Genomic DNA, 72,089 nt, shown 5'->3' on the forward strand with positions numbered 1-72,089 from the left:
ACAGTACCCGCCACTACACACTGCAGGTGGCGGGCGCCCGTCACGTCACTTTATTCTTTATTCTTTTAGTGACAGTTTGAATAAAGGAAGGCCCGGTCACACATTGTGACTGTTGGAGTTCCCATTTCTTGTCTCTCTCTTTCTTGCTCTTGCTCTCCCGCCATAGCTCGCGTGCAAGCTTCGATCCTTCTCACCTTTCACTTCCAGCCTTGATATCTTATCCTCTATTTTCCACCAGCGGCAGTGGTGAGGTGGGTTTTGAGACATGGTATTTCTACCATTCCCTTGCTTAATTCAAAGAAAAAAAACAAAAAGAAAAAAAATATATATCGGTCATGGGAGAAAAGGACTTAGGTCCTTGTCATGCCGACCTATTCTTTGAGAAAAGATGGAGACACCCTCGGGAATAGGGAAAACAATTAAAAAAAAGAAAGAAAAAAAGAAAAACAAGATTTTTTTAAAAAAAAGAAAGAAAAACAAAACTGTTATGGGAGAAAAGGAAGCAATTCCCTGTCATAGCAAGCCTCGTTCCAAGAAAAGGTGGCACACACCCTTGGGTGAGAAGCTGGCTGTGGAAAAGGTGGCAACACCCAGCAGTCTAGAAAGTGGATTCATCAATTGATATCCCCAGGATCCAATTCTGAAGCTTCCTCCCTTGGTACGCTATGTCCTGGGTCTCTTTGCAGAGTGTCTAACTATCCTCTAGCAGACGCCATGTTCCTATCCAACACAATGTTCGATTTGGTGGCTACCTCCTGGGTACGCCTCTTCAACAACCAACGACGCGATCTTCATCGACCACCCCTTGAGTGATGCGAGCTTTCATCCTAACCGGATGGGGAAGTGAGTATGGGTTGCCCTCTGTAACTATCTATGAGAGTGTGAGACAGAGGGTGGGGCGAGTGACCAGTCTTTTCCCTTCAAATCAAATGAGAGGTGAGAAGTGTGAATGCTGTGTTGCACGCATGGGATGGGCCTCTCAATGCACAAAGCACGATTTGTTTCTGTGCACTGCACCATAAGGCTCCTTGGCCTTCCTTCTTGCATCGTATGCCGGCATAGGGCGGGATGCACAGTTGCACCATCAAATGCGCACAAGGCATACAACCTTTGCACAAGTGACTGTGAGGATTACATCAATGGGTTTCAGGATATGGTTGCCCTCTGTATCTATCAGCAGAGCGTGAGACAGAGGGTGGGCTGAGTGTGACTGGAGTTTCTTCAATCAATTACCGAGAGGTGAGATTGAGGGACGTTACAATACTTGGAGTCAGGTATGTTCCCGTTTCCCTATGCACCCATGGGATGGGTCTTTACCATCATCACAGGACACGTCACCCTGTTCTGTACACTGCACTGTAAGGCTCCCTTGCCTTCCTCCTTGCACTTATGCCAGACGGGTTGGATGCACTGATGCACCATCAACTGTGCACCCTGGCATACTCCCTCTGCACCATTCCCCTGTCGATTTCTAAACTGGGTACAAGATAGGGGTTTCAATCATTCTTCCTCGAGTGATATTAGTCATGGGGCGAGTGACAGTTCTTTCATTCCATTTGAGTGACTGAGAGTTGAGTGTAGTATCCCTCGCCATCGACAAATTTCCTGCGATTCCTTCAACCAGCTACCTCCCTGGGTGTTGCTGCGTGGTCCCTGCCACGAAGGATGTGTGCTGTGAAGATGCCTTGGTACCTCCTGCAGCCGACAACAATACCGGACGTGCCATCGACAATCAAACTTGATCCTCAACAAAATGGGCCAAGTTTTCTAACCCTACCACTTTTGTTTCTCCGTGATGTTCATGTTTTAAGTGTAGGGACGTTAGCAAATGGCCTGTTATGTGGTCCTGGGTCCCTGTTGCTCGGTTCACCCTGTCCATTAAGGTTTTAAGTGTGGGGACGCGTCCCTGCGCGTCTACATTGCATATCCTTTTGCATATGCCTCAACCTGCTAATGCCTCTATGCCATGACTTGCTTTTACCCTGATGGGGTCCCTTCCAATCCATCCGTTTATGTTCCACCCACCCTTGGGGCTGTTCCCTTGCAGTTTTCCTTCATTCCCTGATTTTGCGGTCCTACCATGTGAACGCACCCTGCGTTCACGGAAGTCCACATCCAACTTTATAGCCCTGTTCCTCCCTTTGAACAGACCATTTTTCCTTTTTACCCACCCCTGTTCCGGTGCACGATTTTTGAGTTATTAATTTTTGAAGCCTTTTGCACCCATTAGCCGATTTTCCATGTGAACGCGCTTTTCTTGCTTCGGAACCGTGATTCTGCTAAGGATACCCTAGCAGATTTGTTTAAGCAGATGGAGCAACAAACCCAACTGATTACAACCCAAAGAGATGAGATATCTTCTTTGAAGATTCAGTTAATAGAGGCTCAATCAGAGGTTACTAGCCTTTCAGAGGAGAAGGAGAGGATGCCCAAAGAAGCACAGGAGTTCCAAGCTCTCTTAGATGTCAAACTTTCAGCCTTACAGACTGCTAATGACACAGTGGAATCACAAGCTTCCCAAATCAAGCAGTTGCAAGATCAACTGTCAAAGTCACGGTCTGTTCCTCCAAGCCCTCATGTTCCCTTGATCCCGTCTCTCTCACAGCAAGACTTGGCGGTTCTTCAGAGACAGGCTACCTTGTGTCCTCTATTCTAAGATAAAGTGGAAAGATTGCAATCTACAATGGACTTGTTATGGTCTACATTTGAGCAATTCCAGGAATATGTTCCTCTAGACTCTTTCTTTGTCCACTACCAATTACAGAAGTTGGCCTTCTACATGAAGCTTTCCACGATGGATCTTCCTATTCCAGAGGATGGTTGGAGTGGGGCTTGGTCTCCTGAGTTGCTGACAGAGGTGGTAAGGATGGTGTTTGAAGATTCTGTCATGACAGATACCATGTTGATGTCATATATGTATCTACGAGGAGACTTGTTGATTCCAGATGAAGTGGATATGGCTTGGTATGTGGGAGACGTGGTTCTACAAGCTGTTTTGTATGTCAACCATTTGGAGTTGCGAATAGATGACATGTTTCAGAGTTACTCCTCCAAAGTGGCTACTTGCCCTGATAATTCCTGGCATACCATGATTGATTCTGTGGTCCTGAATCAAAGACAGAACACAGCCCCTACCTATGCCCAGAGCACTAATCAACTGAGGGTGGATCTCTTAGCTTATCTTTCCAAACATAATCCATTTGATTCTACCTTTTTTTATGCGTATCAGAGAAGATCTATCTTAGGACCTTTTGTTCCTACCCTATTGTATTATCAACAAATGGCTCACCGTTATGATATATATCTTTCCCTCTGTCAATCCAATTCTACAACTCTCTTACCCCTTCTTTTCCAACCTTCATCTTTTCCTCAAATTTCCATATTTACATACTACTCTTTTATCGAGGATAGAGTATTTTCCCCTTCTCCGCTATGTCCTTCTCCATCCATTCATGTACCTTCCACCTTTCCTATTTATCAATTAACACCCTTCCTAAGTGATTCCCTAAAATTTTCAGCCACTCCTTCTTTAAATTATTCTTCATTTTATGATTTTGCCTACCCATCTCTTCATCCACTTTTTCTTATTCCACTTCCCTCTCCTGCCACTTCTATATCTCAACCACCTCAATTGGTTAGTGACTATGATGGGTTTGATCATCAGATTTCCAGAAGAAGGGGATGGAGCTCGAATGATTCTCTTACAGGACCTTAGATAAATTGGTCAGTAATTCCAGGAGATTGGACAGCAGTCAAACATACCAGAACTATATTCATTTTGCTCAGCAGTATTCACAGTCTTTGAATCCTTCCGTGAGATTAACTGCTCATTTTGCTTGGTATCTGGCATATATGCATAGGCATTCTCATAATGATTCAAAGCCTATTCCAAAGTTGTGCATGAATGTCAATGTGAGCATTGATTCCCGGCAGTTGGATATATTGTCTTGTCATATTGGAAAGGATGTGCTGCCTTCAGTTTTTTCAGAATCCTCCCAAAACATTTGTAGATGAATCCTTGTATATGGATCATTTCCGAAATCATCAATCTTTCAAGAGGGATCATCTTCATTGATACCTTTTCCAATGTATGGTGGATGATTTTTAATGAAAATCTCTCTTTTTGGAGGAGTCATTCAGATGGTTGTGTTGTGTATAGTGTTTGTGTTGTGGATTAATTTATGTAATAAGATCGTGGTGGTTGCCTATTCGATTGGCTTTCGTGCGAGCTACATTTTTGGAGAATTGTGGTGATGGGGTCGTGGTTGGATAGTTGAAGATGATGCAGAAGAAGAAGAAGCAACCTCTTATATCCTTTACAAGTTTGTTGTGATTTCCAGTTTGATAAGAAGTGTTAATGTATAAAGGGTTTTCCTTTCGTTGTATTTTTATATCAGATACAGGTGATAAGTTGGGGTCGTGGTTGCATGGACTGTTTTTGAAGATGTATTGGAGATCAAAGTTGAGATTTTGAATGAACTTGTATTCCCTTTTTCCTGGGTCGCGAGGACTCTTTGTTATTAAGTGTGGGGATATGTTGAGTGTTGAAATGACCTATTTTTTGGCTAATTTTTGTTGTTTTTGAGAGCTGAATGGTTGATTTTATGAGATGATTGATTGGTTTGAAAGTAGTTTGAGAGTGTTTTTTATGATATTGATTATTTTTTGGAAGTTCATGATGTTTTTTAGTGGAGATATGAGGTTTTGTGATGTTCTGATTAGTTCTGTATACCTTTTGTATAGCTTCTGTTTTGTTCTGTTTTTGTTTTGATTGTCTTCTGTAAGGAAGCATGGATTGATGATTGATGAAGATTGAGATCTTGTGAAAGCTTATTGAATAGTTTTTGAGAGTTTGGAATGGTTTAAGTATGAGTTATGTGGTTTTCATGACCTTCTGTAACCTTTTGTAGATCTTATGTAGAGCTTTTGTCTATGTACTGTAACTGTACTGTAGGTGTTCTGGTACTGTACTGTGACTGTTCTGTATGCTTCTGTATGTGTTCTATAGAATGTATGTGTAGCTTGGGAAAGTTTTCTAGCCTTGGAAAGAGGTGAATACAAGTGCAAAAGAGCTAAAAGAAGTGAAAGAAGTAGCTGAAGACTCAAGTAAAGACTGGAGTGAAGTGACAGTAGTGAGCTATGAAAAGATACTGTAGTGGTTCTGGTGACTCTTCATATCAGACATACCTCTTGGGAGGGGTATCCACGACCTAAGAAGGATTATTGTGAGTGATTATGAGAGATTGTAGGGAGGATATGATGTATTATTGATGGAGAGAGAGAGAGTCAGAGATAGCCAATTCTATTGAAACAAAGTGATTGTATATGAGAGATTGAGAGAGAAGACTATGAAGATATTGAAGATGAATACTATGTGATGTATTTCCATTCAAAGATTGTGTATTCCTTTTCTTTCTTTGTTTATTGATGGATTTTGTGAAGATATTGAAGAATATGGTTGATTCTATCAAATCCGTGGGAGATCTACATGATGCTGCATGAAGATTTGTTGTGCTTGCCTGGTGTTCTTTTCTTCATTATGATCATATAAACCCTAATAAACAAGCTTTTTGATGTTACAAGATAGATTTTCTTGCAAGAGAATTCCCTTTTCCTTGGTGTTCCTCTTGGGGCTCCAGATATGGTATCTGCCTAATGACTATTACTGAGCAAAGAGAGGAACTTTGGACTTAAATGCATGATCCTACATATGTTGCTTCTATATCTCTCTGAGTGGTTGCACTTGTTCGCGGTATCAATATTTTCAAATTGGCTAAACTTGGCCCCTTATGTGACAAACTTATTTATGAGGAGGAGCTACACACATTGCAAGTTGATTTTCTCACCCATGACCCACAACTTCTTGATGACCATGCTTCATTAGAGTACAATCCTAATTTCTATGAATGGTTAATGCCAAGGCTGAATGACACCACTAAACATTACCTCTCATTCTAGTACTACAATGACTGAATCTTCATCAAATGATGTGAAGCAGAGTGATGTACATAAACCTTCTACTAATCCAGACACAGTGGTTGGAAGAGGTATGCTTGTAACTCCAGATCCTAGGCACAATGCCACTAATGTCCCTACTAACTCACCCCACTAGTTAGTCCCAATTGAGTTGATTGAACCTCGAGATGCTCCAGAGGAGGTTGCTGAGACACATCTCCAGATCAGCCCTACTAAACCTGACCCTCCATCTAGCATCAAGCCTTTGATAGTATGTTGACCATTGAGTACCATGGTTGCTCATTTAGTAAAGAAATTCAATTCATTTAAAAGAGAATGCCTACTCCAATTTGAGGTCATATACACTACTTATGCCAAGTTGTTTGCAATGATTGAGCTAGGCCCTTGCTGATGATGAGACACCTTGTAGCCTCGATGACTTACTCTTAATCTCATAATCGAACTCGTGCAAAGTGATTAACCACTTTGCCAAACGATCAGGCGGCTACAGCTTGTTCATAAGCAATCTAAGTCCTTCCGCCTTCGTATAGAATACTACCTTTTCATAGAGAAAGTAGTGCCTGAATTTCTTAGTCCCAAAGACCATCGCAAGACACAACTTCTCCACGTAGGTATAATTAATCTCTAAAATGCCCAATTTCCGATTAGCAAAAGCTATCGGGTGATACCACTTTTCCTCCCAGATTTGGGCTAAACAGCCAGCTGATACTATGCATGGTGGCTGCTGAAAATAAATAGAACACATCTCCTCTTTTAGGTGCTTTTGAAACGGGTGCTTTCACTAGCTCCTGTTTCACATCCTCAAATAATACTTTGCAAGCATCACTCCATGCAAATAGACAGTTATAGGATAATAAATTCGTTAATGGCAACGTTCTTTCTACCAAGGCATTTATAAACCTTTGATAGTACCCTATCGATGACAGAAAGCTATGAACCTCTTTTGGAGTGCGTGGTGGACTCATAGCCACTATGACTTTGATCTTTTCAAGGTCAGTTGCTATCCCTACTGAACTGACCACATGGCCTAGCAATAGCCCATAAGGTACTCCAAAGACACACTTCCGTGGGTTAAGAGTGATACAAAATTATCTGCAGCGCTCAAAGCACTTTCTTAAGATAATCAACATCCTTCCCCTTACAATGGCTGCCCCTAGGTCATCAATAAATACTTTCAACTCATCTGGGGAGATGTCACCAAAAGGTCTTGCCTGCTGTTCGTTGCCACGATCCAGGTGCATTGCATAAACCAAAGGCCATCACATGGTATGCAAAAGTACCAAAGACCGTAATAAAAGTTGTTTTCAACTTGTCCTCTTCTGCAATTGCCATCTGGTTATATCTTGCAAAGCAATCCATAAACGAATATATTTCCCTACCCACCAATTGATCCAAAATCTGATCAATAAACGGCAACGGGTACTAATCCTTAACTGTCTGCTTATTCAGCTCTCTAAAATCCACACATAATCGGATCTGGTTGTTTTTCTTCTTCCTGATAACATTGTGTGAACACCATTCTATGTGTTGAACAGGGAAGATCAAACCAGCTTTCCTTAACTTCTGTAACTCTTCAAACAGCCCGTCCTTCAATTCAAAAGGCATACGCCTTACCTTCTGACTCACAGGACGACTGCCTTTTTTTACAGGAATAGTATGAACAGCTAGGCTGGGAGGAATGCCTCTTAGCTCATCATAACTCCAAGCAAAGATATCACGGAATTCTTGAATCAAGGACACATAGTCCTCCCTTTCTGCTGAATTGAGCATGGAACCTAACTTGGCTGTGAATCATTCGGGGTTCCAAGGTCCAACTCAATCACATCCGCATCTCTTATCCTATCTTGAGGCTCTATCGGCTCATTTAGAGTTATCTGATAGATATCCTCTGTAGTGGACCCCTCTTTAGATTCATCACTGGATGACGTCTCACTACCAGTTGGATCGTCTGTTGTCTCTAATTTAGTAGAAGATAAAGGAGCTCTCTCACTTTGAGGAGACTCAGGATAAGCATCAACTATTAATAGATTAGCACCTCTATCTAGAACCACTCGATCGGCGGGTATATCGACTTGACAGTCTATTCGTAAGATCCAAGGCCTACCTAGCAAAACTCGATAGCTAGGGCATCCTGCAAATCTTATCACCCTAAAGTCCAAGAAATATTCTACACTTGCAACTGTAACATGGACCTTAGTGACGCAGTCTTCTGGTTGTCTTAAACTATCATCGGCCATTCTCAGAAGCCCAGTGTCTACAATGGCATGTTCTACTAATATTCCATCTACATAAGCTGGAACCCTAGGGCAGTTCTTTTCAGCATGGTCAAACCAATCTTCCCCTACTCGTGCTATGCCCAAGGGTTCTACAATGTACCCGATATGCAGGATCTTCTTAAATTCCTTACGTACTCCTGGAGATAATTTGATCAGTTGCAACAGATTCACATCTGGTTTAACTTCGCAAAGAGAACTCGCTAAATCAAAGTCGTGATAAGTAGCCAAAGCTCTCTTTTCTCGCCAAACCATCCTCTCTTTTGGTCTTTGGACTGGTTTCGGTGCTTCTTTCTTGGCTCTTGCCTTCTTTCTTGGCAACTCCTCATCCTTCTTAGGGTCGCCTTTCCTGTCAACCGGCTTTAGCAGTCCCCCTTCTATGCTAGGATTTTGGACTTGCATCCCTTTGTCCCCTTGTTTAGGGTTTGCCTCAACCGGTTTTTCCTTATCTTTGTCAACCTCTTTAGTCTTTTGGCCTCTTGTCACAGCCCTAAAGCTAGAGGATTTAGCATCATTAACTCGTACAACCTCAATAAGGCTGACTCCATTGCCTTGTGGCAACTCTTCTATATTTGTTTTTCCCCTCTGCAATATTTGCCTAGGTACATCATTCTACTGCAAGTTATTTCCTTGCGCTCTATGATTCACTGGGCCCGGTTGTTTACTCCCTTGTTGGAGAGAACTAATCTTACTCCAATAGGTAGCAGCTAGATGGCCCGACTTCCCACAAATGTCACATTTCACATTTGGACAATTCCTGGGGAAGTGCTGTCCACCACACCATTTACAACTGAATCTAGAGGGTCCACCCTCTTCAGGGCGTCGACTCTCTATCAAATTTTGTTGCTTCTTCAAGAAATTAACGTCGACGGCTATTTGTCGATATTGCTCGGAAATCATATCAGTATAATGCTTCATCAAGTTTTTAACTTCGCCAAGGACATTAGATGCACTCGACTCGTAGCCTCGATCGTCAACCCGTCGTTCCATTGGCCTAACAATCTGATTTGGCATTGGCTGTTGACCTGCAAGAACAACATTCGAATTTGAAACTTGGCCTCCAACATTTGATGAAGCCAACTGACTTGCCATGGGCATAGTCACACTGGGAGGAGCCAACTGACTTGCCATGGGCATAGTCACACTGGGAGGAGCCGGTAATAGAGATACATTCGAAACCATACTCCCTCTCCCAATAGGGTTAGTCATAGGCACCCCTTGACTTCCATTCGTCAATCCTAGATTGCCACTAGGTGCTAAACCCCCATTAACATTCATTCGAGAGGAGTAGGTCGTTTGTAATCGTGCTTCTACTCCCTCTGCCCGCGTAATAGCGGTGTCTATATCTGCTAAGACCACACTGCTCAATTGTACTTGGATATTAAAGTCCAACCCATGCAAAAAGTATTGCAATTGGGCAGCTGGTGGAATGGGAATGTAAGTTTGCAACTTACGGAATACTTCCTTCAACTTCTTACCATATGCTTTCACATTCTCGTGAGGATCTTAACGTGCACATTCAAGACCCGCAACCAATATTGGCCACCTCTTTCAGGGGCATATTCCGCTCAGAAAGCTGCATAAAATTGATCAATGGTGGTTATGGTTCCAGACTCAATGCTGTGATACCAAACCGCAGCCCTTCCTTTTAACGTCATATTGAAGAACATCATGAGATGTCCCTCGTCTTGGATGCGATAATTGAACATCAATCTCTGAAATTCACAAATGTGAAATTCTGCATCCTCTTCCGCTAACCCATTAAAAATGGGCAAGGGGACTCCTAAGGCTAGTAAATTCGGCGTCCCTGCAGGAATCGCAATAGGCTGTGCCATGGTGACTATCGGATTAGCAATAGGAGCTTGAAGTGACGGATTCACACCCCCACTTGAAGTGGGTAGACTCGGTGGAGAAGAGGAAGAACTTATGCTTCCTCCTGCCCCTAATGGAATAGGTGGAGTAGTTAAATGGCTAAGACCACTACTTCATATACGTACTGGACTACTCCTTTGAGGAGAATAACGGCTTATGATCTCTAACCACCGCCTAGCCCTCTTAGCACGTTCGGCTTTCTGGATTTCGGCTTGATGGTCCTTGTCAGAGGACATAAACCAACTTCCTGTTGGTCCCTAGAAACCCTAGATCCGAAAACCACCACTTATAAGTGGCTCCCTGCAGACGCACCACTGATGGGACCTAAAACAATCCGGCACTAGCTCATGCACTAGCCGGACCTCTATCATGCGCTCAACAACCCCACGGCCTCGCGGCCAAGAGCGTTGATGACACATACATCATGCATTGCCTTTCTAAACATCTTGCGTTTGTATCACGTCTCGTAGTCCAACTCTAATCCAATTAACACTCCTCAGAGGGAGTCCCTACACATTGCCAAATAGAACGAAGTACACACATAGGAGGTCCTCCCACGGCTGACTGCCGCTACCTCACTGCGACTCTCCTACACCTTGGGCATTGGCCCCTTGATGTGTCGCTAAACATATATAACACAATATCGCACATATTTTCACTCAAGGTACAAATTGATCGTATCCAGGAATATACCATACCTCACTTTCTTTCCCCCAGGACCCAACGCCTAGCCTACAGCTTGGACAACCTTACTCACTCGACATTGGTCACGATCTAGAGAATACATGTGCTATGCATCCAGGAGGTATTGTCTGATACCTTTAAGTTTCTTTATGATTTATGCAAGTAGTGAATGCCCATATGCTTAAACAAAGAAAAATCAGCATTGTGCTTAGTGCAAAAGCATTCTTTCAATGATTTTGACTATCGCTCGTATGCGGCGTCGCATGAACCTAGCACCGAGAAACCCTCGTGCTATTAGGTCCTTAATTTTTAATTATCGACCAACCTAAATGGTGTGTATAAAAACCAACAAGCTTTTCATCATTTCATTCAGCATTTAAACACCTTTTATACGCTCTACCCCCTCACCCGTTTAGGTTGTGCACGATGCATAGGTTTAGGGTTCATTTCCATGTTTTTCTTGTATAAAAAGCAATAAAAACTCACTAAAACATAGAGGTAGGGCTGAACTAAGGCTAAACCTCATACTTTAGACCCCCCATACATACACAAACATGAATCTAATGTTTCCTTAATTTTCAACACTCAAAATCTATTTTTTCCCTCTTTTTCCTATTTTTCTTATATTTTTTGCAATATTAAATGACTGAAAATTCAAAATGAGTTGTGGGCTGTGGCCCTAAAAACACAAATTTAGTTGGTGTGTCTTATTATATTTTCTATTTATATATCAAAAACACCCAATTTTCCCATATTTTGCATGTTTTACGGTTTTTACACCATTAATTTCAATCACAACACTTATGATTTTTTTATTTTCTGAACATAAACTGATCAAACTCATAGCAACCAACATTATAATGCATAATCATCCCATGGGAACAAATATTCATGAAAAATTGCATAAAACATCAATTTCCTTTGTAAAAATGAGATTACCGTTCTTTGCGAGTTGCGGGGTTTTATTTGCCATGTCTCGGGACTGATTTCCAGCAGCCGTTAATGCTCATGATAGTCCACAATCAGCAATCTTCATTCCTCTTGAACCACGGAGCAATCCGGACTTCATTGGATAAGCATTTGTCATCCATTCTTCTTCTTCTTCTTCACCACATGAATCTGCCCTTAGAAGAGAGAGAGGGAGGAGAGAGAAATACTAAAATCAGATATCTTCATAGAGACCGCCATTGGGGGAGCGAAGCACGGCGATATGACCAGCATCCAGGGGGGAATGAGGGGCAATGATCATTTGCAGGGGTTGTATGCAACCTCCATCCATCAAGATCAACATAGAGGGCGCAAATTTCGGCACCCTCTGATCACGTTTTTCTTCCTTCTTCTCACACCACGATTTCATGCTAACTAAAAGTTTAGCATAAAATGCCCCCTAGGCCCCAAAGGTCACCACTCCTTTGGCCAAACTCATGTCCACCTTTTCAAATCTTGCCCACTTTGTGGCCATTTTCCCGTCCGGACTCCGAATTGAGCTCTAAAAAATCTTAGGCGTCCGACTTGGCATCCTGCATTGGCCGGTAACTCTTGTCAACCCGCACGACAATCTGAAAAATCATGAAAAATCAACAAGTGTCACTCGAGCGCCTTTAAAGTACTTTGACGCTTAAAATCGTCCTGGATCGAGCTGCCACCTTTGACGTTGAATATTTTTCCCTTGATATTTGTAATTTTTAGCTATTTTTAAGCAGTTGTCAGCACCAAAATTTTGCTCTCATCTATCCTTTGTAGAATCACGCATTAAAGAATATCATATCATCTTCTCCATGCAATATGAATCTCCATGAGTGCTAATGAGCAACTTCTCCTATCAATGCCACATTTGCAAATTTATGGCTATGCTATTTTTAATCCTCTTTCACCTTTACTTCTAGTTTGGGTATGAATAGTAAGATGTCCATCTAATGAACAACATGGTAGAAGCTTTAATAACATAGTATTAGAGAAAGAAGTGGAGTTCATAGATACAATAGCCATTGTGTTGTGACTATGCTTGACATTAACTTTAAGAAATTCAATATAATACTCATTACTTTATTTCAATATATGGTTTACCTTTTTTCATGTATGGAGCAAGTTAATAAAGCAATAACTATATGCAAGGGTGCCTCACTTCAATGTTATATTGATGTCAGAAGGAAGCTCTCTCCTTTACACGTATGTATCCTCTTTGTCATTATCTAAAGATATGGACCCACTTGCAACACAAATACTTGCAATGCTATAATAAGCACACATGGGGAAGACCCATAGTCATTTACATTACCAATTCCAATGTGAGGTATGTTCAAAGGCTTAGTGAATGTGAACTAAGAATTATTTTATCATAGGCTAAATTATAAGGAAAGTAGAAAGTCGTTTATAGAAATCATAAAGTAGTTTATCATATAGAAGATGAAATGTTAATGTTAACTATTTTTAGTCTATGAAAAAGAGATAGAAGTTGAGAAGGGAGGTGATGAAAAGTTATTAAAAGCTTGTGAGAAGAAAAGATTGAAGGTTTTAAAAAATATGTAGGCCTATACTTAGCTAGACTAAGCATATGTTAACCTTATGTTTAGTCTAGGATCAAGTGAAACCAAGTGTAGGCTAGGTTTTTGACAAGTTCATACATAGACTAGGGCTAGACTAGGTTGGGTTTACACATAGACTAAGCTAAAATCCATACTAGTTTGGACTAATCTATGTTGAGTTATGGCATAGGCCAAGCTAGCACATAAGATTGGCTTTGGCTTAGGTTAGGATCAAGTGAAACTTAGTGTAAGATAGGCTTATGATAGGTGTAAGCAAAAGACTCTAGCTTATGCCTGAACTAGACAAGCTAGGTGAGACTAATCATGTGCTAGGCTTAGTTTTAGGCTAGAATCAAGTGAAACTAAGTATAGGCTATGATTATGATAGTTGTAAGTGAAAGCTATGCTTATGGCTAGAGTAGAGATATGCTAGGGATAGGCTACGCTAGGTTTATAATAAAATAGGTAAAAGCCACTATAAGGGAATGGGTTGATAGCGACGGCCGTTTGCGATGCAAAATAGCAGCGTTGCTAAAAGCATCTCTATTCGTGTCGTAAATCAAGGCTACACTAGGTTTATAATAGAATAGGTAAAAGCCGCTACAAGGGAATGATTCGATAGTGATGGCCATTTGTGATGCAAAATAACAGCGTCGCTAAAAGCATCGCTATTTGTGCCTCAAATTTTGCTTTGCGATGCTAATAGTGTCGCTAATAGCAATGCAAATAGTGATGCCACTCTGAGAGAAAAAAAAAGCACCGAAAACTTGAGCACAGCATTTGTTGAAAACATTTGTGAGAGAGAACAAAAGAGAGGGCGAGAGAGCTCAAAGCTTTGAGAGGGAGAGGGAGAGAGAGGGGGAGAGAGCTCATCACCGCCATTGTCGCCGCCGTCGCTGCACACGAAGAAGAATGAGAAGGGTGTAAGGGAGAATGGAGGGAAGCCATGAAGAGGAGGCACAAAGGGTTTCATCTTCGAGTCTTTGAGGTAAGTACATTGCAGATGCATTGAAAGAAACTTAGTGTAAGGTAGGCTTATGATAGGTGTAAGCAAAAGACTAGCTTATGCCTCAACTAGATAGGCTAGGCTAGACTAATCATGTGCTAGGCTTAGTTTTAGGCTAGGATCAAGTGAAACTAAGTACATGCTAGGATTATGATAGTTGTAAGTGAAAGCTATGCTTATTGGCTAGAGTGGACATAGGCTAAGGGTAGGCTACTCTAGATTTATAATAGAATAGGTAAAAGCCAGGATCAATTTAGGTTTATATATAGACTAGTCTGCATCTAGGTGTGATATAAGGCCTAATATTAATTTTGCAATCAATCCAATTGTTTAATCTATGCAAAGTCAAAAAATGTGTCATTGAGTGGCAACCAAAAAATATTGATGTAATTGGAAGGTTTTATGGATGTTAGGTTGGACTATTCTACATGTAGCAGTGACTTAGGGTAGGCTAGCACATAAGCTACAACTTTGGCTTAAGTTAGAGCTAAGCAAAGCCCTATTTATACATAGATTGGATGTAACCTAGAACCCAAGTCTAGGTTTACACATAGACTTATCTAAGCATTGTTGCAACTATTAGAAGGGCTAATATATATTACATAGTCAATTGAATTACTCAATTTGTGTGAAATGCAAAAATGTCTCATTGAGTGGTAGCTAAAATAATACTAAGGTACTTGAAAGGTGTCTATCCATGCTAGGTTAGACTAATCTACACCTAGTTGCAACTTGGGCAGCTGGCACATAAGCGTTGACTATGGCTTATGTTGGTATCAAGTGACATTAAGTGTAGACTAGGCTTATGATAGGCATAATCAAAAGCCTCACTTATACCTAAATTAGGCATAGGCTAAGTTAGAATAAGGATATACTAAGCATAGAGCTAGGGTAGCATCAATTGAAACATTGTGTAGGCTAGAGGTGTAAGTGGAACTACGCTTGTGCCTAAAATAGACATAGGCTAGGGCTAGGTTAGGTTCGGTTTGTACAGAAACAATGTATAAGCTTTAAAAAATCACTTTAGCATACAAACACAAAAACCAAAAAATCAAAACACTTTCCCTCCCCAACAATGATAAAAGGGGCACCCCACTCCACTCAAGGACACATCTCTAACCTCTAAGCAAGAGAGCCAGACGAGTTTCACTAGGAGGATAAGGGCATGTGCTTGAGGATGAGAGGGTAGTCTATGAGCAACACAAGTCAAGCCACCAAATCTAGCATCATTGTTCTCAATGGCTTACTCTCTAGCATTCTACACTAATGAATACTTTGTTTTTGTAGGTATGAATCAAGAAACGATAACACATTTGTTTAATAATTACAAGGATAACTTGCATCTCATTAAAAGCACATTGTTTTGGTATCCCTATTTATTCATGAGAGAGGGATTGTTATGTTGTAAGTTTGGTAGCATACCGAACTTGAGCAATTTGTGGGCAATGATGTTGAATCACATACTAATGCATGCATGCGCCCAATTTCACAAAGTTCTTTTCCAAGAGTTAGGACCCCAAGGATAAGAAGCTTAACTGCCACTCTTATTTAATGTATTGTGATTTGTGAATTTTATTTTTACAATCTATTATTACTTGGATTATCATTAATCGTGTTGTCTAGATTATCACTAACCATGAAAAAAGAGTTGAGATGAATGTCATGATCACAAAAAATTGAGGCCTAGTGTTGATAAATACCTTTTATAATATGTGCAGATGTAAAAAATAAGCAAGAGGTTATATCCACTGCTTACTCATCACAAACCTTACCATACAAGCTTTTATTGTATAATAAGATCTTGTTCAAATGTTTACAAGTTAGTTTTGTGAGCATTTGTATACTTATTTAATATTGATTTGATGTTAGATAGTTGCTTGCATGCTTTTGTCTTGTGCAGTTGGGCTGTAATCTTGTGATTTTTAGGTCATTACAGAGTTCAATCTTAATTTACCATCCCCATGTTATGATGAAACGAACATTCTGATGTTACCACCTTGATTCTTCCCAGAATAGCTCACACAACCATCGACAGGACCCAGTAAGGGAAGATGGAGGAGAGCATTAGACACGGAAGGATGCAGCACATACCTCCTGTTTGTCTTCCTCTGGTCATTTCCCTCTTTCTCCTTACTGTGTAGAAATCCTCCTCCTCTACTGTGTGCTCCTGGAGGTGTAGAAATCTATTAGTAGAGCTAAGCTTCGCCTTACCTTTTACAGAGGTAGAAGGAATGCTTATTGACACATTTTGCTTGGAGTGACAGGCACACCCAGTTCATGATCACATCATGTCAAACGCTCCAAGCACCTACAGTGGAGCTGTATCCCCTCCGGAAGTCTCTATCTCTTACGTTTTGAAGCTGATCACCACGAGTCCATATTTCAATATCTCACTTTTTTGTGAAGCTTCCCCTATGATCATCCAGTAAGTGTGATCTCAGTTGTGTGCAGGTAAGTGTTGGTCAGTTCTTTCAGCTTTTGTACCTCATAGCTTGTAGCTCCCTTGTCTTTTTTTGCTGGTGGGTGAGATCTTTGTGGCCCTTCTGTTGATAGCACTAGGTGGTTCTACGTCATCTTGTTTCTTCTTTTGCAGGCTCCTAACTTTAATTTGCTCGCACGTTTTGATGCAACATATTTGGAGTTGTAAGAGCAATGGGCTAGTTCAGTCAATGTATGTAAGCTTTTCTCTATAGGCCACTTGGACCAAGCTAGTTCAATGTCAATTAGACATGCTAAGGTGAACTTAGGCAAGTCACTTAGCAAGCCTCGATATAATTGAGTGGGTAAAGCTAATTGGATTTTTACTCAAAGAGACAGGATGATCTATCGGTCCCAATAGACTAAGCTTAGTTAGTGTCCCTCAAGGGAAAGCGTAGGGAAAATCTAGTCCATTGATAAACTCAAAGTCTTGAGTGAATGGCAAGGGAAGCATGTGAGCTGCTGGCATAAAAAGTTACAGGTAGCAACACTAATCTGAGTTGTTCGATGCAGATGGCTAAGATAAACTGGCAAGGAATCAATTCTACGTGATGAACTGACTAATAATCAACTGAGTAATAAGACTGGGGGTAACAGGTTGAGGATATATGGACAAGGTTGTGAGGCATTGTTGACATCGATTAGTCTGAAGCAACAATGGTGACTGGTCCACGGCTGACCCCATGACAATTGAACCTTGATCAGAGTTCAAAGTAAGAACATTGAAAGGCTGCTCACAAGCCTCTAGTAGTTCTAGATATGCCCAATCAATATCAAGTGCAGTCAATTTGAAGTTGCCAAACCTCTCATCTTCTCAACTTGTAGAATAGAGTAAGTCCTAGGCATCACCACCCAAGAGAAATTGTGAGGATGGCTCTACCTGATCATAAGCTGACCAGTTTAAGATAAAAAAGTCAACTATGAATACTAGTTATTTGCATTGAATGCTTTAGTCATTCAACTATTGAGACTTTGGAAAAGGATGATACTTCTTTGTGATCTCAAACAACAGATAAAGAAAAGTGCCTCTTCCCTACCGCATCACAATGGTCTATGGTGGGAACTAGGCGGCAAGGAATAAAGAAAACTCAGCTTCATGGAGATTCTCTGATCACCCTTACTGGCCTCAAAAAGCTTCTCAATCTTTATACACCCCTTACAAAATCTATAACCCGAATTATGCTAGCATAAATAGCTTATATTTATCACAACATGAGGAGGCTTTTTCCTCCTTTCTTGTACAGATCAGGTTTTTACAAGAACCTGAAATTGCAGGCCAATCAGATGTGTTCTATCTGGCTAACAATGTTAAACGAAGGAGAATCTTGCCCAACGGAAAACATGTACAAATTTTCAGCCTGTTGCATCTATATAGTGGTTTACAGGTTGAATTTTTTTATAACAGTGCCTGCCCGCACATAAACACAGCTTTTCAAGCACCCAACAGTGCCTGGCCACACGTAAACACAGCTTTTCAAGCACCCAACACACTGCCGAACCTAAAGAATATAGGGTTTCTTGACAGTTCAGGTCCCATGGTTTCCTTGGCTGACCAGTGCAGATGCAGCTGACTCCACATGCTGTAGAAGAAAGTTATAGATTTTTCTCTTCAACCTCGCTAGAGTTTCAACCAGCTCAGCATTACTTACATCTCCACTCCCAGAATCTACTTGATCAAGCCAGTCATTTACCCTCTTCAGTTGAGATAACGTAGCTGCAATCTGGCAGTTCTCTTTCTGCAGACCCAGTTTTGCTGCACTGCTATCTGTGGAACCGTCAATTCCGTTTGACACCTGGAAACCACTGTCCAAAACATCCTCCAGAAACTTCAAAAACCAGCTTTGAGATTCCCTTTGTAGTTGCTTGGCAAGCTCTGCACTTTCCTGTAAGCCGCTACCTTTGACCCAATGGACTGAAGCCACATTCAGAGTCAGGCCTTGGGTTTCAGGCCCACGCTTATTTCCCAGCTTTGTGTTCCCTGCTTTAAATAAACCACTCGGTGAATTTTTCAATGGTGTGGCTTTTGATAAGTTTGATGGTTTTCCTTCAACATCACAACCATTGCTACGCTGCCTTTCATTACCGACTGCAGTGTTTGTAGAGTGCGGCCCACACTTATGAGTGTGCATGCCCACCAAGGCCGTGAGTTTGTTTGGTGATGTATCAGAAATAGCTGCATCACCAACCCATGATGCTACTTTCGAGGAATTCTCTAGCACTAATACTGCTTGCTTTCCGGATTTGTTAGTCTTAATGGAACCTTTATTGATCACAGGCTTGCTTGTCGAACTGCTTGCTTGCTTGGTCATCAATGAGAAGGCAGATAAATCCGTCGACAAGGCTGCACTTATCCAAGAGTTTGCCCGCTTGGCCTTCTCCCAGAACAAGTTTTGAAGTTCCTCTGTCACATCTGCAGCCAATTCATTGGAATCTGCTTCTTTGTTTAATCTTTCCATACCAGCCATAGCATTAGCAACGGCTGTAGCCTGAACCAAGACCTGTTGAAGCTCCAGAAATTGTTCAATCGATGCCTGTGGCTGTTCTACCTTGGCTGAGGAACATAACTCTGCAAACAAGCTGTCCAAAAACCAGCTAATGAGAGAGATGTTTTTTTTTTAAATAACCCAAAAGAAATCCAACAATTTTGTATAATACAATCACAGTTCTTTGATAGGACCATCAGAAAGACTCCAAAACAGCACCAATGATAGGTCAAAAAATGATGTACATGTTAAGGTTTTGTTGATCAATGAATTATTCCCCACAGTATATGGATCTAAATAGGGGTTGCGATAAGATGAAGAGCAGCAAATTCACAAGACAGAGAAGCACATCTTACCCTCTGCTGCAATTCCCTGTGCTTTAGCTGAAAGACTAGCTTATATATCCTGATTTGGCAGACATACTTGTCAGAAAATGTATGCCAGGCATGAACAAAGAGCAAGAAGAAGTAAAAGGGCAAACAACAAACCAAGAGTATGGTGCATAAGCATGTCCATAAGGTCACCATTAGACAAAGCAGCACACCGTACCCTCTGCTGCAGTTCCCTGTGCCTACAAGGAAGACTAGCTTGCATGTCCTGATTTGGCTTAGGCACTTGCATGAAGGTTAGGAGGAACTCTTAGAAAATGCATCCTAGACATGAAGATAAAGAGCATGAAGTAAATTGTATAGAAGGCAAAAGCTATAGGACAATGGACAATGCCAGAGTATGGTGCATGAGCATGTCCATGGGGCAATGAGAGAATGCACTTGCCCTAGGAGGATGAAAGCCAAATGGCCCATGAACAAGCAGCTACACGGGCATAACATTTTCGAGATGCAAGAACTGGAGTGGCCAGCGAAGAGTGTTCATAAAAAGTAACATTAAAATGCGCAAAGCTTCAAAAGTCCCCCACTAACTCAATGCAGCTACACTCTATCCAATCTTGGATGTGGCTGAAAGAAGGTCCCAACTAAACCAATGCATGGAACTGTTAGCATTTCTTGTATTCATGCTGTTCATCTCCTGGTTGTGAGCTTTGTCAGAGCCTAACAGAGATAGACGAACTCTAGCAGCCTTACATACATCTGCATTGGATCATCACAAAGACCAAAGTGAATAGACATTTGCACCAACCACTCGTATGTCTACTATTCAAGTTATCTTGGCTCTTGCAACTCATCGCCAATGACCGGTGAAGCCAGCCTTCCTCTTGGAAAAAAGGAGGTAATGACCCAATTTACACAAATTACAGCAGTAATAAAATTCACATAAACTGAAAATGCTACATTACAACTTAATATTAGACAATGGACAAACTGTTAGCCCCAAACCTACCACCCCTTGCAGTATTTCTATATCTTGTATTGCAATCTAGATGGAATACATTGAGATTCCTTGAACCTCCTTCGCTCTCCAATCACTTCTTGCTGTCACAAATGACCAACAAGCCTTCAAACCAATTTGCCCCTTGGTTTGCTTGAGGAAGTGGCCTTCGCCATGCTCCTTGGGTGACAAATTCAACCCTAGATCACCATTGGCCGGGTAGCCTCTTGTATGTCTTGAAATTCCTCAATTTCAGTTGCTGAAATTCAAGTTCTAGGCTGGCAAATCTTAGCACACTCCCTGAGGTGGTTGTCAAACCCTAATTCCTGCTATAAAATTACGGTTTATAGCAAAGATTCTTCAAAATCTCCACCTCCAAGGGCTTGAGCTGCTGGAGTTTGCTGAGGAAATATGAGAAATGGCTAGAGGATGAGAGAGAATGTTGTAAAGATAGAAATTTCAAAGTCTCACCACAAGAAACTGATCAAATCAATTGCTGCCCTATTCCCAAGTGCATTTGCTGCTGTCGCCTACTGTATGGAAGCCAAAAATGGGCTATTGCCTACCCAATATGCTCTCACTAACTGCTCTAGGCCTTCCTAGGTAAATTGCCAGGTCCTCTTGGGTCTTCTCTTACCTGCAATTGGACTAGAATGCCCTATTGCAGCTATGGCAGCCTCTCCTTCCTCTCTCTCAGCTTGCACCAAGCTGGAATGACCCTCTGTCAACCTTCAACAACCTTCTCTCCACACTTGCATGGGCAAATTTTGTCAACCGGCAACCTTACTAATCCATGTTTCAGCATTATTAAACTAATATTCAAAATAATAATTTTGAAAAATAATCTAATAATTATTTATTGCTCAAAAAAATAATCAAACTAGCCATCAATTAAATTGGCTAGGCCAATTTATCACCCAAGTATTCCTAAGCACTCATTAGCCTTTGGACTGCCATTAATTAATACCAACTCCCTAGAGTCACCACTGACATGTATGGCTAATAAAGTAATCTAGGCTAATTTCTCACACTGGATACCACCTGGTATCTATGAGCCAATTTTTGACACCAAATACCACCTAGTACATATGAAGAGCAACTTGTTACAACTTTTGCCTTCCGCACCAACTAATATCTTGGGGTCCTTAGTCCCACGTTGTGAAAAAACTAACCTACACAACACATGTGCAAGTCACATTTACACATTTGATTAACTCTTAATCAAATGTTAAGCAAAGAATCAAAATTCCGTGTCTTTCTTGATCTTGAGATCTATGATTTTGTACAAGGCATTTTTATCTCCCACCGCAAGTACATTTTCGAGCTACTTTTGAAGTTTGGTATGGTCGAGTGTTGGTCTATTTCTTGCCCCATGAAGCCAGAGTCCAAGTTGGTTACTACCAAAGATCCCCCACTATGCACCTTGTCAGCTCCTTGATCTAGTTTATCTACACTCCACCAAACATTTCCTTTGTAGTGGCATTGATGTATGCTTTCGTGAAGACTCCTACACATGCTCATTGGAGAGCCACTTGGCGCATGTTGCAATGTTTACATGGGACCAAATCCTATGGGATTGTATATAGATGGGAGACCACTCTCACTAGATGGAGTGAAACAAATTGAGCAAGGCACGTCAAGTCTCAATGTTACACTACAAGTTGTGCTTTCTCCCTTGGATTAAGAGCTATCTTATGGAGCAATAAGCAGTTTACCGTGACATCTTCTTCTATGGAGGCAATGTATCCAAGCTCTTTACTCTACCACAAAGCACAGTTTGTTGGTTTTACCAGTTGTTAGCGGAGATTAGCTTTCCATAGACAAGAATAATTCAGCTACGTGTGGATAACCAACGTGCTTAAGCTTTGGCTAATAACCTAGTCTTTCATGCTCCCACAAAACACATTGAGATTCAGAATCATTTTGTTTTGGAGGAGATTATAAATTCTGAGATTGCGGTGACCTATTGTCCTATGTGGAACAATGCAACAGACCTCTTCACAAAGCCTTTATCTCGAGCTTCTATGATTCATCATATGAGGTGAAACCAACCTTCCTTCTGTGGATGGGTGGTAAATCCCTGATTACAACTTAATTACAGCAACAAACAATAAATGCAAATCTGAAAATACAACTTTACCTACTGATCTTGGACAATGCACACCCGATTGGCCCCAAAATTGACGCCCTTTTAGTTTTTCTTTAGCTTTGTTGAAGAAAAAGTTGATTTACAACGGGATTCTCCCGATCCCCTTCGCAATCCTAACTCCCCTTGTCCAAAGTAACTAGCAAGTCTTCAATCTGTTTTGCCCCTTGATTCAAGCACTTAATTGGCCTTCACCCACTTCATAGACGATGGAAATGCCCCAAATTCAATGGTTGGCTAGTCCTCCACCTGAATTTAGCTGAAATTCACCTTCAACCCTAAAAAATCCAAGTCTTGGAGCTTTCGATTTTTAGCATGCTTCCTGGCGCTGCTACTAAACTCTAATTTATTAGGGTTTACAGCAGAGAAATTTGCAATTTCTCAGCCTCCAAGGGTCCAACTGCTGAGATCTTAAAAGCAAGATTGTGAAATGGTTGGGAGATGAGAGAGAAAATTCAAAGTTTTGCCGAGAAGAATGACTGAAAATCAATCAAATGCAGTTGCTATTGTCACCAAGTGGTGACACTTTTTACAGTTGCTTTTCTTATTTACTTATATAAATATTTTTCTTTTCTTTTCTTTTGTTGTTGTAGCTTCTTACTCCCAAAGTTCTCTTGGAATAAGCCGGGATCTTTGCATGGCCAAAAGAGGTAGCCATTGGGACAAATTAGACTAATGGTTTGTCTAAGCCTTAGGACCGATTCCATATTGAATGGGCACTGAATAATAGAATGCTAGTGGTTTGGGACTATGCGCTTAGCCACTAGAGATGATGCAGGACAATGAGTCTGGCCAAGACAGACGATACACATGTGAGAATGCTCAGGGAATAAAAGTCACCGTAGTTGAGCCACATTACACTTTTTGATATGGTCACAATTTGCTCAAAACAACTCGAGGAATGCAAGGTTCACCATCCCTAAAATTTAGGGAGTTACTATTTTTAGACCCCTGAATTTGTTCGCGTCATTATCATCATTTTTGCACGAGGATTAATTCTTTGTCTGTGCCGAGGTCAAATTTTGCACCGATCATGGAGAATTTTAGACCAGAAGGTTTAAACGGGAAAATTGTTACATGTATGCCATGTGGCACAAATTCCCAAAAGAAATAGAGAGAGAGAGAGAGAGAAAGAGATAGTATTTTTAAAAAAACGTGATAGGCATAAGGGGCAGATGGGAAAATGAAGTTTTGAGGAGCTGAGGGCAAATTGCTACAAGAAAATCAGCCATGGAGAATACTTCTACGTCTTTGACTCAAGTACGGAGGTAGAGCTTGCTCCCTCTGATCAACTCTCTCTTTATTCTCAGAGGAAATGCTTCGCACGATGGGCTGATTCCATCAAATGTATAATTCTGTGTTTTCTCTGAAATTTTGCACATGAATCATTTAGTATTGGTCACAGAAAATGCAAGACATGTTAGACAATAAAAACAGTGAATTCAAAGATCTGTAGACTGTAATTCTGCACACGAATCATTGAGTTTTGGTCACATGCTGAACAGTAAGAATAGTGAATTCTGCACATGCTGGACAGTAAGAACAATGTGCTGGATAGTAAGAACAGTGAATTATGCACATCCTGGACAGTAAGAACAGTGAACTTTGGACATGTTGGACAATAAGAACAGTGAATTCTAGACATGTTGGAGTAAGAACTGTGAACTTTGAACATGCTGGACAGTAAGAGCAATGAATTCTAGACATGCTGGACAATAAGAATAGTGAATTCAGAGATCTATAAACTGCAATTCTGCACAAGAATCATTGAGTTTTGGTCACAGAAAATGCTTTCCTAAAAGGGATGTTGATCTGGACATGCTGTACTGTTCTTATGCACCTGGGATTTACTCAGAAGAGATGAAAACCAACTGTTCACAGGTTATGTATTTTGAAACATTATCATTTTCTGTAATTTTCCATCTTTTAATTGATAAAGAAATAACGAGAGGGGTGCCGGTCTTCATGAAACCGGTCTATGCCTCACATAAAGTAGTAGTTCCTTCAATTAACACCTAGTCTTTACACACACACACATAAGCAGAGACCTCACTCCCTCGCTTAACACCAGATTGGCCCCGAAGACCAGCGCTCTTCTCAATATTTCTTTATCAATTAAAATATAAAAAATTACAAAAATGATAATGTTCCAAAATGCATAAGCTGTGAACAGTTGGTTTTCATCTCTTTTGAGTAAATCCCAGCTGCATAAGAACAGTACTACATGTCCAAATCCCTTTTAGGAAAGCATTTTTTGTGACCAAAACTCAATGATTTCTATGCAAAATTGCAATCTGCAGATCTCTGAATTCACTGTATGTCCAGAATTCACTGTTCTTACTGTCTAGCACACTGTTCTTACTATCCAGCATGTGCAGAATTCACTGTTTTTTTTTGTTCAGCATATAACCAAAACTCAATGATTCGTGTACAGAATTACAATCTACAGACCTTTGAATTCACTGTTTTTACTATCCAGCATGTCCTGCATTTTTTGTGACCAATACTCAATGATTCATGTACAGAATTTCAAAGAAAACACAGAATTGTACCTTCGATGGAATCAGCCCATCATGCAAAGCGTTTCCTCTGAGAATAGAGAGAGAGTTGATCAGAGGAAGCAAGCTCTACCTCCGTACTTGAGTCAAAGACGTAGAAGTACTCTCCATGGCTGATTTTCTTGCAACAATCTGCCCTCAGCTCTTCAAAACTTCATTCTCCCATCTGCCCCTTATATCTATTACGTTTTTTTTTTAATGCTCTCTCTCTCTCTTTTGGGAATTTGTGCCACATGACATACATGTAACAATTTTCCCATTTAAACCTTCTAGTCTAAAATTCTCCATGATCAGTGCAAAATTTGACCTCGGCACAAACCAGAGAATTAATCCTCATACAAAAATGAAGATAATGACGCGAACAGATTCTAGGGTCCAAAAATAGTAACTCCCTAAATTTAAGGGATGGTGACCCCTGCATTCTTCAAGTTGTTCTAAGCAACTTTTATCATTGTGACCACACCAAAAAGTGTAATATGGCTTAGTTACGGTGACTTTTATTTCGTGAGCATTCTCACATGTGCATCTTCTGTCTTGGCCAGGCTCATTGTCCTACACCATCTCCAATGGCTAAGCACACAGCCCCAAACCACTGGCATTCTATTCTTCAATGCCCATTCAATATGGAACCGGTCCTAAGGCTCAGACAAACCATTAGTCCGATTTGTCCCAATGGCTATCTCTTCTAGCCATGCAAAGATCCCGACTTATTTCAAGAGAACTCTAGGGGTAAGAAGCAACAGCAACCAAAAAATATGTATATATATTTATATAAGTAAATAAGAAAAGCAAATGTAACAAGTATCACCACCTGGTGACATACCCCCCTCTTGAAAGAAGCAAGCGACCTCGATTGCATTCCACATATGCTAACGGATGACATAGGGTGATAAAAAGATTCTCCATGTTATTAGTGTCATCGCATGTATCACTTGCTAACAAATGGCACAGGGCAATGGTAGGAGTTTTCCCATTACCATTTGTGTCATTGCAAGTTCAAGTCTCACATAGGTGGAGGGTTACATCCCGTATCCAACTATGATTACTAGAAGCCTTTCTAATATACATGTTTCTGGAAAAACATAGGGCGATAGCACGTATGTGTGAATTATTAGTGTCACAACATGCATATTCATTCAATTGAAGTGTAACAAATACAACTTGAAAGCATTGAGATTTCATTTAATGATACACGTATTAATGCTAAATGTAAACCATACATTGTGCATTATTCAACGAGATGCAGTATTCAACTGTACAATAGATAATATACATTGCTTCAAAAAGCATTCTAAGTCACTGTAGATTCCAGTAAGAAAGCTTCTCGATAAAGTTGCAATAACTGAGGCGAATCTGCCAATTCAGCCTCTTCCATCCATTTGGCATCCATTGGTGAATAGTTCTTAAACTTCACCAAAAATCTTCTTATAACTCTACCGTTTACTTTCCTATCCTTATGTGCCAAGATCTGCTCAAGAACTAGAATCTCATCTACTTCCTCTACTTCAGGCTGTTCCTCTTGAACCATATCTTCTGACACTTCACCAATAAAAGGCCTCAATAGGCTCACATGGAATGCATTATGAATTTTCCAATTCTCAAGCAATTTCAGCCTATATGCTACGTCATTGATATTCTCTGAGACTTGAAAAGGGCCATAGTAACGCATACTCAGCTTTGGAAACAAACATTCCTTGCCCTTCTATTTTCTCAAACGTGCCCTTTCAAAACGCAATAAGACCCAATCATTCTTTTTGAACAAGGGCTCCCAACGATGACTATCAACAGCTCTTTTCTGTTTAGCTTGTGACCTTTCTAGGGCATACTTGACCTTTTTATATGCTTCTTCCCAATCTTTTACATAACGATCTGCTTCAAACGTGTTGGCTAACCATGAGGCTGCAAACAAGTGTTTAAAATGGACCCAAGTGAAAAGTGCATATCCTTACATCAACAATATATTCCACCACTGCAAAGCATTACCTTTCAAAAAAGTTGCAACCTTCCGCACCTTAGAAGTCGCAGTAAAATTCCCTTCTATGTAAGCTGCATCAAACTGCTATATAAATGTCAAAGCTTTCAGCTTATATTGCATACCACTGAAGGCTTCAAACTTTATTATCTAATCACCCTCTTTATAGTCTTTAGACTTTGCACTTTTCGGTGTCAAGTTGTAATAGACAGGTGGCTGTAAAAAGGGGAGTCCCTTACGCACATTATCAGCATTTATTTCAATTGTCTTAGCTGCCATATTTCCACCAGCGGCTGCATTTTGTACTCCAGGCATCAAATAAGGACTCTACAGAGTCTGATAACCAAGCTATAGACCAATATTAGCATAAAGTGGATTCACTGCCTCAATAGGCATCATTCCTAGTGGCCCTCTAGGCAAGTATCCCCAACAACTCGTGGGTAATCCAGCCATTGCTTGAAAAACTGACCCACCACCAAAGTAACCAGGATAGGTAGCAAACTGAGGAAGAATAGTCTACTGTGCCACTTGTGCATTATTGCCTTGACCATTCATTCCCTAGTCCTGTGCTTGTGCTTCTTGTTGCACTGGACATGTCTCCATATTTGGTGTCTTTTCCACATGCTCATGCACATTAGAAGTTTGCCTTTTTTAGCGCTCCATGGTATGATGTGATGAGGAGTTGTGCCATAAACAAGTCTTCCTGTTCTTGCTCTTCATCCTGTGGTTCAATGTCGGTTCTAGAAGGTGCTGACACTTGTGCACCAATACTCTCTCTTCGGTGTCTACAAGCAGAAGAACTCTCTTCTTCATGAGGGAGTTTTCCTTTGCATTTATCCATGTCTGCCATCTCTCTAGTCCTATAATCTCTGTAAAACTTATGTGTCTCGCCTTTTCACCCAAAATTGTCCGATCTTAAATTCTTACAGAAAAGAATTCAAATCCCAGGGATGGAACCATGAAACTGGTCTATGACTCACATAAAGCAGTAGTTCAGTCAATTAACACCTGGTCTTTTTACACACACACATATAAGCAGAGACCTCACTCCCTCACTCAACACCAATTTGACCCCGAAGACCGACACCCCTCTCGGTATTTCTTTATCAATTAAAAGATGGAAAATTACAAAAATGATAATGTTCCAAAATACATAACATGTGAACAGTTGGTTTTCATCTCTTCTAAGTAAATCCCAGCTGCATAAGAACAGTACTGCATGTCCATATCAACATCCCTTTTAGGAAAGTATTTTTTGTGACCAAAACTCAATGATTCCAGTGCAGAATTGCAGTCTGCAGATCTCTGAATTCACTGTTCTTAATGTCCAGCATGTCCAAAATTCATTGTTCTTACTGTCCAACATGTCCACAATTCATTGTTCTTACTGTCCACCATATGACCAAAACTCAATGATTCGTGTGTAGAATTACAATCTACAGATCTCTGAATTCATTGTTCTTACTATCCAGCATGTCTTGCATTTTCTGTGACAAATACTCAATGATTCATCTGCAGAATTTCAGAGAAAACACAGAATTATACCTTCGATGGAATCAGCCTATCATGCGAAGCATTTCCTTTGAGAATAGAGAGAGAGTTGATCAAAGAGAGCAAGCTCTACCTCCATACTTGAGTTGGAGACGTAGAAGTACTCTCCATGACTGATTTTCTTGCAGTAATCTACCCTCAGCTCCTTAAAACTTCATTCTCCCATCTGCCCCTTATGCCTATTACGTTTTTTTTTAATGCTCTCTCTCTCTCTCTCTCTCTCTCTCTCTCTCTCTCTCTCGGGAATTTGTGCCATATAACATACATGTAACAATTTTCCCATTTAAACATTCTGGCCTAAAATTATCCATGATCAGTGCAAAATTTGACCTCGGCACGGACCAAAGAATTAATCCTCGTGTCAAAATGAAGATAATGACACGAATAGATTCTGGGGTCCAAAAATAGTAACTCCCTAAATTTTAGGGATGGTGACCCCTGCATTCCTCAAGTTGTTCGGAGCAACTTTTATCATTGTGACCACATCAAAAAGTATAATGTGGCTCGGTCATGGTGACTTTTATTCCGTGAGCATTCTCACATGTGCATCTTCTGTCTTGGCCAGGCTCATTGTCCTGCACCATCTCCAATGGCTAAGCACACAATCCCAAACCACTGGCATTCTATTCTTCAATGCCTATTCAATATGGAACCAGTCCTAAGACTCAGACAAACCATTATTCCAATTTGTCCCAATGGCTGCCTCTTCTGGCCATGCAAAGATCCCGGCTTATTCCAAAAGAACTCTAGGGTTAAGAAACAACAGCAAGAAAACAAAAGAAAAATAAAATATTCATATAAGTAAATAAGAAAAACAACTATAAAAAGTATCACCACCCTGTGACAACTACCCTACCACAATAGCATTAAATATTGTCGCCTACAGCTGAGACGTCCAAAACAGCTGTCACCTTGTACCTAGATGCAATCGCCCAACTATGGAGGGATTGAATCTGCAATCACCTCCTCAAAACTCACTCGTGACTGGCTCCTATGGCTGAAAATAGACTGGCCATGGCTGCTCACAGCTCTCTTACCTTTGCTACACTAAGAATGATCTCATTTTTCCTCTCCTTCAACCTTTTACCATCCGGTATAGGTAAGTTTGCCAAGTGGCAACCTTCCCAAATGGTTTTTCCAACATTATCCATCATTAAATATTAATTTTCAGTCTTTAATTATTACTAAAAATTAATCTAATAATTATTTCAATACCCAAACAAATAATCTAAATGGCCAATAATTAAATTAGCTAGGCAACCTCTACTCCCAAGTCTCTCTATGCTATCTTTGACAATTAGATCGGCGTTATGTACCATTAAACGCCACATCTCTAATATCACCAACTGACACTTATTGCCAAATGAATGACCTAGGCTAACAATTGACACCCAATATCACCAAGTACCAGTGCAACATAACTTATAGCAACTTTTGCCTTTGATATCCCGTAATTTTCTCAGATCCCAGGCTCATAAATTTACTCTAATCCCAATTGCACCTCACATGTGCAACATTCACATAATCATGTGATTAAAAATTAATCCACATGTTAAGTGAGTTTTCAAAAATACATGTTATCATGACAGCCCTTCCCCTTGAAATCCTTGCAATCGTTCTCGATTGCACTATCAAATGCATCAAAAGTAAAGTACTACACTGAAATTTTCATAGAGCATCATAGTCAACACAATATTGCACACTGTTGTTCAACTATTCCATATGCCTAACATATGCTGAAAATTACCATCCAACATAACATAACATAAGACTCACAAAGAATCTTAAAAGCATTGCCAAATTATCATGTAAATGTCCATTTCTCATGAACTCCACTCATCTAGCAAAACCAAACCATACTATAGCAAAAACTAAGCATAAACCATGGTTGAAACATCAATGGCATCATAAGACATGTTGTTATTCACAAAACTAGCTGAATACCACTGAATATTAATGATCATACGCTGAAACCCAACATTCGATAATCAGCCCCTGATGATCATTAATTGATGCTACACCAAGCATAACCAATGCCATACCAAGCATAATTGATTACACACCGAGCATAACAGATGCAAATGTACAGTTTCAAAGCTGCAATGCAAACCATACCGATCTGCATACCAAACATAGTGACTAGTACACTGAATAGTGATCTCCTGGCAAACATATTGTTCAGCTACAGTACCCTGAATATATGTTGAATACATTCGAGATCCACTACTTTTAGAGCTATCCATTACTAGGGAGCGGAGGTGCTAGCTCTCTCACAAGCATCAGGTAATACTTTGGACCTCTGCTCTGCTGAACTTGATTGAGCCCAAACTAAAGTCAAATCTAACTAGAAAGTATCAAGGTAAAGCTACAACAACTAAGGATGGTCTGCCAAGTCATCCTCCTCCATCCATTTGGCATCCATTGGTGAATAATTTTGAAACTTCACCAAGTACCTTCTCGGACCCTTATCCCTGATCTTTCTTTGTGTGCCAAAATCTCCTCTGATACCAGTATTTCATCGGGCTCTTCAACCTCTGGCTGAATTTTAGCAAACACATCCTCTGGCACATCTCCATGAAAAGGTCTAAGCAAGACCACATGAAAGGTATTGTGTATCTGCCAGTGTGGAGGTAATTTCAACCTATAGCATGCATTACTAATCCTCTCCAACACTTGAAATGGCCCATAGTATCTCATAGACAGCTTTGGATATAATCGCTCTTTGCCCTTTATCTTTTTCAGCCGTGCCTTTTAAAATCGCAGCAATACATAATTGCCCTCTGCAAGGTGCAAAGCATGCCTATGATGATCAGCTGCTCTCTTTTGCTTATCCTATGATATTTGAAGTGCATACTTAACCTTCTAATAAGATGCATGCATGCTTTCCACATAGCGATCAGCCTCAAAGATCTTATCTTTTATGTGCAAAATAGGGGGTACTTTCTTACTACCCTCTCTTTCTCTGTGATTTGTTCCTCTATCCAACCCTATTTTCAGATCTGCCCTGATTTTCAGCTTTATTTTCAAATTTACCCTTTTTCTCAACCTTTACCTCTTTGACATGTGACTTGGCATCATCATCGTGGAATCCTGCATCCTTTCCACGTAGCAATGTGTTTGCTGTAGTAGCACTTTCTAAGAGCTAAGACATGCTGGAAACAGTGGACTTAATGCAATAATCCTGAATACCCTTCGGCAAACCGCAAATATACTTCTCCACCTCATCATGGAGGGATACTGTGTGATAAGAAGTAACTGGCAGCAATGCATCCCAAAACTTCTTATTATACTGATCTAAGTTATTGCTGTCTTTGGAATTCAACTGATTCCAAGCTGTCATAATGTCTACCTCAAAGGTACTTGTCAACCAATTTGAAGCAAACATTTGCTTGAATTGGACCCGAGTGGTAGGTGGCTTCCCTTGAATAGAAAGTGTAGACCACCATTGCAATGCATTTCCCTTCAAAAATGTGGCCATCTTGCGTATCTTAGATGCCTCTGTGAAGTTGCCTCCAAAATAGGCTGCGTCAAACTGCTGAATAAAAACAAGTGCTTTCGGCCTATCTTGTGCACCACTGAAAGGCTCAAACTTCACACTTTCGCCACCTTCATCATAGTCGTTCGGTGGTCCTATGGGAGTCAAGTTATCATAAATGGACTGCTGCAAAAAGGGTGCATTGGCTGTATTTGCATAAAAACCAGTACTATCTAAAGCACCTACATGACCAGCACCAAATCCTTGTGCTCCAACAATCCTTGGGGGTGCCGATACATATCCATATGGCCTGCTCTGTGCCCCAACCATCATGCCTATGCTGAAGTGTGGGTGAGCCAAATGAGCGACCTAAGGAGGCACTGATAACTGGTAGCATATGAAAATGAATTGTGTGCTGTAGAAAGTTTGAACTTTGGGTCCATGGGGCAAGAAATTGGATTACAAGAAGTCATGCCAAACTCTGTCAAAAGATTAGAGATGTACTAGTACTGTTAAGTAAAAATGTCGTAAGCTACTGATAAATCTCAAGACCAAGAAAGAAGTAGAGCAGACCTAGTTCTTTCACTATTGACTCGTGACTAAGTATCTGTTAGCAGTCATGTTTGTCATGCCTTGTCATCTCCTGCTTGTGAGCCTCAGTCTAAGTCAGACGAGGACATCAAGAGCTCTGACATGTCTGTCATGTGTTATGATGGGGGAGGCTAGTCACTCTCGACTGGCTGTCTTAGGTTGTGTATTTCTTTTTGGCCTCTTTTAGTGGGCAGCCACTGGCTGCCCGGCCACTTTTTGGTCACTGTGGTGGGGCGCCCATTTTAGGGCACTTTTAGGGTTTGCGCCCATTTAGGGTTAGGGTTAGGGTTTGTCCGTTGCCTATTTATTGGCAGCCCCCCTCCCCACTTGATCACTTGTCTTCTTGCAGATTCCGACACTCCTTCTCCCCCGTGGTGGTGCTGCCATCATCATCAGCCTGATCTGGTGCCCTCACTGACGCTGTGGGCTGCATGCAGGGACTGATCAGTCCATTTCAGTGTATTCAGCATTCATTTCAGTCAGTGCAGATTTCTCTTCCTTATTTTCTGCTTTCTCTCTCTCTCTCCCTCCGTGTTCGTATTTCCTCTTCCGCAGCGCACTCTCACAGGTATCATCGCCAAACTGAGAGCACGGAGGTCTTCATCGACTGGAGAGACACCACACCTATCATCTGTTGCTGCCCCCCTTCTCTCCAACAGCCAGGTGGCCCCTCCAGGTGGTCTGTATATTTGTGTTTGCTGCATCAGCCCCTTCCAGAGGCTGCCACGTCATCAACCAGCCCCTGTTTCCTTGCATTTTCAGCTGGGCGGCCTTCTTTTCAGCTGGGCGACTCCACTACAGGCTGCGTTTTGCATCCAAGGTGGTCGTTTTCCCTCCTGGCGGCTTCTCTCCAGCTGGCGCTTCTCTTCTGGGCTGCGTTTTGGTGCCTGGCAACTTTCCCTCCGGATTTTGTGCCCTACACAGCTGCGTTTTCACCTTCTCGTGCTTGGCGACCTGATTTCCTGGAGTTTGGTGGTTCTTCTGGTGGTTGGTGACCCTTCTGGTGGTCATTCTTCGGCATCGGCACAGTTTTCTATTGGTGTTTGGTATTTTGCAGATTTAGAAGATATCTTATCATCAGTCTACACGTTTTGATGATTCAGATGATGAGCTTTTGTCTCGACATTCATCTGAACGGAGGCGTGATTTCTATCACGAGGACCGTCGTCCGGAGTCTATTCCTCTTTCCCGTCCCCCTTCTATTCATGTATCTCGGCGAGCCCCTTCTAGTGGGCCGAAGATGCAACCTTTGGTACCCTTTGTACAGGTACTCGTACTTCCTCAGCTGCCCAAAGAGGACCGGTTGGATGGCTCCAACTTTTCTCTATGGTCCTGCAAGGTGGAGTGTATCTTGGACTCCTTCGATCTTTGGGAGCTTGTTTCTGTTCCTATTCCCTGACCTAAGGTGGATTCTGAGTTTGCAGGATTCTGTCCTTGTTCATGTTCACAGGTTGAAGACTGCAGTGGACGTGTGGCAGAAGCTAGCGTCTCTCTATCAACAGAAGACGTTTGCCCACCGGATATCTCTTGAAAAGAAGTTGCGGATGCTCGCTATTGATGATAGTCCTTCCATGAAGGACCACATCAACAGATTACAGGATATGAGGGATGAGCTTGCATCCCTCGGTCGGACGATATCTTCTGAAGACATGGCTATGATTCTTTTGACTCAGCTGCCATCGCCTCGGTTTGATGTCTTCTACACCAGCCTTCTTACATCAAGGACCCGTGAGAAGCTTCTATGGGAGGAGCTATCCCCGCTTGTCTTGGAGCATGACGAGCGACTCAGAGAGGTCAGTGCTAGTGGATCCGACTCCACTAGAGCCTTTGTTGCACGTTCGGGAGGACAGAAGAAGCAGAAGAAGTCAAAGGCTAAGCAGAAGGACAGTTCTTCAGGCTCTGACTCAGATTCAGAGAGACCGAAGTGCCCACACTGTGGGAAAGGGACACATCCTGAGGAGAAATGATGGAAGAAGTACCCTCACCTTCGTCCGGGAGCAAAGGGTGGATCTACATCGGAGCCTTCTTCTACCTCTATACCTGCTGTTACCCATGAGTCAGTGTTCCTTCATATCCATGCTTTGGAGGAGGATCCTTCTTCCGTGGCTGCAGTGTCTTCTGCGCAGCCTTGGTTAGTGGACAATGGTGCTTCGAGTCATATGACTCCCCGAGGTGATTTGTTACAGGATCTCCGTCCATTAGAGGGTTCAGTCACTGTTGGTGACCTTTTATCGGTGCCTATTAGTGGTGTTGGCACATTGCCTTTGTTTACCGACCGACCTTTGAGCTCCTTTTCACAGGCCCTATATGTTCCGGATTTGGGCCTTCCCCTCCTCTCAGTTTATGGCCTTACGAGGCTTGGCACACGAGTGATCTTCACCAAGCATGCCGTTGTTATTGAGGATTCTTCTACAAGAGCTGTCTTATCTACAGGTTGGCAAGAGAGCTGTCTTATCTACAGGCTCCATTCCCCTTCTTTGATGCAGGGTCCTCCGCGGCAGTCTATTGCTACACCCATTCCCACTTGTGCACCTTCTATTCCACAGGTTCCTTCCCCTCCCCCACCTTCTCCTCCGGTGGTTTCCTCGTATCCCCCATCCCTTTCAGAGGGGGACGATCTCGGTGATGCAGCTGTGGATTCCCTGGCCCCTAGTGTTTTAGAGGGGGCTTTCCAGGATCGTGAGGAGCTCCTTCAGCGGCAGTCTACATCGACGGACTTCATCGACCTTGGCATTCCTCTTGCCACCCCAGGATCCGTTTCTCCCTTGGCCTTCAGCCACATCCAGGATCTGAGAGGGGGTGTTAGCAGTCATGTTTGTCATGCCTTGTCATCTCCTGCCTGTGAGCCTCAGTCTGAGTCAGACGAGGACATTAGGAGCTCTGACATGTCTGTCATGTGTTATGATGGGGGAGGCTAGTCACTCTCGACTGGCTGTCTTAGGTTGTGTATTTCTTTTTGGCCTCTTTTAGTGGGCAGCCACTGGCTGCCCGGCCACTTTTTGGTCACTGTGGTGGGGCGCCCATTTTAGGGCACTTTTAGGGTTTGCGCCCATTTTAGGGTTAGGGTTAGGGTTTGTCCGTTGCCTATTTATTGGCAACCCCCCTCCCCACTTGATCACTTGTCTTCTTGCAGATTCTGACACTCCTTCTCCCCCGTGGTGGTGCTGCCATCATCATCAGCCTGATCTGGTGCCCTCACTGACGCTGTGGGCTGCGTGCAGGGACTGATCAGTCCATTTCAGTGTATTCAGCATTCATTTCAGTCAGTGCAGATTTCTCTTCCTTATTTTCTGCTTTCTCTCTCTCTCTCCCTCCGTGTTCGTATTTCCTCTTCCGCAGCGCACTCTCACAGTATCTACTATGTATGCCCCACATCCTGTGTATAAAGGATGAGATCATCCGTACAAAGGATGATAAACACAAAATCTCGACCCTCTAACCAAAAGTAGAGGTGAGGGCCATACTCAAGAATGAAGTGGTCTATCTATTGATGCCAAAATCTAGGGTCTTGCTTCAAGCCATGGAGAGCCTTATACAAGTGATACATACGAGTGATGTTCCTTGCTAGGCATATTGGAACTTGGAGGTTGATCCACATAAATCTTCTTCTATAAGATGTTGAGAAAGGTGGACTTCATATTCATTTTGTTGAGCTAAAAATGCATTAGCTTCACTTAAATAGCTCCAAAACGTGCTTAATGAAGGAAGAAACCTCGTTTATTTAAAAGAAATGTGTTCCTAGAGAGTGTCTATATCCCATAATCACAAACCCACTTGGGAGGGCCCAAACTTTCTATAAATAGGTACACTGCCCTCCATTCAATCTTAATCTCGTTTTTGCAGGTTTTAGGTGTTTTCAGCTTGCTGCCCACACCCCGTTCGCAGAGGACATTGCAGTCTAAGCTGTCCATTGCGGACTTCACTCATCTGGTGCCTGTTTCCACCCCTCCATTATCATTTTGCTGCTGTTCCCAACCAGGCGATTGTTGTTGTCCACCCATCCAGCTGTCATATAGCTTGCCACGTCAGCATACTGTTGTGCTTGCAGGCCCCAGTTGTCGCCCTACTAGTTTTCTCTCTTCTCCAGTTATCGCCATCATAATCTCAGCCTAGGTTTGCAGATTCTCTCTCCTCAGCTTGCATTTCTAGTGCACTCTCTCTCTAGATTGCCGTTTACATCAGGGTTGAATTTGGGGCATTTCCATCGTCTATGAAGTCGGTGAAGGCCAATTAAGTTCCCGAATCAAGTGGCAAAACAAATTGAAGACTTGCTGGTCACTTTGGACAGCAAGGGGAGTTTAGATTGCGAAGGGGATAGGGAGAATCCCGTCGTAAATCAATTTCTTTTTCAATAAAGCTAAAGAAATACCGAAAGAGGCACCAATTTTGGGGCCAATCGGGTGTGCATTGTCCAATATCAATAGGTAAATTTGTATTTTCAGATTTGTATTTATTTTTTGCTGCTGTAATTAAGCCACCCATCCACGGAAGGAAGGCTGGTTTCATGGTTCCATCACCGGGATACCATCAAATCCTTTGAATTGGTTGGCCCGTGGTGCTTGATTGAGACTTGGGACTATTGCATTATTGCTGAAATTGTTCTCAGCAGTGAATTACAGCAAGCATGTCTTCACATGGTGATACGGGATCAAGTGGAGAGGATGCATCACTCCTTGGTCAATCGCGTGGTGAAGGGGAAAATGCAAAGACTAATGTTGGGCATGGTTCTCAGCATGGACAGCATGTTGAAAATGTGGGAAATGACCCAAATGTTGGCACTTCAATGCATAAAGATGCTAATGACCAGCAAGGGGCTGAAGAATTTGATGATAGCTTCAAGGATCAAATGTGTACAGCAGCAAATCTTTTTGCTGAATTGGCAAAGGATCCCCAGTTTAGTTGATTCTTGAATCCCCAAAGAAGGACAACAAAGGCAAAGAGAAGAAGACACCTTCTATAGCCTCGGGACAGCCTCAAGAACCGAAGGAAATATCTACCTTCTTTAGAAGAGCCCAAAATACTTGATGAGCACAAATAGTTGGTATCCATGGGGCAGCAAGTGTAAATGCATGGCCAACTTGGTAGTGCCAATCCATGGGAACATGAACAGCAAGGCAATTATGCACATACACACATGGGACAGCAAGGATACTTTGGTGGTGGTACCATTTTTTATGCTATGGTTGGATAGGCACCGCATACAGGAATGTATGGCACAAATCCCTATGGTATGCAGTAGCCAATGCATGGCTCACAACACCCAATGTATCCGGGTAATGCAAGTGGAATGCCTAATCCCATGTATTGCCCAACAACTCTTGTGCAGTACCTTTGCTGTCTTATTTTATGAAGAAACTCCCCTCCATGCTCACTAGCAAGCCACTCTCTTGCATTTTGTGGCATCTTTATTGGACTCAATCCTATGGGATCTAGAATCAAGAGGGGGTCTTTCTTACAAGACGGAGTGATTTATATTGGGCTGGTATGCCAAGTTATAATGATCCACTACCAAATATATTTTTTCTCTTAGGTATGGTGCAATTTCCTAGATCAATAAGAAGCAACCTACTATTGCTCTTTCCTTCACGGAGACAAAATATCAGGCACTGTCTTCTACCACTTACAAAGAAGTATGGCTCTGCCGCATGCTTTGTGGAGGTTGATTCTCATAGGCAAGACTTACTTTTCTTCAAGTTGACAAAGTGTTATCAATGGTGCAAAGAACCCAGCGTTTCATGCTCACACAAAGTACATTGAATTTCAATATCATTGTTCAAGAGCAAATCTTGGATCCCAAGTTGGAGGTAATCTACTATCCTACAACAAACAATGCAATGGATATTAGCATGCACCCATTACCACAATCTTCCATGCTTCATCAAATGCATCTCCTAGGCCTTCAACCACTCCCAAGTTTTGAGAGGGGATATCAGCATTTCTTGTGTTCGTGCTTTTCATCTCCTAGTTGTAAGCTCCATCAAGCCTGATGGAGACCAAGGTACTCTAGCAATCTTGCATGTATTTGCATTTCAATTTTTTAGCTCGGTCACTTAGTCTCTAGTAGTGTTCTCATGAAGTAACTGCGTACATTGTACCTTGTGCCAAGTAGCAAGCACGTGACAACCTTTACTTTGGTTGAACGACATGACTATAATCAGCTATAGGTCAAACTGAATTTTCACCTCCTTTTATTAGATTAGGATTCAGCAACACATACACACTCACACACTCATAGTGAACAAAGAGAGGAGAGTTGCTAGGTCACATCCACTATGTGAGAATGATAATGAAAATACAGTCTCTAAGCGGGAAGCTTTACGAGCAGATTTCCAATGCAAATAGATCACCAATAGCAATGGCCAAGTTCAAGATAGCAACTCGAGTAAAGTGACAATTGAAAAGAGGTATGGCTCTAATACCCCTGTTAGTTTAGAATTCAGCAGCACACACACACACAAAAACTCACAATGGACAAGTAAACGAGAGGAGAGTCGTTGGAAGGTCACATCCACTATGTGAGAATGATCATGAAAGTATAATCCCTAAGGTACTAAAGTACCACACCCACTGAAGGGTGTTCACACGAGGAACAAAACCCTTCTCCAGCTAGAAGGTTAAAAGTGCCCATGGATAAGGGAGTGTTCACACCAGAACTGCAGAGGAACATGATAAGTGTAATGCTTTAGAAACTGGTCAGCCAGTTTTGGAGTTACACATACCACCTTGTTACCATTGTACATATCTTGGGTGACATGGTTCGTGGCCAAAGTGCATTTCATTTCAGATTGCATTCAAAGGTAGTGCAGAAAATGCTGGTCAACCTATATTTATACCACATTTAATGCTGGCTGGCCTATTTTTTCATGTATTTTCTACAGCCTAAATGGGCCTTTACAATGTCCTGGGGTGACATTAGGACTAAGCATTAATTAATTAAGTAATGCTACTCTAACTCCAACTAAAGTTGGAAACAACTTCCCAAAGGGGTTGCACATTAATGCGGATGGATACTAGATGACTAATGGGCAGTGTTAAATAAATAATTAACTAATTTTCAAAAACTTGTTTCTGAAGATTTTTTATTCATACGGAAAACTGCTTTTGGAAGGCTGCCATTTGCTGGCAAACTTTGTCCGTGCAAGCTGAGAGAAAGCTGTTTGGGGCTGGCTGAGTGTGGTGGCAGCCATTCTGGAGGCTGAGGGAGGAAGGAGAGGCTATGTCTGTTGTTCGCTTTGTAGCCAGCTATCCTTTCAGCCTTCATCTTCCATGCATGCATTGCCTATACACGTTATACTTGATGTAGAGGCTGTCAAAAGATGACATACCAGCGAGACAGTAGGGCTGGCAGGGAGAAACGCGGAGTGAACTTGGCAAACATGGAGAAGAGAAGAGGAGAGAAGAAGCTCTCATGAATGGAATGATGAAGTTCTGAATCATGGAGTGAATGTGATACAAGGGAACAAGGGTACCGTAGCACAAGGAAGATGATGAAGACAGCCACGAACCACGAACCGCAATGCCCTCCTGAAGGGGTGTGAGGGTAGTGGAGAGGCTGGAGAGAAGAGGTGACGGACTGAATGAATCAACCATGAGGAATGAATGAGAGAGTGGCCTATATATAGGCATAGTCAGTCTAGGATGGCGCCGCTTTTTGGGGCTGCAAACCCTTTTCGCAAACCCCAAACATAAAAAGCAAAAACACAAAAACACAAACTACGGGTGAAGGGTGAAGGGTGAAGGGTTTCTCAACACCCCCTCTCAGGCCCAAAAAGGGAAACGAGAAGAGTGAGGTGGAGATGCAATGCTACATGCTGAAGAATGCTCATGCAGCAGGTGCCACTTGGACAGTGTCCCTCATGGGGAAATTGTTCACTTGCCCAAGTGCCCTAGTACAAAGATGATGAAAATATGCAATGCATAGGAGGAATGTCGGACTTTGTGTGGTACCGAGAACCATAATTATATGTCCGTACTCAATCTCAAGAGGTGGCTCCATGCTGACCAAGTGACCAAGGCAAGAAGATGTAGAGAAAGATGAAGAGGATCCCTAAGATCCAAGATTTCCACCGGGAAGGGAACCTGCAGTAAAGAACAGTAGACAGAGTGAGCTGGAGAACCCGAAACTCAACCTCGGGAGAGAAGCCGCTAGTTCCGTGCATCCATGCTGGAAGGAATACGAAGGCCTCGTCACTAAGTCGTGGCTGAACCTCCAAGGTCTCGATTTAGGTGGTACTTGAAGATCCTGGGTATCAGTAGAAGAGATGATTGGTCGAAGACAGCCACTCCAAGAAAGTAGAGGATGGGTGAAGAACTTCAAGTGGAGTAGGTTCTCCCTCTGAGGTGGGAGGTGGAGGGGCCCCCGCTGAAGTCGAAGAAAAAGTAGATGCCCCCTCTGAGAGCAAAGAAATAACATTCCCCTCTCAATCCCCCTTTGAAATAGATAGGGAATCCAAAAACTCATGGATCACGGACTCCGAAATGTCTGATGATGAAGGTAGTGCCGCTGGTCGTACTGAAGAACGTATATAGGGTGCCAAAGAGCTCCTAGAGGTAGTCTCTCGAACCTAAGTAGTCAAGGGTGGAGAAGGGTGAGGCTCAAAATGAGCAAGAGGTGGACAACAGTCGCTGTCTCTTAGTGGAGCAAACTAGATAGCCGAAGAAGAGGAAGGAGTCGAGCAGCCACTGTCTCTCGAAGGAGCAGACTAACGAGGAGACAGTATCAAACAATCACTATCTCTCGATGGAGCGGACTGCAGATCCATAGGTTGTGAAAGCCATAGTACCTGAAAATAAGTGGGAGAAAACTGCCGCTGATATTGCAACGATCTCCAGGAGGTCGTGGCGCCAATCGATCCTCCATGTGCTCGAAAGGACTTAGTATGCATCAGATACGTCTTATTGCCTTGGGCATAGTACGCTGATAGCCGATGCAGAACGATCTTTGTGGCCCAAAAAGGAGAGGTGGCACAAGGAGTGCCTGGTGAAAGACGCATATACTCCGGAGGGGTGGGAAGCAAAGGTCGAAGTTGATAGCCTTCGGTGGGATGACTATTCATGCCGCATTAGAAACACCCAGTAGAAGGGCTGTCTATCGGTAAAGAAGCCATGGATACCCATGTGCCTTGCTGAAGAAGGAAGAGGTCAGCCACCATGAACCACGAACCGCAATGTCCGCCTCAAGGGGTGGGAGGGTAGTGGAAGGGCTGGAAGTGAGCTGTCACTGGGAGGGGGATGTGACCAACAGTAAGAGATTGCAACCAGTAGAAAAACACAGGTAAGGAGAGAGAAAAACTAAAAACGCAGGCACGACAACTTGCAGGAGAAAGAAAGACTAAAAACGCAAGTAGCAAGATTGTGATGACGTGGCATGCTGTACGGTGGCTAGAATCAGCTCCAAACTACGTGAAGAGGACTGGAAATCAAGCAGCAACTGATGGAGACAACAATGGACAGCTTTGGCTAAGATGTCCTTCGCGAACGAGGTGTGGACAGCAAGCTGAAACACCTGAAATCTGCAAAAACGAGATTTTGAAGCAGCAAAAGAAGAAGAGAAGTGGAAGCCAAACCCGCCACCGGTCTTTGCCTTCACTGGAGTGGATAATCTTCGCTGCTAGATGAGCAATTCTAGCTCTGATACCATGTCAAAAGATGACGTACCAGCGAGACAATAGGGTTGGCGGAGAGAAACACAGAGTGAACTCAACAAACATGGAGAAGAGAAGAGAAGAGAGAAGAAACTCTAATGAATGGAATGATAAAGTTCTGAATCATGGAGTGAATGTGATACAAGGGAACAAGGGTGCCGTAGCACAAGGAAGATGATGAAGACAGCCACGAACCACGAACCGCAATGTCCTCCTAAAGGGGTATGAGGGTAGTGGAGAGGCTGGAGAGAAGAGGTGACGAACTGAATGAATCAGCCGTGAGGAATGAATGAGAAAGTGGCTTATATATAAACATAGTCAGTCTAGGACTTTTTGGGGAAACGCAAAACACAGAAACGCAAAAACGCAAACTGCAGGTGAAGGGTGAAGGGTTTCTCAACAGAGGCTGCCATTGTATTCAGGAATCTCCATCATTTACACTTTTTAAGTCCATTACCTTCATTCTCAACAGCACTTTCTGCAATTGTTTCAACTCATCCTGCTTCAGCCTGCCTTGTAACATGGTATCGTCATCAGAACTTGCAATTTGATTGCTGGTATCACTGTGTTTTGGCCTGACATAGTTGCAATTTTATCTCCCAGACCTGATGAGCTTCACTCAGACTTGATGACCCTGAAGGAGCTGTCCAGCTTTACCAGCAGCAGAAATCTCTGTTTCTATATTTTTACAAGGATAAGAGCTTTTGACCCTGAATGGAGACTTGGGTCTCATGCATTTAATGTAAGGAACAAACCATTTCCATAAACAGTATTCTCTTTCATGATTCATTGATTAAAAACATTCCTAGGGTTTTTGAAATACAACATCTTAAGCACTTACTTTCAGTTTTCTGAGCTTAGGATTGAAAGCTTACATGAAGTAACTTTCTGCATAAGAAATAAAGCACAAACGAGTCTCACTATGACAGCCAGCTTTGACAGGAAACAGTGCCATGTAAATATGGTTACAGAAAAACACAGTTCAGCCCACCCTTTTGAATGCTTCCCATGCATACCCAATGAGAGTTTCCAAGGATTGCAAAGATACCTCAAACTTCGAATAACACTTTCAGAAGCAGATGCCTCCTTCAGTGCCTCTGCAGCTGCTGTAGAAGCCAAATCTCTCCTTTGCGCAACCTCCTATTGACGAGGGAAGGAAAACAGTAAGTGTGAAAGCTCATCAATCATCAGCTTTTTTCTGTGAATTAGTACTTTTCTCACCATGGCATTACCTTTCCCAGTCTCAGTAAGCTTGATGAGACACACTCCCAGTTAATGCTGCCATCGGTCAATCTCTTGTTTTTAACAGAAACTTTCACCAACTTATCAGCCTCTTCTGATCCAGCAGTTGGTTTCTTTATGGATGTACTAGCTGGAGATTTTATCGACTTCACCACCACAGATTTAGCTGTAGTGGTCATAGATTCATGCAGCGACTTTGACAAGTTGACATCTATTGATCGTTTTGCAGTAAACACCTGCCCATCATGGAATGAAAGCAGATCATCAAAGATGCAGCAACAAACTGTACATTGCAAATTCCAATTTTGATAATTCTGGTGTTCTGTTTATGTAACGGTTCAACACGCAGAAGTATGTATCACTGCATCTAGCTTTGAATCAAGTAAAAATTAACAGGAAGTGAAAGAACATCTACATACAGAGGTAGGTGTCGAAGCTTTAGAGTCAAACTTTGTTGATGATGTTTTCCAACCTGACCTGTCTTTGAGTTCCTTAATCCCGACAGCTCCTTCCCAACTCCTATGCAGAGCCTTCGCACTAGCTGATAGTAAGCCTCCGCTTTTGGAGCTAGTATAAGCAGTGATTGTGCTGCCTGATGAATGTCCTTTTCCAGAAGCCACAACAGAAAGTCTTGGTCCAAAGCTGGCAACTGTTTCAGAAACTGAGGAGGAACGACGAGGTTTGGACAGAAGATTGAGTCGTGCCCCACTAGAGGGTAACTTCTTCTCCTCAACTGGACATCTGTTGCTAGTTTCAGCCTTTTGTGAAGTGCTTAAACCTTTACCTCTTGGTGAACCTCTGTCAATGGAACGCGACAAGATGAGAGAATTTCCAGGAGAGTTGGGAACAGATCGGGGAGGGTTTAAACTAAGTCTGAGGGGAGAATCTTGCAAAACCTTCGACTTGACTGTCTGTGCCTTCTTCTGTGGTGTAGCAGTATTCACCTCCTTCACTGCAGGATTCTCTGATGGGAAGGACCGTGACCTTTCAAAAACAGTTGCTCGAGCTGCTGGTTTAGGTGCACTTTTATCAGGCAACCCATCATCACAATGCTCTTTTTGAGTGCAGGACTCAGAGGTGTCCTGCTTAGCTTTGTCAGACAGGCCATCTTTATGGAGCAGCATTGGAGCGCAGGCTTCAGTAGTGGCAGAAGTAAGCCTATCGGGACTCACCTGCTCAGATGATTTATTGGGACTCACCTGCTCAGGAGAGTCTGAAATATTTGACTCGGATGGAGACTGATCCAGATTCTTGGAAAAGAATTCGTCCTCTGTGGAGAAAGCACGACTGAAGGAGGGATTTATTTCAGCGCATCCATTCTGAAGAGCCGTGACAAGATCTTCAGGACAGCCAACACAGGGATGCCTGCCTGGAACAGGCCGTACCCCACACAGGCGTGGCACCGGGGAGGCCGGCTCAAGCCTATCGGCATACACAAACTGGCCAAGCTGCAGCTCGTCGCTGAGAATGAGATCGACATGCTCCTCAGCGAGGGATACGTATGTCGAGTGCAATGAGTCGGAGACCTGGATGTAGAAGCCATGGTTAGGCCACAGCTCGCCTCCTGCCAGGGCAGGCACGATATTGATCACCTGCAGAAGGACTGAGCGATGCTCTTTGACATCGGAATTCATGTCCTGCAGGAGCTTGGCAAGCACCCCAGGGTTTAAGGCCGCCATTGCTGTCCTCGCAGCTTCAAGAGATACCAGTTTGCTGGAGAGCTACCATTGGACGGGGCGCACTGCCTGGAGGAAAAGGCTAGCAATGGTAGCAGTTGCCGCTGCTGCTGCTGCAATGGAGTCAATGTGTATACTAAGGAGCTAGAAATCTACCGATGATGAGGAAGAAGGAGAGAAGAAGAAGACCAGCCTTCGTTTTACTGTGCTGTGAGGAAGAAGGAAGCCACTGATGATGGACAAAAGCTGAAGAAAAGGGAGAAACGGCATGCGCGCCGACGTCTGACGTCCGGTTGGGAGAGATGACGATGACGATGGGCTTTTTCCGCCATATCCGCTTCTTCGTTCGCAGGCGAAATCGAGAGGCGAGCTTCTCGTCTGACTTTGCGCTGCATCGAAAGTCTTGCGTCTTCTGTCAGCGCCATGGGAAAACTCCTCTCTTTTTGTAACGTGATGCATGTTTATTCTGAGATAAAGCTGTGGCTCCATACATTTCATCTTGTCTTGCACTTGGCCCTTTTGTTATGTGAATGTGAATGTGAATGTTTTATCTGTTCTTCTTGTGGCATATTATTCCATGGTTGAGGGAGTGTGCAAGTGGAAAGCCCATGGTGCTCCCCTTACACCCTAAGGTATTGCCTTATGCTTGCCTTCATGCATGGTTTTGTGATGCTTCCTTACCTTCACTTACTTTAATACATCATGACCAAAGCTTCATCAATTAAGTATTGCCTTTTTATTGTCCCCGTGTGTTGTACACATCTTGCAATAACATATGCAACTTTAGCTCTTCGCCATGTGTTTTCGTGCAAGAGACCTTGTGGCCACATGTCACATGTCACAAAAGGAAAATTTGGTTTTTTTTTATGATGCAATTTTTGTGCCTTTCAAGTTTCCATGGTATTTGTTGATTTGTTGATGGGTATAATGCCCATCTTTTCACCCAAAGGTAGAGCACCCTAAAGTGTCAAACACCGCAGAGCTGCCCAACTGTGAGCTTTGAGACCTTTGATCTTCCATAACTCACATACTCTTCCAACCAATCTGATCATCTAATGTGGTTTGAGTTGAACAATAATAATGTTATTTCATCATGCTAAGATGCTTACTATATTTAATAATGTCATCAAGCAAGTCTAAAGCATGGATCTTTCAACAAAGGTAGAACAATGGGGTATGCATCTAATTATAGTCAATAATTATCGAGCATCATAGAATAACATGAAGCCAATGAGAGGAGTGGCAAAAGTATGAGGTGGAAAAAGTAAATATGTTCATTCATTAAAAGACTTTACATAGGTAAGTTTAGAGTCGTTTATAGTACCTAACTAAGGATTAAAAGTCTGGTTACATACCAAGTGAGATACGGCCAAACCCCGCCCAAAGTGTGGGCGTGCACCTTTTGAAACTAAGTGTAGACATGGGCGCACTACCTTAACACACCAAATGGACACGATTTGCAAAAAAATAATAAATAATAAACTTTTAAAAATATTTATTGGTTTTCAAATGCAAAAAGTGCACCCTTGTCCACCACATTACAAAGTGGGCAACGGGGACTCTCCGTCCAAAAGTGGGTGGGGAGTTCTTGTTTAGTAGCTAAACAACAGGTCATGTCCTCTCCAGTGTGTAAAGGACTGCGAACGCCCAACCCTTAAATAAGTGTTTTGATTGGCTAAAGCGTACGAAGTGGACGCCCATCATTTGGTGTGTAACCAGCCTAAGGTAATCCAAGATTTGATCTCTACATATTCCCCTTTTCATGGCAATTTTCTAATTCCATTCACCCCTTATATTAAGCCTTTTGATCTCTACATATTCCCCTTTTCATGGCAACTTACTAACTCCATTCTCCCTTTAAACAATGGCTTTGGATGGTGCACAAAAGCATATGATTGAAGCCCCTTACTATGACCTTGCACAAAACTGTAGGGAACATTTAGCTCTATGATCAAAACTATCATTAGATATAATATTTCTCTCCAAGGAAATTTGCCTAAATATCACTATGCATTTTCTTAATGTCCAAGATGTAATGCATTAGCACATATGGGATTGTTTTTGCTTTAGCAACCTTCTAAGCAAAACTCGTTGAAGAGATTCTAGTGCCTTCTATCTTCTCCTCTTTCTTTATACGGTAGCCCTTTGTCTTAGAAAGTAATGTCTTTTTAATCACTAAATGTACTTAGATTTTACAAAATTAGCTTCCTTAATGACAAAAGTGTGATGTAGGACCTATAAGAGAGTATAGTGACACCCTACAACCATTTTATCCTCCCTTTGTTAATGGTTGTAGTGACTACTTTATAATACCTAATAGCCTCAAATCCCCGATAGTTATTACAATCAAATTTTTTGTTTTAAACGTCAAACCCTTCCCAGTTCAACTTAACTACACTCTCAAGCAATACAACATATGTGATGACAAAAGTGAGGTCATACACTAATATCTTCTAGCTTAGTGATGAGCTTCACTATTGATGAATGATGCAATCAAATGGCACCCAAGGATAGTTTTCATAGTTTTGGCAAAACAAATATAGAAAGGATCCTAAATAGTGGTCCTAGCACTACAAGATTTGGCTAGCAAGCCAAAATCTCTTGCAAGATCCAAAGGGTAAAATAAAGCTCCTAGTGTTAACACTCCCCTAGGCCCCAAATTTTGGAAAAGTTGGCGATAATTATTTGAAGTTTAGATCCCAATAGCCTGATTTTTTAAAGCCACACATTTTGAATCCACTTTGCCCCATACATCAAATTTCACAAAAGATTCTAGTGGCCCGCTTTAGGATCATCACTAGATGCCCAATTACATGCCCAACAAAGCTTCTAACAGTGTGGGATCTACACTTGGCAAGATGTTGCGCTACATGAGTGCAAGATGTGGGACACTCTAACGCAATGACCGAGCACCTACCTTCATTGTTTTTGTTGTAGTCACTTATCAAGGCAAATGCTTGCTCATGATTCATACAAATACTCCCACACCATTCACACTCATGCCTCTGACATTACAAGTGATGTAAAGAGGAGACGATGAAGAAGAAGATGGATTAAAAATGAGAAGAAGTGATGCCAGGAGGCATATTCCACGGTGGATTCCGTGAGGTTTTACGGTGGATTCCGTAAACTTAGATGACCGGGGCTCATACACAAAGAGGATTCTTTGTGCGAGAAGTTGATGGGGACGCCTATCCTTTTCGGGCGTTTCATTAATTTAGTGTGTACATGGGTGATTCCATAGCGGGTGATTCCGCAAAATGCATATTAAATTAATAAACGTTTATGAGTTTAGAGTGCGCACTCGTAATAAATTAAGGTTAGGATTTATTTCTAACCAGTTGATTTATTTATGTAGCTGAAGACTGCTAGGTATTCACTTTTGTCGGTTTAATTGTGTTATTTTACTAACGATTGTGAATGCTTCAGTTGATGTGTAGAGATAGCAGCAGTGGCGGAGGAAAGCATTGGAGTCTAGCGGGTTTTTCGACCGTTGGACTATATTTTGATAGGCGCCACGCCTATATTTTGATTATGTCTATAGAGACATCGACTATTTATTATTATTTTGTATGCGCTTATGCGCCTGGATATGTTATTTTTATTTGGACATTGAGATTGGGCGTGCCAGACTCTTTGGGCACCGTCCATTAGCTTTATTTTCCTATTTTTGGTAGAAAGCAAACTCAAAAGCTAAAAGCTTGTCATATTTTTGTAATTGGGCTATTTTTGAGCAAAAAGATTGGAAATATATATTAAATACATGCTTTGTGAAGCGCTCACACAAGGCATGGGGGAGATTCAACCCAATTTGTCTCTTGTCTCATGTCGTGCTTGTTTTCACATTGGTTTTTGTGTTAAAAAGTAGAGTGCTTTGTTCTTGGGGACCTTTGGGAATTCACTACGTGAGCTACCTGCGTCCGATCTACGCACCAGTGGTATCAGAGCGGAGCAGAGATCAAGGGCTTCCAATCGCTACCAATCTCGGGCGAAGGCGGAGCTCCAGGAACAAACGGCCTCTACAGTCAATCTCGTCGCGAACCGTCGATACAGGCAGCCTTCTGGCGATCAAGAACCCCTGTTTCCACTCTCAGATCGCGAAGGACCACTCTCTGTCGGCGGAGGACCACTCCCTCAACTCCATGAACAAGTCGTGATCAACCAGTGAGAAATTTCTTATCTATTTCATTAAAAAGCTTAGTATTAAGCTTAAGAAGCTTATTAGCTTCATAATCTTCAAATCGTGATCAACAAGAGAAGCTCCGAAAAATCCGCGCGGAATCAAAACGCCCCCCCCCCCCCCCCCCCCCACGATCAGAAAAACGGCGGCCTTCTTCTTATTATTAAGCTTAAGCTTAATAAGTTAAGCTTAAGTCATTAAGCTACTCTCAAGTCAGACAAGGCAGAGAAGTCACCAAACTCCGGGTCCTGCGCATCATAAGACAAGTTTCGCAAGTCGACACTAATCAAGTCCTGCAAGTTCTGCAAGTCGGCTAAGTCCAGCAAGTCAACAACCCTGCAAGTCTGTTAAGTCTGCAACTCTGCAAGTCAGACTAAATCAGAACTGACTAACGCTCGGAACTCCTAGAAGACTTGTTCGTTTGCAAAAACTCTGAACTGGAAAGTTGTTCGCAACAAGCTGTTTTACCTATCTGCAAGTTCATTGAAGTACTTTCAGCAAACGGAGATAGAAATATTTCAGAATTTCTGAAAATTGAAGAAGAAAATACCCAAAAATACATAGCCTTGTAACCCCAAATTTGAGCTACGCTCATCCCGCTAACTGATTTTGAGTGAGAAAGGTTTGTTGAGTTTTACAGGATGACTACCCCACTTATGGATGATCCTATGGCTGAAGACGACCTACCCGAGCCTACCATGGAGCAAAAGCTGGATCTTATCATGCTACAATTGGACGAAGAGCGAAGAGCTAGGCAAGCCTTGCAAGCGCAATTGACAAAGCTACAAGGAGCGTCCACTGATAAAGAAGAACCTCAAGCTGAAGATTTGATACGCCGTACCATCGACGCCACTCTTGAAGCACAAACCATTCGCAAGGAATCCAAGATAAGTAAACGAAGTTTCAAGTTTCGCACTTTCAATGGCATAAGAGAAGGAAAGACTGTTTTATCATTCATTAGCCAGTTTGATGACTATTTCCATGAGGAAACTTATCCTGAGAAAGATAAAATCAAGTGTGTTACTAATCATCTGATAGATAGAGCATCACTTTGGTGGACTGTCGTCCGCAAGAGCATAGAATGTCCTACTACATGGGAAGATTTCAAGAAGAAGTTCATGCAAAATTTTCTTCCACCGCAATTTCATGAGAAGGCAATCAAGCAATGGGATTTACTTCAACAACGCGACCGTGAGCCTATACCACAGTATACAGAGCGTTTTTGGAATGCACTCTTACAGCTACGCATGCTTGAAGACGTACCAGAGACGACCCATAAGCGGAAGTATATGTCTGGACTTCTTGGACATTACTACGCTGAGGTGAATATGTTCAAGCCTGCTACCCTTGAAGATGCCATTTCCTTAGCTCACGACACTGAAGATAAGTTACGTGGAAGAGATCGACGACCACAGCCATTCCAAGCAAACGGTAATTATGGATCTAAACAATTCAATTCAAATTTCAGAAGGTTTAATCCAGGTCGTTTTTCATCACCATCTTTCCGCAAGAATTGGCCTAAACCACCTGCATTACCATCCACTGTCAATCCAAATCCTAAGCCTATCCAACAAGCAAATCCAAATATACCCAGACTCCCAGCCATTGCAAATAATGTGACCAAAGCCAAGCCTATCGTATGTTACAAGTGTCACCAGCCAGGCCATCTCGCAGCAAATTGTCATTCAAAGAAGCCATCAGCACATATCAACTACCTTGGAGCTATGGACGAGGACGAGCATGAGGATATGCCGGACTTCACTGAAGAAGAAGATGATCCTACTACTACTTCCGACACTTTACCAGGTATGCCTACTTTACATTCATTGTTGACTATGAAATGTATGGTGCATGGAAAAGAAAGAACTGTATTGCATGATGACGGTAGTACGCATGACTTTATTTCAGCAAAATTGGTAAAGGAATTGAAATTGCATACTGTACCTACGCACTATCGCATAAAAGCTGCATTTTTAGGTACTAGGTACAATGGCACACAAGAAGTTCAAAATTTAGAAATTCAAATTGGTCCATATATTGAAAGAAGAAATTTCTTAGTTGTCCCATTACAGTCTAGCGATATTATTTTAGGAATGCCATGGAGACACCAACATAATCCCAATATAGATTATTCCACACACACAATGAATATTAATTTTCAGGGAAAATCTATTACATTATTTGGTATGCATGCATCTCATATGTTTCCACTGCTTTCGCATACTCAAGCAAAACGTGCACTACGCAAGAATACTAAATCATATCTCATTTGGGTGAATGAATTGCACGCAAAAGAAACTCATATGCACCCTAGACATAAGGAATTTCTTGCATATTTTAAGGATTGTTTTGCAGAAGATCTACCACCAGGTTTACCTCCATCACGTCCAGAAGACCATAAGATTGACCTAATACCTGGCACACAACCACCTTGCAAAGCCCCATATAGGCACAATCAAATAGAGCAAAAAGAAATCCAGACTCAAGTAGAAGAATTACTAAATAGAGGTTTAATTCAACCTAGCAGTTCTCCATTCGGTGCACCTGTGCTCTTAGTCAAGAAAAAGAATAATACTTATCGGATGTGTATTGACTACCGAGCATTAAACAAGATCACTGTAAAGAATGGGTATCCTATACCTAGAGTTGATGACCTTATGGACAAACTGCAAGGATCTTCTATATTTAGTAAAATTGACCTTAAATCTGGATATCATCAGGTGAGGCTAGATAGATCCGACATATTTAAGACTGCATTCAGGACACAGTTTGGCCATTACGAATTCTTAGTTATGCCATTCGGATTAACTAATGCACCTGCCACTTTCAGTAGAATGATGAACCGTATTTTTCTAAAATATCAATATTGTGTGATTGTTTTCTTTGATGATATTTTAGTGTTCAGTCAAAGTGAAAAAGAGCATTATGAGCATTTATCATTAGTTTTTCAATTACTGAAAGAAAATCAATTGTTTGCAAATCCTGACAAGAGTGAATTCTTTAAGACAGAAATAGAATATCTAGGTCATATTGTATCAAAAGAAGGAATAAAAGTTGATCCTAAGAAAATTGACGCAATATTGCATTGGCCTATTCCTAAAAATGTACATGAATTACGCTCATTCCTTGGTCTTGCTAGTTTCTATAGGAAGTTTGTACGTAATTTCTCATTACTTGCTTTACCACTGACCAAACTTCTTAAGAAAGGTATTGTTTATCAATGGACTGAAAACCAGCAGAAATCCTTTGATTTACTTAAACGTGCATTGACCAATGCCCCTGTCCTACAATTGCCTGACTTTAACAGACCATTCTTTTTAGTTGTGACCGATGCTAGCGGATCAGGAATAGGAGCTGTGCTAATGCAAGACAACCATCCAATAGCATATTCTAGTTCTAAGCTGAAACCCTCTGAGCTTAAATATTCCACCTATGACAAGGAACTTTTAGCAGTTGTTCAAGCATTGAAACAATGGAAGCATTATTTAATGGGTTCATAATTCATGATAAAGACTGACCAGCAAAGCATTAGACATCTACTTAGCCAACCCCAAATTTCTGACCGCCATATCAAATGGGCTTCATTCATTCAAAGTTTCCATCCTATCATTCAATACCAACCTGGAAAAGAAAATGTAGTTGCTGATGCATTAAGTAGAAGACCTGCAATTCATAACATTTCTATCATATCTTTTGATTCTTTGATTGCTATGAAAGACACATATCACCAAGATATTACTTTTCATTCTGATTGGCAAAAATTAGTTCAAAATAATTTCATTCCTGTTGATTCATTATCATATAATGATGGATTCATGTTTTTTGAAAAGAGACTGTGTGTTACTATTCCATTCCGATCTTTTGTTTTAAATGAAATTCATTGTCCCCCATATCAAGGTCATAGAGGTATCATTTCTACATTACGCATGTTAACTGAAGATTTTTATTGGCCGCATATGGATGCAGATGTGTCTAATTTTGTTTCTGAATGTCTGATTTGTCAAAGAATAAAAAGACATCATGGTAAACAGTATGGGTTATTAATGCCTTTATCTATTCCATCTAAACCTTGGGAACATATATCTATGGATTTCATTACTGGCTTACCAAATACTAAATCTAACCATGACATGATTTGGACAATTGTAGATAGATTTAGTAAGCAAGCATATTTCATTGCATGTAAGAAAACTTTAACAGCATCACAAGCAGCACAGTTATTTTTGAAAACTGTTTTTACTAACCATGGATTGCCGAAAGTGATTATTTCAGATAGAGATTCTAGATTTTGTAATAATTTCTGGATTACACTGTTTGCAAATCTAGGCACAAAGATTGATTTCTCATCTGCATTTCATCCAGAAACAAATGGACAAACAGAAGCCACAAATAACACTATTTTAGATCTTTTACGTGCATACACTATCTCTAAACCTCAGACATGGGATACTCATTTACATTTATTACAGTTTGCATATAACAATACACCGCACTGGTGCGCAGATCGGACGCAGGTAGCTCACGTAGTGAATTCCCAAAGGTCCCCAAGAACAAAGCACTCTACTTTTTAACACAAAAACCAATGTGAAAACAAGCACGACATGAGACAAGAGACAAATTGGGTTGAATCTCCCCCATGCCTTGTGTGAGCGCTTCACAAAGCATGTATTTAATATATATTTCCAATCTTTTTGCTCAAAAATAGCCCAATTACAAAAATATGACAAGCTTTTAGCTTTTGAGTTTGCTTTCTACCAAAAATAGGAAAATAAAGCTAATGGACGGTGCCCAAAGAGTCTGGCACGCCCAATCTCAATGTCCAAATAAAAATAACATATCCAGGCGCATAAGCGCATACAAAATAATAATAAATAGTCGATGTCTCTATAGACATAATCAAAATATAGGCGTGGCGCCTATCAAAATATAGTCCAACGGTCGAAAAACCCGCTAGACTCCAATGCTTTCCTCCGAAACTGCTGCTATCTCTACACATCAACTGAAGCATTCACAATCGTTAGTAAAATAACACAATTAAACCGACAAAAGTGAATACCTAGCAGTCTTCAGCTACATAAATAAATCAACTGGTTAGAAATAAATCCTAACCTTAATTTATTACGAGTGCGCACTCTAAACTCATAAATGTTTATTAATTTAATATGCATTTTGCGGAATCACCCGCTATGGAATCACCCATGTATACACTAAATTAATGAAACGCCCGAAAAGGATAGGCGTCCCCATCAACTTCTCGCACAAAGAATCCTCTTTGTGTATGAGCCCCGGTCATCTAAGTTTACGGAATCCACCGTAAAACCTCACGGAATCCACCGTGGAATATGCCTCCTAGCATCATACCCCCGGGGTGGGATAGCAATTGACCTCAATTGCTATTAGCTCAATGTGGAGCTAACAGAGTGGGGAAAGCATTTAGGTCTCTAGCGTGCATCCATTGTGCTTCTTCTACAGGATGGTTCTTAAATTTCACGAGATATCTAGAATACCTTCGGCCAGTTCTAGTGGTCATGTAGTCAGTGTCTATAATGGCTTCTGGTTCAAGTATTTCAGTCTCTTCTTCTAGTAAAGGTGGGTTTTCATAGACAGGGTGGATAGGTAATTGTCCTCTAAATGGTCTCAATAAACTAATATGGAAGGTATTATGAATTTTCCAATGTGATGGCAGTTCCAACTTGAATGCATTGTCATTAATCTTATGAATGATTCTAAATGGTCCGTAGAATCTAGGGGCTAATTTAACAACTGGATGTCTATCTACACTTTGCAGTCTACGTTTCTCTATTCTAAGCCAAACATAATCATCAATTTTGAAATTCATGGCTTGTCTTTTCTTGTTGGCTTGTTTGGTATATGATTGTTGGGCTTTAGCAATCATATCCTTTACCTCATCAAAAATAGTGTTATGCATAACAGCAATATCATCGGCACTTTGTATTCTATTAGACAAAGATGCAACAGGTGTAGATAATCTATGTCCATAAATAACTTCAAAAGGTGCTTTCTTTGTAGATGTGTGCGGTGTATTGTTATATGCAAACTGTAATAAATGTAAATGAGTATCCCATGTCTGAGGTTTAGAGATAGTGTATGCACGTAAAAGATCTAAAATAGTGCTATTTGTGGCTTCTGTTTGTCCATTTGTTTCTGGATGAAATGCAGATGAGAAATCAATCTTTGTGCCTAGATTTGCAAACAGTGTAATCCAGAAATTATTACAAAATCTAGAATCTCTATCTGAAATAATCACTTTCGGCAATCCATGGTTAGTAAAAACAGTTTTCAAAAATAACTGTGCTGCTTGTGATGCTGTTAAAGTTTTCTTACATGCAATGAAATATGCTTGCTTACTAAATCTATCTACAATTGTCCAAATCATGTCATGGTTAGATTTAGTATTTGGTAAGCCAGTAATGAAATCCATAGATATATGTTCCCAAGGTTTAGATGGAATAGATAAAGGCATTAATAACCCATACTGTTTACCATGATGTCTTTTTATTCTTTGACAAATCAGACATTCAGAAACAAAATTAGACACATCTGCATCCATATGCGGCCAATAAAAATCTTCAGTTAACATGCGTAATGTAGAAATGATACCTCTATGACCTTGATATGGGGGACAATGAATTTCATTTAAAACAAAAGATCGGAATGGAATAGTAACACACAGTCTCTTTTCAAAAAACATGAATCCATCATTATATGATAATGAATCAACAGGAATGAAATTATTTTGAACTAATTTTTGCCAATCAGAATGAAAAGTAATATCTTGGTGATATGTGTCTTTCATAGCAATCAAAGAATCAAAAGATATGATAGAAATGTTATGAATTGCAGGTCTTCTACTTAATGCATCAGCAACTACATTTTCTTTTCCAGGTTGGTATTGAATGATAGGATGGAAACTTTGAATGAATGAAGCCCATTTGATATGGCGGTCAGAAATTTGGGGTTGGCTAAGTAGATGTCTAATGCTTTGCTGGTCAGTCTTTATCATGAATTATGAACCCATTAAATAATGCTTCCATTGTTTCAATGCTTGAACAACTGCTAAAAGTTCCTTGTCATAGGTGGAATATTTAAGCTCAGAGGGTTTCAGCTTAGAACTAGAATATGCTATTGGATGGTTGTCTTGCATTAGCACAGCTCCTATTCCTGATCCGCTAGCATCGGTCACAACTAAAAAGAATGGTCTGTTAAAGTCAGGCAATTGTAGGACAGGGGCATTGGTCAATGCACGTTTAAGTAAATCAAAGGATTTCTGCTGGTTTTCAGTCCATTGATAAACAATACCTTTCTTAAGAAGTTTGGTCAGTGGTAAAGCAAGTAATGAGAAATTACGTACAAACTTCCTATAGAAACTAGCAAGACCAAGGAATGAGCGTAATTCATGTACATTTTTAGGAATAGGCCAATGCAATATTGCGTCAATTTTCTTAGGATCAACTTTTATTCCTTCTTTTGATACAATATGACCTAGATATTCTATTTCTGTCTTAAAGAATTCACTCTTGTCAGGATTTGCAAACAATTGATTTTCTTTCAGTAATTGAAAAACTAATGATAAATGCTCATAATGCTCTTTTTCACTTTGACTGAACACTAAAATATCATCAAAGAAAACAATCACACAATATTGATATTTTAGAAAAATACGGTTCATCATTCTACTGAAAGTGGCAGGTGCATTAATGGAACTCATGCTAGTAATTGCCTGCAAGCCCTTTGAAAAGTAGGGTATTGACTTCATGGGACCCATTAGTCTAGCTTCTCAATACTCACATGCTCAATAGATAATTGTCACCATGGACTAGACAAATAAATGGGTGGAGGCCAAGGCAACCTATAAAAATAAAGCACCAACCACTACTCAATTTGTCTGCATCTGAGAGCAAGCCATCTCACATTTCAGCTGTCCCATTGAAATTGTCAGCAAGGAACACACTTTTGGACTGAAGTGATTAAGCACTTATTATGTATGTTCTTGGTCATCCATAGGATGTCCAGTCCCCACTACCTACAAGCAAACAACTAAGCTAAAGCCACTAGTAATATGCTGGTTAATATCATTACAAAGACTATACCAACATCATGCTTTGATTGGGATCATAAACTTATGGCACCACTTTGGGCATATCGTACATCCTACAAAATTTCCATGGGCCAAACCACTTTTAGACTTACATATGATATTGATGACATTATGCCGGTGGAATTCTTGACTCCAAGTCTACACATTGCTATTTAACAATGTTGGGAAGGCACTAAGGCATAGCAACTTTGCCTAACCAAGCTCAAATGCCTAATAGAAACTCGATTACTAGCCACCCATGTCCTACTTGCTAAGAAGGCTTGACAAAAGGCCTCATTTACTAAACATGTCAAACAAAGATCATTTGATAAAGGGGATATTATCCTACTATGTTCCATAAAAGGCCAAAAATAGAAGTTGAAAAGTTGAGGCCTTGAACCTTTCCATGTTCCTATAATTAGTAGGATAAGGAATGTGGAGTTGGAGACCTCAGATGGCCAACCCATTGGCCACTTCAATGGTAGCAGGATTAAGAAGTACTACCCACCTAGGAATCCCTCACATAAGCCCCCCATTGTAAAAAAGGACAGCTCTTTGCTATGTGTAGAACAAATCTTCTATGAAAAGTTCAAGCAACATCATCAACACCCTACATTACCACTCTTTAGACCTCATCAGGCAAGCACCATTGTTAGAGCTCTTACCGTTAGTGACACAGAACTAGACAATGAGCCTTTGATCCTAGTTGCACATCTCCACATTTGCCTCACCACTGCCAAGTTAGTGCCAGCAAACACTCTTATGAAGAATCAGATTACAACATCCTTCCTTATTGCTACTAGCATAATCTAGGACATCCACAATTACAGTCCACAAAAGTAAAGTTGAATCCCTATGGAGGACAACCTTATTCCTTGTTGGGTCATTGTAAAGTGATAATTACCATTAAGATAAGAACATTCCACTCCTATTCTATGTTCTTCCGAACACTATAGAGTTGGTATTGAAATTCTTTTGGGGCATACTTTCAAATTCCAGACCAATTGTAATGTCAATTATATTGGCAAATAGATTCACTTATAGTCGACAAACACATGAATAATTACTAGCTTCTCCCCTAAAGGAGTGCAATCTCACCTCATTCAGCCTTGCCTTACCTCTTAGCCTAAGACACCATCAACAAGCCCACCCTTGTTGGCCCAATTCAAACCCACAAGAGGCCCCTTGCTTGCCTTCCATCCTAAAAATAGTGGAAACCTAAAGCCTCCTTCCACATGACTTCATAACATGCACCACAAAAACATTAGCAAAGACAACCGTACCGACAACCTTGTCACAAACCACACATCACATCGTGTTGGATTCCCAAAAAACTACTAAGAGTGCAATGGTATTATGAAGGATCCTACCAACTTTGACTACCCAAACTACCTACAAGCTCCCACAAAATGGCAGCTCTAACCACATCCACAATAGTTAAAGTCTCCATGACTACTGGCTCCTTGTTATGCACCAAACCCATGCACCAAACTCATGATCAGGATCATGACTTTTCCTTGAAATCCTTTCTCCCTACCATTTTTGTCTCACTTCTCATCCCAATTCTGATAAATGAAAGGTGAGAAGGATCGAAGCTTGCACGTGAGCTATGGCGGGAGAGCAAGAGCAAGAAAGAGAGAGACAAGAAATGGGAACTCCAACAGTCACAATGTGTGACCGGGCCTTCCTTTATTCAAACTGTCACTAAAAGAATAAAGAATAAAGTGACGTGACGGGCGCCCGCCACCTGCAGTGTGCAGTGGCGGGTACTGTCAGTGTAGTAATACACGGGGCGGCACGGCGGAGGCGCCTTTATCCCCAACAACCTCCCACTTAAAGGCGAATCTGCCCTAGTGAGAGAGAAAAGAAAAAGAAAAGACAGTACAAATGTACATAGGTACAAGGGATGAGGAAAGGTGACATCTCATCCAACGCCCATCAACCTCCTGAGGAAGGCAAAGCGCTCAGTAGTGAGGCTCTTCGTGAGCAAATCTACAGGATTCTCGTCAGTGGAGATCTTGACAAGGTCAACAGACCTGTCCTCCACGACACCACGTATGAAGTGATACCTCACCTCAATGTGTTTCGTCTTCGCATGGAAGACCGGATTCTTAGCCAACTAAATGGCACTCATAGAATCCGAATGCAGTGTAGGTGTAGCATCAATCCCAAGGTCAGCAATTAGACGGCCTAACCATATGGCCTCCTTGCAAGCCTCACTGGCTGCAACATACTCGGCCTCAGTGGTAGACAAAGCCGTACACTTCTGAACCCTGGACATCCAAGAGATAGCCCCTCCAGCATAGGTGAATACATAGCTAGAAGTGGACTTCCTACTATCTGCATGTCCTGCATAATCGGAGTCAGTGTACCCCACGACCCCTGTATCCTGGCTGCCATAGCAAATACACATATCTGTTGTGCCCTTTAGGTACCTCATGATACCCTTCACGGCATCCCAATGTCTGCTGCCAGGTGTAGCCATATAGCGTGCCACAACACCAACTGCATGTGCAATATCTGGACGAGTGGCTATCATGGCATACATCAAACTGCCCACGGCTGATGCATAAGGAATCTTGGCCATCTCGGCCCTCTGCTCATCTGTCTGCGGACAATCGGCCTGTGATACCTTCACATAAGAAGGTAATGGACAGCCAATAGGCTTTACGTCCTGCATGCGGAAGCGCTCAAGGACTTTATGAATGTACTCCCGCTGTGAGAGATACAAAAGTCCCTGATGCCTATCGCGCTTAATGCGCATCCCAAGTATATGTGAGGCCTGTCCCAAATCCTTCATCTCAAAGCTCTTCTTCAGCTGAGATTTAAGAGCATCTAGCTCATCATGAGCTTTCCCTACTATCAGCATATCATCAACATAGAGTACCAAGATAAGCAAACTGCCATCACGGGCTTTCTTCGTGTAAAGACACGGATCCATAGCACTCCTGCTGTAGCCCTGTGACTGCATAAAGGCATCAAACTTATGATACCATTCCCTAGGTGCCTGCTTCAAGCCATACAAGCTCTTCTTCAACTTGCACACTAGGTGCTCCCTGCCAGGTTCTGCAAAGCCCTTAGGCTGATCCATATAGATCTCATCATGCAAGTCCCCATGTAGAAAAGCCGTCTTGACATCCATCTGATATAGATCTAAGTCAAGCTGTGCAACCAAAGCCAAGACTAAGCGCAGGGTGGTCATCTTAACCACAAGAGAGAAGACCTCATCAAAGTCCACACCATGTTCCTGCTTAAAACCCTTTGCTACCAATCTAGCCTTGTATGCCGGCTTGGGGTGTCCAGGGGTACTTTTCAGCTTGTACGCCCACTTGCATGGCAAAGCCTTCTTGCCCTTAGGCAAGGCAACCAAATCCCAAGTCTCATTCTTATGCAGGGAGTCTATCTCAGACTGCATAGCCCTCTCCCAGGAGTGACTGTCACCCCTGCGCATAGCCTCATCATAAGTGAAAGGCTCTCCTGCATCTGTAACCAAAACATAATGCATAGAGGGCTGAAATCTGTCAGGTGGACGTCTATCTCTAGCAGACCGTCTCACCGCAGGCTCTGCTGCCTGTCTAACTACCTGTCCAACATCCTGGCCCTGTGGAGGAACTGCTGCAGGCTGTACTACGGGCTGTGCTGGAGCTTTAGGCTCCTCCTGAAAGATCACTCTGCGGATCTCAACCACCTTCTCAGGCTGCCTGTGCATCTTGTCTTCATGGAAGACGACATCATGGCTGCGTACTATTTTCCGCGCCTGCGGATCCCATAGGCGATAGCCCATCTCTCCTGACTCACCATAGCCAAGGAATATGCATTTAATGCTCTTTGGATCCAATTTACTCCTCTTGTCCTTGGGCACATGGCAGAATACCTCACATCCAAAGACACGGAGATGCGCATAAGAGGGTGGCTTACCAGCCCAAACTTCCTCTGCAACCTGGAAATCCAATCCACTGGAAGGCGATCGGTTTATGACATGCACTGACGTACTAACTGCCTCAGCCCAAAAACTCTGGGGTAGGCCTGCATGGCTAAGCATAGAGCGCACACGCTCCTGAATAGTCCTGTTCATGCGCTCAGCCAAACCATTCTGGGGTGGGGTGTAAGGGGCGGTCAACTGACGCTTAATACCCCTGTCATCACAAAACTGCTCAAAAGCATGCGAGACATATTCTCCCCCATTATCTGTCCTAAGGCATTTCAGCCTATACCCAGTCTGGTTCTCAACAAGAGCAAGCCATCTCTGAAAAACTGCCAAGACATCGGACTTCTGCTTTATGGGATAAGCCCACACTTTCCTAGAAAAATCATCAATGAAGGTAACGAAGTACTTCGCGCCACCCATAGACATGCAAGGCATAGGCCCACAAACATCGGAATGCACCAATGCCAAGGGCTCACTCATGCGTGGCCTACCCGATTTCTTATGCGTAGACCTATTCTGCTTACCATAAAGACAATGATCACACGAGTCAAAACATGCATAATCCAAAGGCGGAAGATACTGCAAACTAGATAACATTTTCATTCCTTTCAAAGACATATGCCCCAAACGGGCATGCCAAAGTGATACATGTGGGATAGAGCCCACTGCCAAAACATGGTCTACAGAAGACCCAGATACAACAAGAGGATAGAGGCTGCCAGCCTTGGCGCCTCTAGCAAGCACAAGTCTGCCTTTGGTAATCTTCCAGGCAGAATCCCCAAAACAGACATGAAATCCTACATCATCCAACTGTCCTGCAGACATAAGACTGCGCGTAAGCATAGGTACATGACGTACATCCCTGAGCAAAAAGGAACTGCCAGTGGAAAACTGCAACTGAATATCTCCACAGCCCACAATATCAAGAGACCTGTCATCTCCAAGTCTGACTGATCCAGATACAGTACGGTAAGAGTGAAACCACTCACGGTAAGGCGTCACATGGAAGGACGCACCTGAATCCAGTAACCAGCACTGTGCATACATACTAGGTGTCTCAGTCAAGTGTGAAGCATCAGAAGAACTAGCTGCAAGTATAAACTCATCACCACCATCGGACTCTTCAGTCTGCGTGACATTAATTTCCTCAATCTTAACGTTGGACTTCGCAGGTACTATGCTGCGATCAGAGGACTTGTCCTGCACTTTATCTTTCCCCTTATCCTTGCGCTTCTCATTGCGCAACTCATGACACTGTGGTCTAATATGGCCCTTTTTCCCACAATGATGACAAGTGACATTTGCATTGCGTCCACGCGACTTACTACGCGACTTGCCACCACGAGATTTAGACCGACCCTTCTGCGAGTCACGGCCTCGGCCATTACCACGGTCATACCTGTCATTCCTGCCTCTAACTGTCAAAGCATGACTACCACGAGAGGCATCCAAGTTTTTGCGATTCACCTCTTCCTGAAGAAGAGCACTCTCAACATCTGCCAATTTTAGAGTAGCACTAGAGGCACAAAGAGCAGTGCGGAATACATCCCATGACTCATTCAGAGTTCCAAGCAAGAAAAGAGGAGTTACTTCCTCTCCAAAGGTGATATCCTGCGAAGTCAGGTTCTTCAGTATAGCATGGAACTGGCTCAAGTGAGCAGACATAGTCGCATTATCCTTCATGCGCAGATCCATAAGCTGCTTCAACCAGTACATCTGACTCGCCGGACTTTTCTTATCATAAAGATTCTTGATCTTATTCCATAGATCCCATGCACTCTGTGCTTCCTCAAATACATTATAATGTACCTGTTCAGTGAGAGACAATACAATCGTGGACTTGCATAGCTCATCAAGTTCAAGCCAGTCGTCATTGTCCATAGTTTCAGGCTGCTCCCCACTCAACCGAAGTGGCTTAATCTGAGATTTCTGCACCAAAACCTGCCATATTTGACTCTTCCAGTAAGAGTAGTTGGTACCATCCAACTTTGTAATGTTAAAGATGGCACTATCATGCGAAGATGACGCCATTATGCAGGCTGGAAATGCCCAAACAGTCCAAAACTGCTTGTTGTTTTACTGCAGAAACTGCCCAAAAATGACCAAAACGGGGTCCAAAGGGCGAGCAAAGTGTGCCAAAAGTGGCTGCCCACTTAGTACTAGGTGCGGTACACCAAATCAGGATATTTCAGCATGAAAAGTACACCTCAGTCCACCAATAACTGCTTGCTGTAATAAATTGCAGGTATGCAGTCTAGAGAGCAAACTGTCCCAAAATAGGATCCAATGTCAAGCAAACAATGCTAGGTCCAAAGCCGGCATGAAATGGACATAAGCAAGGCCAATGACAGTGAAAAGAACATGAGCTCAACACCAAGCATGTCAAAATAACATCTGCCAGTGAAAGGCACACCCCCAGACACTCTAGGCAAAGTGTTCCTGTAACTGCCAAAACCTGACACAAATAGGTATCTGCTCAAAGAGAAAGATCCAAATATGAGACTCAGCTCATAAGCATCCTGTGAACCAAGAGTACATCAATGCATATCCATAAAGATCGGAGTATGATCCCAAAGTCTCAATGTGTATGTAGCTGCTCAAGACATAAACTGCTCCAAATACATGTAAGTGCTCCAATAGCATGCAACTGTCAAAGGTCAAGAAAGCATGTAAAATGCTCCCACTGGCACAAAAGGCGTACAAAGCAAGCTCAGAAGCTCAAACAACCCAAGAGAAAGCACCAGTGATAAGTGACCCTGTCAATGCATCAAGCGCATCCAAGAGAGCATGACATACATGAAGCACCGGTCGTATTAACCATGAAGCAATACATAAGCCCAAATAAGCTCTCGGTCAACTCAATGACATCCAAATAGCAACCAAGATCAGTGATCAAGTAAGCCGGGAATGCTCAAATGCATCCAAATCCAAGCTCCAAATGTCGGTATGGCATACACGAACCAAATAGCATATGTCACGAACCAAAGCATGTAATGCAAAAGCCTAACTGTCAAGCAGAGACATGAGGCATAGGCGGTCCACGAGCATGCCAAGTCGGTCCAAATGCCAGTGAAGACGGAGCTAATGCGAAGCTCAAAAGCATCCCATAATCTCATACATATGCTCCAAGTCGTCCCCAAATGTCAGAGATATCATGCCAAAGCTCAAAGCATACATCCGGTATCGGTAGGTAAGTGCCAAAGCATGTAAAGTACCTTCAGCCCACTGTTATTCCAGCATGTATTTACTGTTCTAAACAGTAGATTTCAGCCCCAAATTCAAGCCAAAATCATGGTCAAACCAAATGCATACATCCCCAATACATCCGGGTAGGAAGTAGACCGCATACGGGCATCAAACAAGGTAACCGGAGTAGAGTATAAGCATTAAATGCCAATGCCAAGTGTGGCTGCCCTGTTTCCAGCACTGTATAACAGTAAATAACAGTCCCAAATCAGCCAATATTTCAAGCCAAAATCATGGCATAATCATGTGCATACATTCCCAAGGCACTAGGCATCATGTAGACCGCATACGGGCATCAAATAGCACAACCGGAATGGAGTATAAGCAACAAATGCTAATGCCAATGGTGCTGCCCTGTTTTCAGCCTGTTATGACAGTTTATGACAGTCCCAAATCTGAAGAAATCAGCCCCGAAAGATCAAGACCAATGCCCAAAGCTTGAATGACATCAAACATGAAGTCTATAGCCCTCTTGATCAAGGTAGAGAGCAAGAAGCAATGGCCAAGTGTGGAGCTGAAGTAGATGAGTGCTCACAGCCTGGAAAAAAATGATGCAATCTGCCCTGTTGGTGCTGAACTTACTGCTGCTCCACATGGGCTAAAAAGGGGGTAATGGGGGGCTCAATGATGGCCCAAGGTAGGCACATACCAAGCCATAAAAAGGCCCAATGCAAAGGGGAGGGAAGATATGAGCTATGGAGCTCAAGAAGAGTGGCTGCCCTTTGTTCCTGCCCTGTTTCAATCTGAGAATACACTCAAATGCCTGCAAATGCTGAAGCAATACCTCAAGGGCAAGGCCCTGATGAAGCTCAAGAAGGCCAAGATGGAGCTCGGGAAGCCGGGGAGAGTCGGGAGCTCAAGAGGTCGGCTATGGCTGCCGGGATGGAGACCCAATGCGTGAAGCGAGTCGATGCGAAGGTCGGGAAGCACCGAGTCGAGCTCGAGCAAGAGAATGCCAAGCTCTGATACCAGTTGAAAGGTGAGAAGGATCGAAGCTTGCACGTGAGCTATGGCGGGAGAGCAAGAGCAAGAAAGAGAGAGACAAGAAATGGGAACTCCAACAGTCACAATGTGTGATCGGGCCTTCCTTTATTCAAACTGTCACTAAAAGAATAAAGAATAAAGTGACGTGACGGGCGCCCGCCACCTGCAGTGTGCAGTGGCGGGTACTGTCAGTGTAGTAATACACGGGGCGGCACGGCGGAGGCGCCTTTACCCCCAACAATAAATCCACTAGTCAATCCTCAAACCAAACCCCATACTAAAGCAATGACCATCTAGCATTGGAGGAAGAAATCCTTGCCAATGTCTACAAACGTTTCCCTATTAGACGAGCAAGTTTAGGCCTCCTCTACTAGCTGCCCTTAGAGTGCCATGACAATGTTGCTCTATTTACAAGATGGCTAAAGATCTATCCATGTGCACTAACAAGCCCATTGTTGATTGCTTTCTACAATTAGACTTCACATTTGGCACCTTTGCCAAACCATTTGCAATGATAGATTTATGGCTAGCTAACATCAACATGCTAATGCTCACTTCTCAATAAAATCCTACATGGGAGGAACATGAGCATCTCTTTTGCAAAAGTCTCATAGTCCAGACCAACTGGTTCATAAAATGCCTCAAACACAATTAGAAGCATGTCAATTCTTTCCTTCTTATCTACCAACTACGATCCTCAAAGACTCATGCATCATCAACAGCTTAAAAAAACTTTGTAGCTCAACCACTCACTCTCCTAAACAAATGATACACACTTCGCCATAAGGCTACCAAGATAGGAAACTCTTCACTATGTGCAATCATTGGATCCCATGCGCTAATGCCTCCTTAAGGAGTTGATACATCATCTACTCATTAATAAGTTGCTAACTGAGGAAGAGATCCATGTCACTAGTTGATTCAATGGACCTTCACTCTTGGATGACCTCACATCATATCTTTACAAGTTACTTGTTTGCTTGGCTGATCTAGATGCTCTTGTCAACTTGGACTACAATCCCCACTTTTATAACTAGCGAATTTTAGACCCTTCTCCCATTATACACAATTAAATCACAACTTAGAGTACAATCCTAACTTTTATGACTAGCGGATTCTGGACCCTTCTCCCATTATACATAACTAAATCACTTCTTCAATTGTACATAATAATAAAACTATATATCTTACAAAATAAAAATATTTCTCACACACTATGACCTTCTCTTTCAAGTTGGGAAGCTTGCTCCTATTTTGAAAGGAGGGGGAGGAAGACCAAAGATACTAAGATCTCAAAATCTTTGCAACCTCTAAAGATCAAGTTTTTGACCAAACAAAGAAATTTATCAAGCCAAACAACTAGGACTCCCAACCAAGCAATAATTTATTGTAATGATGGTAAGATGATGGGTAACAATTGTGTAATTCGTCATGCAATTGTGCCTAGGTGTTAAAATAATTAGGAAGTTGAAAATTTTTAAGAACTTCAAATAAAAAATGATCTTTCAAGTATTTTTGAAGAACTCATGAGAACTTCTTTGACCTTGTAGGATGTTGAACAACCATGAGCAGGGAACTAGCTCATCCTTGTTAAAGACACCCTTAATGAGGATAAGACTGTCTTCAATACCCACCAATAGCACGCTGATTTTGGAATAGCTATAAACCTATATGAAATGGGCTACATTTGATTTCGAACCACAATTAGCATCAAGAAAGTGGTGAATCATTACCAGTCACTCCAAGAACTAATATCAAAATGTGAATTAGAAACTTCCCTTAGAGCAATTGCCAATCCCATCCACTTCTTGTTCTGTGAATCTACCATCTTTTACTATACTACCAAAAAAGGAAGGCCTTTAAACCTAGGTTCAATATCCAAAACATGGAGTAATGGGTGACCCAAGAATCCATGATTGAGCTCACTTTGGAAATGGTGGAGAAAACCTTGGGATAAAATTAAAATAGGAAGATATGTGAAAGCTGAGAAACTGGTGGAAGTGCCTCGACAATGGAAAGATCCCATTTTTGGTCAAAAGGGAGTGTTACTACTCGGTGTGCAGGATGAGGAACTAAGGGCCATCTCATAGGTGTTTCATCATTTATTCACCTACAATAAGCCCTCACCAGCCAAACCTAGATACCTAAGTGGCTTATGGAGGATATCTTGATAGGAAACCTAACAAAGCAAGATTTGAATGCATTGTGGATTGAGTGCATCATAGAATCCTTAACCAAGGCCCACAAGGTCTACTCATGGGAGACAATCGGCAAGTTGAATTGCGTGGAACCTAAGAAGAACATAATCAATTATGGTAGTGCTTTATTTGACCTCATAGCCACTCACATGGGCTTATTCTCAAGGCCTTACATTGCCCATCACCCACCACCGACCCTATAAGAGCTAGAAAAGGGACAACACCAAAAGGAATCAAGAGGGTAGCCAAAGCAACAAAACAGACAAAGGGAAGAGGACATGGAGGGAAAAAAATGGAAGCTATTGAAAAAATCCCTCAAGCAATCCAAATATAAGTATGATAGAAGGAAACAGGAAAGACAAGACAAACTGAGAAGGGAGCGGGAAGAGCATCATCAAGTCATGAGGTTCTCCTTTGAAGAGTCCTTGAGTAAGCAATTGGGTGATATACTAATAGAAAAAGGGGAGGGTAGTAGAAAAGGAAATGAGAAACTAGAAGAGCTTCCACCAATCAACCCAACTCTTTTGCTCAACCTATTAAGCCAAATGGAAAACCAAACAAGGTAGCTACAATAGTTGCATGCACATATAGTATAGCTAACCTATAGTTAAGATCATTAGTGCAACATGTCAGGAAAAGCAACAAGAAGTTGAAAGTACTCATAATCAACCCAAGAAACAAGGCATAACACGTGCTTTGGAGACATTGGAAAAAATCTATGAAGAGCTCTATGAGATTAGGGTAGTAGCACTTAAAGAGAAGTAGGAGGCCTGAGCAAAACTAGAAGAGAATCAAGAGAACAAAAAAGACTCTCATCATTTAGATGGAGAAACAAAAGTTAGAATTCCAAAAGCAGCTATAACAGGAGGAGAATGCCTTGCATGAGAAAATAGAAGAGCTCACTAACAAAGAGGCATAAGGGGAGAATGCAGGCATAAAGGAGCTATAGAAGCAATTGTAGGAAAAAGAGGTTATCTTATAGACGCAGGCCACATAAATCCAATAAAGTAGGATGACATTGAAGAAAAACTTGGTAGAAATAAACAAGATGAGCAACCAAATGGCTAATATGAACTGCCAATTAACAACATTTCAGGTAGAGCTCTCTCAAGAGAAGGTAAAAGTATAGCTTTGGGAAAGAGAATATGAGCATTACTTGCAGGAGAAAGAATAATAAAAGGGTCATGTGTGAGGAATTGCAAAGGAAAATGGCCACTAGGCTGACTCGAGTAGGAGAGTCAGTAGAAGTAGAAGCACAAAGATTGAGAGAATTAGCACTAATGAAGCTATCCACTCACATAGGAGCTGCTTTATATGGGGAATTCCAAAGCAAGGTCAAACTAGTTTCTTATAGGTTCATCCTCACTAAGTAGCAAGAGATCTATAAGAAAGTGGCACTCAGAGGTTGGGCTCTACAAATTAACAATTCTATAGAACTCAAATCCCAGCTTGGAACAACCACAAGCATGTTGGAAGGCACGGAATAGGTCAAGGAGGTGAACCTCATGACTATAGAATCAACTAGACAAGACTTGATACATCACCCTTAGTAAAAGGGATATGAGAACCAAGAGCTACATGCCTTTAAACCGAACCTTCTACACTAGGATCTCCTCTTGCCATAGAGTAACTTACCATCATGACATCATCTATAAATCGACCCAATCTACCAAAATTTGGCCTTGGAGAGTCAATAGAGCAGCCAATTGTCAAGGTCAACGTATGAATGAGGAAACTACAGGCAATTATGTAATTGCTGATTAGAGACGATCGATTTTTTTCAAGAAGATGCATCACGTCATCTTTGCATAAGACATACCTTGCAGTCACGTTCTTTGAAGGAGGACATTTTTAAGTTCTTATTGTTGAAAAATTCAATCTCTTCAAAAGCTTTCAATTCTAGGGATTCAAGGCAGATTGTTTCGGTTTTGTCTTCCAATTTGAAGTTCTTGCTTCTAATTTAGGTTGAAATTTTCAAATCTCTTATCATTTTGAGAGTTACAAGATGAAGCCATCATATCAAGATTTTAGGATGGCTTATTCATCAAGAATGACAGTCATGAAGTTCAAAGACAAGCAATATCTGATATGCAAATTTAGGACAGCATATTGTTGTGAACAATTAGGCCGTGTACTATATGTTTGTATGCCATTCTTGTAAATCAAGTGCTATTTGTGGCTGATCTTAATTCAAGAAATAAAGGGGCTCTACTATTCAGGATAGTGTGTTCTCTTGATTAAGGCACAAACCTAGAATGCACAGTTATTCAATCAGGCGATTGGAATGCTAACGGCATTGAGACCGGATAAGATGCCTTCTATGGGTAGTCTTTATGTCAAAAAATTACCCTTATTTATCCAATCCTATCCTTACTAGGAGCAGATCTCGAGAAATCAGGGAGGCCCTAGCAAGATAGCAACAACAAGTTGTAAGGCTGAATGATAGGAGTGAATTAGAAGGCTTTGAGCAGGCTGGATGAGGACCAATTTATTGATGCAGGGCAGACTTCTATGGATGGGGGTACCTCTATAGGTGCCTCAACAGCATATCATTCTCCTGCAACTTCAACAAACTCTCTAAATTTGTCAACTGACGAGGCACTATTACCACTTGAACAATAGGAGACTCCTCCTAGGCAGACATTTGAAAGGCTACAACATATAGTACTGGGAAGAACACTTTTGTTGAGGAATGCTAGAATTCCAACTCGGAGGGTGCTGGATTTTAATCCTTTACCACCTCAAAGAAAGCTTAAGAAGCAAACCGTTATGAAACCGAATCACTTAGTTAATCCAAATGTTCGAGCATCTAAATTTTTTGCAAAAGGAAGGAGGACCCTGACTGCCATGTGGCACAATTTGAGACAAGGTGGATAGCCAGTGGATTTAACTAGAAGTATAAGGATGAGGTTAAAAAATAGCAGTTTGCTGCTACCTTCCAGGGGAAGGCCATGGATTAGTTTGCCAGTTATGGTATGGCAGCCTTTAATTCATATGATGCTTTAAAAACAAGCCCCAGTTGTAGTTGTCCTTATAGAGTTACCTAATCAAGATGAGAAAATGCAATTTCTTGAAGGTGCGGGAATTGTTGGCTGTAGGAATATTCAGCAAGGATAGGTTCATGAAGGGGCAAAGGAGGTGTCAGGTAACACTAATGATGCAAGTATGCATGTTTATTGTGATTGTTCTAATTGTATTGAAGTAGGGGAATGTCAAGAGGAACCAATGGTCTTAGCGGTAACTAGAAGTCAAGCAGGTGTGAAGCTTGATTGGAAGGAGCAAGAGAAGACAAGGAAAAATACAACCAAGCAAGTCATGGAAAAGAATACCTATAGGGTAGGCACTGATTTTTTTTATGCAGACATGAGTATTCCTAATGTTAGTCATGTGGATTCTAATATACAGAAATGGGCAATGCTATGTGTTAGATAGTTGCTACTGGCTGTTTTCCATGTTTAAGTCATGTTCTTCAAACGTATGAATCTCTGTTTTTGTATTACAAGATCACAAAGGGTTTTTAGTTATGAATGATGAAGTGTGGATAGAGAATATGTTTGTGTTTACATTCTTTAGTCTATGCATTCTTTGTGTTCTTGCTGAGCAGGCCAGAGTCACGTCCACTGCACTTTCCTTGGGTTGCTTTAGTTATCTAATTACCTACCACATTTAGTTTAACAAGCAAAAACAACTTCCTTAATTAGCCAATTAATCACTGGTTCCTTCACATAACTTAGGCACCGACATAGAAAAACAATGTCAAGCAAGTTCCTTTTCAACATTTGATCTTTATTTATTAGTCTTTGGAATACATCATATAATAGAACAAGCCTCAAGTGGAGGGAACAACTGGAAAAGAAGCAAGAGCAAGATTCATACATCAGGAAGAAGAGGCCTAAACTGCCATGGAAACTTCAAGCTGAAGCTTTTCTCTAGTTGAAGCAAACTGAAGGGGTTGAGCTCCTCAATGCCAATGCAAT

At 41.8% G+C, this 72,089-nt stretch overlaps 1 protein-coding gene across 1 annotated transcript; it reads right to left on the reverse strand.

Annotated features, from left to right (window-relative positions):
• Window positions 1-17,973: 17,973 nt before the first annotated feature.
• LOC148030760 (protein CORTICAL MICROTUBULE DISORDERING 2-like) lies at window positions 17,974-45,972 on the reverse strand. Its single transcript, XM_087684268.1, has 4 exons — window positions 44,222-45,972; window positions 43,793-44,038; window positions 43,609-43,700; window positions 17,974-19,391 (listed from the first exon to the last, which is right to left on the reverse strand). The coding sequence occupies exons 1-4, from the start codon at window positions 45,479-45,481 to the stop codon at window positions 18,341-18,343; spliced, it is 2,649 nt and encodes an 882-aa protein (XP_087540394.1). The 5' UTR covers window positions 45,482-45,972; the 3' UTR covers window positions 17,974-18,340.
• Between the last annotated feature and the right edge of the window lie 26,117 nt (window positions 45,973-72,089).

The sequence above is a fragment of the Lygodium microphyllum genome, chromosome 9, assembly GCF_053477565.2.
Source record: "Lygodium microphyllum isolate KBCC chromosome 9, Lygodium_microphyllum_v1.1.10, whole genome shotgun sequence".
Lineage (NCBI taxonomy): Eukaryota > Viridiplantae > Streptophyta > Polypodiopsida > Schizaeales > Lygodiaceae > Lygodium > Lygodium microphyllum.

Bases quoted from the DNA above. Each gene is read 5' to 3' on its own strand.
- LOC148030760 (XM_087684268.1), bottom strand. From the start codon at position 45,481: ATGGCGGCCTTAAACCCTGGGGTGCTTGCCAAGCTCCTGCAGGACATG. The intron at 43,701-43,792 runs GTAATGCCATGG...CCTCGTCAATAG, and splicing joins GCTTACTGAGACTGGGAAAG to GAGGTTGCGCAAAGGAGAGA. The intron at 19,392-43,608 runs GTATCTTTGCAA...GTTTTTGGACAG, and splicing joins AGTGTTATTCGAAGTTTGAG to CTTGTTTGCAGAGTTATGTT.